This window comes from Rhodamnia argentea, chromosome 8 (genome assembly GCF_020921035.1).
Source record: "Rhodamnia argentea isolate NSW1041297 chromosome 8, ASM2092103v1, whole genome shotgun sequence".
Taxonomy (NCBI): domain Eukaryota; kingdom Viridiplantae; phylum Streptophyta; class Magnoliopsida; order Myrtales; family Myrtaceae; genus Rhodamnia; species Rhodamnia argentea.
This window is the reverse complement of record NC_063157.1, coordinates 7,844,317-7,907,500: the sequence shown is the minus strand read 5'-3', so window position 1 is coordinate 7,907,500 and position 63,184 is coordinate 7,844,317. Positions and strand designations below refer to the sequence as shown.

Sequence of the window (63,184 nt, the reverse complement as noted above, 5' to 3'; positions counted from 1 at the left end):
GGCCTCTTTGGGGAGCTTCTTGCCGGCCTTGGGCTTCTTCTCCGCCGGGGCCTTCTCGGCGACGGCGGCGGATTTCTTCTCCTCTGCTGGCTTCTTCTCGGCGGGCTTCTTCTCTGCTTTGGGCGCCATCGGGATCTCTAGGATTGAGTCGAGTGAGAACGAAAGCTTTGAAATTTGTCGGGTAGAAGAAGAGGGAGGTTTTGTGAGAAAAGTGTAGATCGAGTTTTGGTTTTTATAGGTGGAAGTGATGGGTTTTGATTGGTTAGAGGAGGAGAGACGCGGATCGATGACGTGGCGAAGGGCTCGTGCGTATGGGGCCTTGGAGGGAATTTTTGAAAGACGGGCGGTTTCCTTTCTGGGAGAAAAGCCGCGCGTTTCAGATTTTCAATTAGTAAATTCCCCGCGCAGACTAAACTTTGATTCGCGGGACAAATCTGTGTTCTTAAGTTGTCGAATTCCCTTTTTTGGCCGAAAATTTATGAAATTCAACACGAGCAAATAACTACAAAATGAAAACTCATTTATTTCGAGTGCCAACGAAACAAAATTCCGAAGACATCGTAACAACCTCAACGTAACGAAACGAAATAAGACAGTAAATATAAAAAATTCATTTCAAAACATCGAATATAAATATATTAGATTGTACCGAATAAAATAAAAGCAACTAAATCTAACCATTCAGTATAGCTTCACTGAAATGCCACGTTAGCCCATAAAGTGCGAAAAAAGAAAGAATGGAAAGAACTTAATAATGTAGTGAAAATGAATTCGTCGATCGTCTCGAAGAGTCGTCATTTTTCCATTTTGTTTCTCGCAGTTTGTTTGGATTTTTTTTCTTTCCAGGGATAAAAGTGTAGCGAAAATGAATAGGCTCTCCCTGCCTTGCCGATCTGCTCGACATACTCGACAACTTGACGACGTTATGTCAAAGTGTAGAAAACATACTTCAAACTCCCGCGACCGGAGAGAATGCATTGGAGATGCGGGTGATGCGCTTGAACAAGTGTTGAAGGCATTTAAAAAGTAGGGTGTCCGATGACGATCTCTCATTCCCACACAAATTGGCTAATTAGTAAAGACAAAAGAGTAAACGTTCCTTGTTTGGCTATTGAAATATTAAACAATATATTCACCTAACATATTAAGGGTGCGTATGGTAACGTTTACGTTCCCGGAACAACTTTTGGAACAGAAACACTTTTTCTCGTTTCTGTTCCCGGTTACGATTTTTGGGAACGGAAACGCGTTTGGTAACTACAAAAAAAAATGTGTTCAAAAGCTTTGATAAAAAGTAGTCGTCGTCTTTGAGAGTGTGAAGGAGTAGTCTAGGAACAGAGGGTTGCAAAAAGTGTTCCTCTTGCGTTATAAAATGTGTTCAAAAGCTTTGATAAAAAGTGTTCCAGGAACAAAGAAACAAGTATTTTTTATTTCTCGTTTCTGCTCCAAAAGTGTTCCTGTTTCTGAAAAGTGTTCCCGGAACACTTTGAGAACACTTTTTTACCATACGCGTTTCTGTTCCCAAAGTGTTCCGGGAACACTTTATGAACAGAAACATTTTTTCTGGAGCGTTACCATACGCACCCTAAACTTCTAGAATAACTAAAAGTAGTTTACAAAATCTCACATGGTTAGTCCACGTAAACAAGGTCACATTTAACAAACTTTCAAAAAATTTCTCTTTTTCCTTACTAATAGGGTGTTTGGAGATTTTTAGCAGCTGGCCAATTCTCATCGGCGGTGACAATCTATGCTTCCAACATAGATCGTCCGATTAGCATAGACTCACAATACATGGTCATTGTCAACATATTGGATTATTAATGCACATCGTCATCTAACGATTTAAACTTTTAGAACAGTTGAAAGTGTTTTGCAAAATCTCACGTGGTATGAGAGCCGGAACTCCCTAGTTCAAAATCTCATATACCGTTGGACTTTAAATACGTATATGTGCACATTTTATTTTTATTGTTATGGCTATGATGGAAAATGATTTGGGTAATTGGAGAGTTTGGTGGCAAAGTTAATGGAACTTGTCGATTCCCAATTCGTAATTTCCATGTATCTATGCTGAGAAAGTACGAACTCGACCCGAAACATATGTTGGACTTTGAATTGATTGAGGTGGATGAAAGGAGTAAATACGTGGAGGAGCCGGTACAAATCCTTGATAGAAGGGAATAGATTTTGAGGAATAAAGTAATCCCTTTCGTCAAAGTTCTGTGACATTATCACAATATTGAAGAGGCAACGTGGGAAAGCAAATACAACATGAAGCATCGGAACTCACGTCTGTTTGGAGGAATAGGTAACACTCTAAATTTCGAGGACGAAATTTTTTTAGGAAGGGAGAGTTGCGGCATCCCAATTTTCGTGCCTAATTAATTAATGGGATAAACCTATTAGAATTAAATTGCTTGACTTAGAATTGACTAATGTCATGTAATTTTCAATAATCGACAATATGAGCTCAATTTCTCGGACGAGAAATTATGGGTAATTATTTTAGGAAGGGGACATCCTAAAATTGTTACCCTGCCATTTGAGTACGGCTGTGATATCAATTGGATTTTTATATTTTTACTAAGTTAATTATACTAATAAATCAATTAAAATAATTATGGTATATATTAACCTCTAAGAAAATTACCAAGAGCACGATATATGATATTAGAATCAATTGAGTATTCTAATAATTCGAGCATGTCACGTGACTAATTATTTGATAATAAATTTATTAATACAATGCTAATGGGATTGCCAATTAAATTATAGAGAAAACTATAGTTTAAACTAAGGTAAATGCATATAATGTGCATAATTAAGCTTATGGAGACAAAATAGACATTTCACCTACTCAAATCATGGCTTGCCAACCTAGGGGAATTGTGCCTAAATTTTTACTATTCACCTTATAATAGTATTCACAAATACTATTCATACTACCCATTTCGATCAATGAGATTTTATGACAAAAAAATGACTTGCATTCGACCATGATTCCTTTTTCTCTCTCATCTACCCCTCTTGGCCAAAAATCTACCCTCTATCACTCCTTAGAACTCAAATTCTCACTTCATTCAGACACTCTCGAGAAGTTGTAAGGATAAATGGCTATTGTTGAAGATTAAGGCAACATCTAGTGTGAATCTATCAAGTGTTAGTTGTCTTTAATTAACGAAGACCTTATATTTAAATATGAGTTTTTTTTTCGCTTGTGCTATTTAATCAAAAGAAAAAAAAATCTAAACTAAATTGCGTGGTACGGCTGTCACACAGAATATGATAGGTTGTTTATACATGCAAGTTTTTTAGATGGACGTATGATAGCACGGCCGCTACTTTTTTCAATTTGCGCCGTGGTGTAGATATGACAATGGTAGAGATGAGAGTGGTGTTAGTACTCGGGAGTAGATGTCTCTTTTCATAATCCTCCTAGTGTACATGTTTGTCTAAAATTGAAGTTGTACATAAACCGGCTAATGATACATATATATATATATATATATATGTGTGTGTGTGTGTGTGTGTATTTGTTGGGTGTGTGGTTCATGTGTACTATTATCAGGTTAGCGAAACCTATGAGGCCATACCCGTAGCCGTGTTTGCCAATTTATTTTTATGCAAGGGGTAACGATATCGTTTTATTCATAAAAATCGTACAATGACTACGATATCTTTGTCATTGGTCATGAATCTCACTCAAAACTTTCATATTTTGTGTAAATCCTAGCTCAATATGTACGCAGTGCGCGACACGAGATACTGACTTTAAATACCCTTTTCTATTTTTTTCTAAATCTTGCCATCTATTTCTACTCCCGATTCATAAACTTAAAGATTTCGATTCACCCTACCTGTATTCGTTTAAATACTACATTCGATGGCAAATTTCAAGATCGGAACAACAAGAACAAGTTTGTTTTGTACAAAAACTCCCAAAAAAGTTCAGTTTGATTTTATGTTTGAGAAATAAATACAACGTATTAAACAGATAACAATAGAGATATCATACAGTTTCCTGGGGGCCTTTCTTCCTACTGCTTGGGCCATGGCGAACCTCCTACAAGAAACCAGGAAATTGGGTTCAGTTCCAAAGCCCACGGGATTCGTTTCGCTTCGGCTTCGCCTTCGGTAAGTCGATGGCGGATCTTCTTCTCCTCCACCTGCGCAAACACGAGCAGATCCCGAGAGCTCAGTCGTGCTCGTGCATCTACCGTTGATGGCTCACGCTCTTCGTTCCATCAATGCGCCGAAATGAAGCTCGCTCGCTTCCAAAAACCCCTCTTCAGCCTTGGCTTCCGGGCTCTATCGAGACCCTTCTGCGACAAAGCCTTCCCAGGACCCGGCGACGAGGAGGAGGAGGACTCGCGGTTTGTGGCCACCCTCTCGAGCATCGTCCGGGGAAAGAAGAGCTGGAGGGACGCGTTCGACAGCCCGTTTGTGGCGAGCTCCTTGACGCCTCGTCACGTCGAGAAGGTACTGATCGGAACCTTGGACGACTGTAGGTTGGCTCTCCGATTCTTCAATTTCCTGGGTCTCCACAGGGGCTTCGTCCATTCCGCTGCGTCGTTCTGCATCTTGGTTCACGCCCTCGTCCAGAGCAACCTCTTTTGGCCCGCTTCGTCGCTGTTGCAGACGCTGTTGCTTCGCGAGCTGAGCCCGAGGGGCGTTTTCGGGGAGCTCTTGAAGTGGTACGAGGAATGCGGGTTCGCTTCGAGCCTGGGTTTTGATCTGTTGATTCAAAGCTACGTGCAGAAAGGAAGGGTCTTCGATGCCTGTACGGTTTTCGAGCTCACGGCGGAGCACAAATTGCTGCCAGAAACGAGGACTTTGAACGCCCTTTTAAGCGGGCTTGTGAAAGTGAGGCAGTTTCCGTTGGTCGTGGAATTGTTCGATTTTATTCTGAGCTTAGGCATCTCGCCGGATGTTTACATGTATACGATGATAATCAGGAGCCTATGCGAGACAAAGGATTTCGTCAGAGCCAAAGAAGTAATCTGTTTGATGGAGAACTCTGGCTGTCAGTTGAATGTAGTACCTTACAACGTGTTGATTAATGGGCTTTGCAAGAATCAGAGGATTGGGGATGCAGTCGTGATCAAGAATTCTCTCAGAAGACGTGGACTGCAAGCGGACATGGTTACATACTGTACATTAGTGCTTGGGCTTTGCAAAGCACATGAGTGTGAGGTTGCATTGGAGTATGTAAACGAAATGCTTGAGTTGGGACTTTGTCCAACTGAAGCTGCTCTTTCTGGCCTTACCGAGGGGCTGAGGAGGAAGGATAAGGTCATGGGTGCTTATTATTTGGTTGATAGAGTGGGGAAGCTTGGAGTGTTGCCTAACTTGTTTGTTTGTAATGGTTTAATAAGTTCATTGTGCAAAATCGGCCAGTTGGATCAAGCTAAGTCGCTTCTTGATAAGATGAGGAAGGATGGTCCATCTCCGAATGACGTCACATACACCATCTTTATCGATTTCTTCTGCAAGAAAGGAGAGTTGGAAACTGCTCTCCATTTTCTCGATGATATGGGAAATGCAGGAATAAGAGCTACTGTTTATACCTACAATTCTTTAATAGGTGGACACTGCAAGCTAGGAAATTTGTCTGCTGCCAAGTTTATCTTTCATGAGATGACTGAGAAGAGATTGACACCAACTGTAATAACTTACTCGTTATTAGTTTATGCATACTGCAAAGAAGGACAAATCCACGAGGCATTCCGGCTCTACCATGAAATGACAGGGAAGGGTGTAGCACCTAACATATACACCTTTACTGCACTCATTTCTGGTCTATGTCGTGTAAATATGATTGATGAAGCTTGTAAATTATTTGATGAAATGGTGGGAAAGAATGTTCTCCCAAATGAGGTAACCTACAATGTTATGATCGATGGGTACTGCAAGGTAGGCAATGTAGTTAGAGCCTTTGAATTGTTTTATGAAATGCAAAAAAGGGGTCTTGTGCCTGACACATACACATATAGGTCCTTAATTGGTGGACTTTGTGTGATTGGTAGAGTAACTGAGGCCAAAGATTTTTTGGATAACCTATGCCACCAGCATATTAAGTTAAATGAGATGTGCTATGGTACACTTTTGCAAGGATTTTGCAAGGAAGGAAGATTAGATGAAGCAATGACAACTGTTTCTGAGATGGTCGAAAGAGGTATAAATGTGGATCTTGTGTGTTATGCTGTACTTATAGACGGAATTGTCAAAAAGCATGACATAAGGAGCTTACTTTGGGTCCTTAAAGAGATGCACGATCTTGGTTTAAGGCCTGATAGCGTAATATATACCAGCATGATTGATGGTTATGGCAAAGCAGGGAAGTTGAAGGAGGCAATTGGTTTGTGGGATGTGATGATTGGTGAAGGGTGTGGCCCGAATGTGGTGACGTACACTGTCCTAATAGATTGCTTATGTAAGGCGGGATTCATAGATAAAGCTGAGCTTCTACTAAAGGAAATGCTAGTTACTAATTCCCTCCCGAACCATGTGACATATGGTTGCTTTCTTGACCACTTAACAGTAATCGGTGACATGGAAAATGCTGTCAAGCTGCATGAAGCAATGCTTAAAGGGTATTTAGCAAACTCCACCACTTACAATATGCTGATCCGTGGTTTCTGCAGATTGGCTAAAATTCGAGAGGCTTCTGAACTTCTAGTTGAGATGACTGCGAATGGCATCTTTCCAGACTGTATATCTTATTCAACCTTGATTTACAACTATTGTAGGGGCGGTCATTTACAGGAAGCAATCACATTATGGGAAAATATGCTGAATGATGGTCTGAAGCCAGATACACTAGCATATAATTTCTTAATTTATGGTTGTTGTGTGACTGGAAACCTTAAGAAAGCTTTTGAATTGCGTGATGATATGATGAGAAGGGGTGTGACACCAAATCGGGTTACATATAGTAATCTCAGCCATGGAGCTTCTTTTAAGATTTTATCCTAAGAGGAAGTAGCTTGAACTATTTAATGTCAATGAAGCCAAGATACCCTTTGTGAGCTTTCACTGTGAAGTTAACATGCGAGGCACTTTCATGCAGTTGGATCAGAACCATGTGGGTCCAGGTGAGCGCTGCTCTTTCTTGGTTTTAGTATGTCAATTGAGTCTGATGAAGTAACTAGGTTTCTACTTTCACTTCCTTCCTTTAGGATTGACTATCTGGTATTCTAACAGGCAAGAAAAAGATGAATTCTGTAATTTGAGGAGGACATTCATTCTATGGCTATGGTTATTAGAATTATTTTATATGACAGTAGACACTCCCACATAAAAAGTGTGCCAGTTTTCCTAATCTGAATTTATTAATTCATATGGCCATGTTCAATTGTTAACCACAAAACTGTCATTATGCACATAACAGAATTTTGTGATTCTCCGGGCATATGTGAGTGCTCAATCACCTGCATGTTTTTCTTATGGCTTAGTTGTGATTGTACATGGAGTTGCTTGTAATCCCAGGACTGATCAAATGGCACAACACAATGGTGTTCACTGGTACAGTGAAATCCTTCATCTCTCTGTCCAAATGTGCAGGTGAGGTTTTGCATTTCCTCTCTTTTTTTCCCTGGCTGGTTTGGGTCAGTGAAGGTCAAGACTTACAGACTGCATGCATGTTGAGTTTCTTCTGGGATTTGTTTCCTTATAAGTAGCATTCAGAGTTTCAAAACTCATGTCTATCTCTTATCAATCATTTTAGCCATTATATTCCCCACTTCTGTCTATTTGTTTGTCAGGGTAATGCGACTAAACACAAAAGAAGAGTTGGGCATAACAGCTATAAAATTTGAGGGACCGGGCATCTAGAAAAGCAAGCTTTTCTAATTTCCAATTCATTTGATCATAATGATGGGAGATTGGTCGAAATGTCATTGGCATGATCATCATGGAATAGATATGTGGATTTCCAAGCATGGAACCTAGGCATGGGTTAAGAATTGAAGGTATGTCCAGATCCTATTAATTTAGGGCCTGTTTGGTAACACTCCTGTTTATCTCATTCCTGTTCTTTTGTTCCTGGGAACAGAAAAAGACAAAAATCTGTCTGGCAATGTCATTTATTTTTTCTGTTTCTGAAAACAGATCAGTGGCCAGGGAACAGATTTGGAACAAAAACAAGAAGCAAAAAATATATACTTCTCTGTTTCGGGGAACAGAATTGTTACCTGTCCCTTAGAATAATTCATCTGTTTTTGAAGTTTGTTTGACTAGTTATCATTCGTAGCTTGGTCCTTTTTTGCATTTGTTGCTTACAAGTCGAAGGTCAGCTCACATGATCTCGAAGGCCGTGAATAGCAGGGAATTCTTCTCTTCTTCCTTTCAATGCTATTGGATGTTATTGTCTGTTTTCAATTGAGAGATATCTCTTATTTTCACTTTTGTTTGTCGGCACCAACTGTTGGATAGTTCCTCTTGGAGTGATCTATCTCACAAAAAACATGCAAACACGACGCTTTCTAGATCTGAAACTTGCAGGTCGCTGGAATTCTCGAATATCAAAACATTGCTTTAAATGTCTTAGGTCTGTGAATGAATGACCTTCAGAAGCATTTTTAGTATACGCCTAGAATGACCGGTTGGACTTGTCATGATCTGGACTAAATAGTTCTTTCTGTGGGATAGGTGCACATCACACAAGCAGTGATCTCGTCATCATATCAGTGATTTTTTCCCTGGGAAGCTGCAATTTATTTTATGAAGAGGGTTCTAGCAAGATGGATCGCCATGCAGCATCTTTTACTCCATGCTTATCTTGGAACAAAAGCTTATCTGCTTCTTCTAACGAGTTTGAAGCGTACCTACGCTTCGATCATCTCTGTTGATACTCTTAAGCAGATTGTGGAGGGAAGCTGATATTGTGGTGGAATCTGCAAAAACTAGAGGGCGCAAACGCCCACTGCGCTCAACGATCGCTCTCTAGAAGGCGTGGCCTTAAATCGGAATACGTACGAATCTGTTTCACAGATTCGGCTTGCGACTATGCTGACTCATATTCTAAAGCTGCAACATCCCGAAGTTTGGTAAAGCATTTCCTTGAAAACCACTGAGATGTTGCTTGCTGTCGTGAGGGTGCTATGACCTTGTAAAAGTTAAACGTACTAATTGCGGCGAAGAATTCGTGCGAACCACCATGACCTTATCGTGGCTATGTTCTTCATGGTCAAGAGAGCACCTTCATTGCAATTCCAGAAATTTGTACGGATTGTGCTGCTTTACTCTCAACGATTGAGAATGAACTTCATTCAATGCAGGACGGTATATCGGAAAATCGCATAGATTTCCCTTTGGAATCACGGTTGGAAATTGGAAAGCAACAGGTCATGTGTCGCGATTATGTCGCGTGAGAAATTTTGGCATGCATCGGCACATATCGTCTCTTAGATCGTGTAAGGTCTCAGCATGGTACGACATGACAAACCTCGAAAGCTATATTCCTGGAATTCCTAGAGAGCTCCCCATCGACATTGATTTTCACAAAAATCTACAGGAGGAGGTTCCCATGAAACCCATCTTGGAGTATGAAAGTGGAATGGACTTGGGGGGGCAAAACCAGCCCAACAATCAATTCTTCGTGGCATATTCACATCTTCTATTCTTACATTGTAAACATCACAAAAATGAGATTTTACAATTCAATTTTTTGTCCTTTTTTTTGTTTTTACTTGCGGAAAGAAATTGATTTCAAAAAACTCATTAGAGAGGAGTAGGCAAAGATTTAACGAACTGTTCAAGAATTGACATAATCTTCGAAAAGATTATAGTTTGATTGTTTATTTATTAGGGCTCTATTTATTTCACGAAAGACAAATAGAGATTAGAAAATGAGTTTACTACTAAAAAGATTGTTTTAGGGAATTGGTTTGATTTTTCACATATTCTTTACTGGCGGAAAATGAGCAAAACAAGCGACAATGGTAATTTCTTCAACGGGGAAAAGGACAAACTTTTCCCGGCAGAACTGCAAAATCGCAAGGAGTCGCTTTGGTAGGCTCTGAGGGGACGATGCAGGGTTTGGCTGCTCGCATTGCTCGTCGCTCACGCGCCTCGCCTCTCGCTGGAGGGATATTGTCTCGCGGTTCTTGCACCAAACTGTTCGTCGGAGGTTTCACCCTCTTGTCTTTTCTTGATCCCTGTCCGGGTTTTCTTTAAATGTTCTCTCCCACATCTGTTTCGAATCGATTCCCCGTCCTGATCTTTAAATACCCTTTGTTCCTCCTTCTTAATTGTGATTGGAAGTTGGTATTCCATCTGAGAGCTATGCTGTGCCGAATTCGACCGTGTTTATGCTTGAGCTTACTGCAGATGATAGAGATAATGCTACCTTCGAAGTTCAAACCGATTGTGGGTTACTGGGTTTGTTGTGGAATGCGCTCTGTCGATACGTGAACATCTAAGCAAATTAATAGGCATGAGGTAGGCTGAACTTCTGCTTGAATGTTTGGGTATCTTCCAATGTTCATGAATGCCACCCCGAAGTTGACATATTTCCGAATGTGTAAGTTAAACAAGTGCTGGACTCGCATAAAGCTGCAGAACCCCGACATCTGAAGATATGTCACGTGCCTCTTCTTTAAACTGTATGGCTTTTCGAAACGATTGCTTTGGAACACATTCCTTCTTTTGTTCAGGAATAGGCGAATGCTTTATTTTTCTTCCTAGTGCTGGTTATGTCTGGACGATCTGTGTGACATGTGTATGCCAAGGCTCATCCAAGTTGTTGGAATCCTTTACTAGTAGATGAATCAAGTGTGTGCATTGCAAACTATTTTACGGCAGTCTTTGAGCTTTGTTACTCTTTGTTCTCTTAAAATCAGTGTTGTTTGAGCTGCAGGACTTTCTTATGATACTAATGAACCTGTTCTCAAGGATGCTTTTAACCAGTTTGGTGATATAGTAGAAGGTATGTCAGGAGATAGGTGTGAACGCCATGTGTTCTCTTCTCATGGTGGCTTGAACTTTGTTGAGGTAACCAAATTGATGGTGTCGGCAGTTAAGGTGATATGTGATCACGTGAGTGGAAAATCCAAAGGGTATGGGTTTGTGCAGTTTGAACGTGAAGCTGCGGCCAGCACAGCTCTGAAGGAAATGGATGGTAAGGCAAGTTATTTCGACTTACTTATTTCCCTACATTTGTCAGTGTATTGAGTCCATTTTCAACTGGTACTGATTAGATTCTCTCGTGGCAGTCATTAGACGGTAGGGACATCCGTGTACAGTATGCGCAGAAGAGAAATGGCGGACTATCATGATCTTGGTATTGATATAGGTAAAGTTTCTTTTACTTCCATGGACTGCTATTTGGCTGATGATGTTTTGTTTGTACTGCACTTAACATTCCATAAGACCTGTCAAAGCAAATTGGATGGCGGTACAGGAATTGTAGGTGACCTCTTCTATTTTCTCATGTGTCAGCACAAGTTACCATTATAAAATTTTTCTTTTGATCAAAGAGTAATAACGGTCTCTCTCTCTCTTCCCCCCTTCCCTTTTTCCAAATAAACATATGAACAGTGAATCAGGGCAGGATACTTCAAATTAGTAAATGGCTGCTTCCTCACGTCTATAGCAGATCACTTACATTCTTTGAATGTCTACTTTCATTCTCATTCTAGATTAATAATATTTGTGTCAATTCAACGTATAGGGATGCTGGGATTGCATGTTGATGATTCCGTGAAAGGACTATGCACTATTGTTTGAGGAGCTGTCTCTCCTATGCTACAACACAAGGAATCATTTTCATTTGCTGTGCGCCAAAATTAATCTAGCTATCTTTATGTTAAAACTGCTAGGTTTATGCAATGTGAGAAGTATTACATTCTTTTACTCTGGAGGTCTCATGGGTAGCTGTGTAAAATACGCATTACGCGGTGAGGCCTTTAAGGCCATCATCAATTGTGGTGCTGAAGGAAAAGGCTTTGAAGATTTATTAAGTTATCTCATGCTTTTTGATGGCTGATTCGATCGAGCGATAGAGCGAAACTAGAGGCGTTGGTGTTTTCCAGTTTCATATATTCCTCACCCATAATGCTGACTAGAAAACATTGTAATAAAGTTGGAAAGATGCAGATTCTGATTCTGACTGCATCGTTCTTTCTTTGTAAGCACCTTGTGCATCCGCCAGCTGCTCCATTGCAGGGGGCTGGCTATAGAAATTTCATAAAGCTTGACCACGGAGAACTCTCACTCGTTTTATGATGCTGGCTAATGCAGTCCCCATCCTGGTTCAGTATATCATTTCGACTTCAAGGGAGTGCTTCATAGATGCAAGGACACATGAATGCGGGAGCTTCTTATGGGGGAAGAAGCGCAGCAATCTCGACTCTTGAGTATCAATTCAAGCACTACATTCAGGAAGGCTCAATGAAGTATCGTTTCTAAGTCTCTAAATTTGAAGAATGCAGCTACTGTGCGTATTCACCATCCCTGGTAGCAAACGAGAAGGAAAAATTGCACTCCGATACGAGACATTATACTTTTGGAACAATGTCTGTGAACAAGAGCAATGTCATCTTGTTATTTTGGAGGGTTGTGAGGATTTCTGTGTTTTGCATGAGAGCCACTCTTAACGTTTACCAATAACTGAACTACCTTTCTACTTATCAGTCGAGTTTCGAGGAAGAACATTGAAGATCTTCTCTTTGAAGACCTCTCTTAAATGTCCGCAAATAAGAAGATAAGCATGCGTTGTGTGGCTTTGCATCGAGCTGATAAACAAAATCAAGACGTCGTCCAAATAAGGATTCCCCAACAAAGAACTGCTTGCTTAGTAAGATGAATGGTAGAGTCGCTCTTGGCAACAATGGCAGCAGCAGTGGACGGCGTCGGGGTAGCACGAGTCACGGCTGTCTATGGACGGAGATGATGACCTCACCACGGCAGCAGCGGTGGGGACAGTGTTCGGGCGGCAGGAGTGCACGGAAGGAAGAGGAGAGTCTAGACCTGGAGGGGGGGAAACTCTGGAACTCGTTTGATTATTCTCCAAATATGCTCTGAAATTTTCTGAGCAAGATTAGCCGACCCCTAAACTCTAGAGTTAGTGATGCTTGTATAGACAAAAGATTAACAAGTCGGGGCCTTGGGTTTTCTAATTTTCACAAAATAGTCCCTAGGACAAAGATATGACTTGAATTAGGTCTCGAAGGATTAAATTGCATCAATTATTCTAATGATCATCAAGGAATTCGGCCAAGCCCAGGAGAATGAGTTGGCCAAAAAATTTCATTGTCCAATGGGGGCCTTAATCAGGCTTTTTATGGATAATCAAACATTTAATTAAAGGCCCTTTTTCTGAATTAATGAACTTGAATGGACTGAATTAAGCTCGCGATAGGCCCCAACAGCCTTGTAAATTTCGGCACAACTCCCCTTTATTGCCGAAAATTATGTCACGGGTCTAGTCAAATTGCTCGTCAATTTAAGCTCGATTTTCTGCCGTTAGTCCAATTAAATGTTAATGCAATGCATGCTGAACTGAATTAATTTTTTTCGTAGGAACTAAGATTTAATTCCCGATTTTTATGCGAAACAAATGATTAAAAGGAAAAAAAAATCAAAATTTAAGTGTCGACATCAACTTCAAAGAAGAGAGAGCAATTTCAAAGAATAAAAGATGGAGAAAGAGGGAATTTCCGGCGTCTCAAGAGAATTCAAAGTAAGCTATTGCTGCCCCTTTTTGTCTAAAAAAGCGCAGGAGTTGACCTCAAGCTCTACTAACCAAAGAAATTATTGCTATAAGAGATTAGACAAAGCGCCATGTTTTGAACCAAATCCTCGTAATCTATGCGATCCTAATTCCGCAAATAAATTAATTACTAGAAGAGACAATGATGACCACTTGTGTTTTAGAAATAAATCTCGTTGCTTTGTGGTAATTGATGTTGAAATTTCAACCGAACGGCAATGATCATGGGAACGAAGAGGGTGGGCCCCGTTGACCTGGACCCATAGTCCGACCAATCACGAGCGTGCAACTCAGATGTTCAAACCCCACTATTCTGCTCCCGTTATAGCGGAATATTTTCCCAACAAAAACCCTTCTCATTTCTCTCATGTCCGGCTCCAAAAAAGAGATGTGGTGGGCAAAGTTTAAATAGTATCGATACTAACATGCAACACGTGACACGACACGATGACATGTCATTTTTCAAATATATATATATATATATATATATATATATATATGTTAAGATTATTTCAATCAAATTAATTCGGTACAAAAGGAGAGCTTATGAAAATGACTTGTGGTTAAAACTTAAAAAGTCAAAGGGGATGAATCAATGTTAAAATGATAGCAATAAGGTCGCAAATGAGATGTCTTGAATTAACCGCGAAATGGCAAATAGACTTTCTTTTATCCTTGTTAGTCTTATTGTGGACAAAGTAAGAGTTGAGTTTCAAGATGACGCTCTTCCTCGCTCTTGTTCGATTGAAGATGGATACACACACGATCCTCAATGAAACAATTATGAGTTCTAATTGCCTTATGGCCATTCGCCGACCTTACCATCCCTAACTTATCTGTGTCCGTGCCTTTTAAAATCGATTCGAGGGGAAGCAACACATAGTCGTTTTTGTGATCCATGAGTTTGAGGTGCCTACTCTCGTATCACTTCCTTTTGCTATGATACGATTGAAGAAAGAAAACCTTTCCCATTGAAATATTCATAAAGATGGCGTGACTTTAGAATCTTATAAACCATTGCTTGTAAGTTTGACGGGAGCACTGACATACTCCTCCATACTGAAAATTCTTCTTCTGAAGTCATAATTCCGCAGTCTAACCTTGGCGAGAGCACTGACCACCGTTAGTTGTTAGTCTTTTGGCTACTGAGAAGCCTCCTTTGTCGTCATCGAGAAATGGTCGTCTCCAAGCTGCAAAGTTCGAAGAATGAGAAGAGTGCTGCGGAGGATGGATTGAGGAAATTTGAGGAGAAGGCAAAGGAGATGGAGTGGAAACTGGTTGAATTGCAGAGGAAGTTAGAACAGGAACAGAAGGTGATTACTGGATTGAAAGACAAGACAGCTGAGACTATCAATGGGAGGCGAGAGATCTACGACGAGATCGAAGACAAAGGGTCGAAACTGCAATAGCCGGTCATGGTAGTGTTGGAGTTGGCGAATACTTTTGGGACCCTCGTTTCTCACACCGGGCACGTCCATGGCACGTCCATGTGAGCTTTGGGAAACTGAAGTATGATCCGACGATATGTGACTCCTGCACACCGGATGCGAGGGTTCGGGGGCAGCGCCCCCGACACGGGTGTCCCCCTGCCCGGTTAGCGGGCGGGAGTTCCGCTCTCCGGTGAGCGGACGGCTGCCCCACTTGCTAGTGAGCAGGCGAGGGTTCGGGGGCAACGCCTCCGAAACCTCAACGAGTTTGGACTTTTGTCTAAGTTAGCCCATTTATTGAGGGATTAAAGGGGTTTCAGATATATTAGGTTTTGGGCCTGTTTATGACACACACATATATATATTTGCTCGTTTTTGCTGATTATTGTAACTAGTTGTGCGGCTGTAAACCTAGTGAAATCTCTTTGCAGGACGTAGCCCTATTCTGGGGTGAACCAAGGTAAACCGTGAGTGGTCTATTTTTCTTCTATTATCCGTGCGATCATTCTTAATCGGTTTGTGATACATCCCTTCAGGCAGCAGGGTCCGCTGGAGCTATTGTTGTGGCTGCCGCTATGGCCTATGTTTGCTACAGCGGGCGCCAAAGCCGGAATTCGGCTAAATAACGAGCAAGCACGGAGGATACAGAAGAGAGAGATACAAAGAGCCTCAGAATTTTCAAACTACTCTCCATGTTTGTTTCAATTTTGTTAGATGCTACGGTCTTTTCTTTTGCTTTGATTTTTAGCCTATACAATTGACTCTGTTCTGGTTTTCTGGGGGTGTCTCGCTGGTTTGTTTTGATGTCATATGTGGTCTGTCCAGAAGCTGAATGAATCGCTATTACAAGCTATTGAGTAAGACAAAAGTTTCCCTGACTTCCATATGCTTCAGTGATTGCTCGTGTTCCATGCTCATTGCTGTTGCCTTCGACTTGGATTGAGAATTTAGCAGACTTCTAGCCTTTTGGTTCTGATACCCTGCTTATTTCATCGCCGGCCGGCTGTTTCAATGGCATTATTGCTGCAACATCTAGATATGTTAGTTCGATGCTCTACGTACGAGAACTCCGGGTCCGAGCTCTTCAAGTAATCATTCCTCAAAAGGGGTCGAGGAATCAAGTTATATCCTGAGGGCAGGGTTTAGGAACCTCAATTTTTTGTGGTATGACAACCAAAGTCGGCTCATTTCCCAGCCAGGACCTTGCTTTGGGATCAATCTTCTGAAGTTTGGTAAGACAAAGAAGGGATTCCACTTCACCATTGTGGGCGATATCTGACAGTGCAAAGCCAGGAATGTGAACCTAACTCACGGATATTTTTGCCATAAAGAAAATGTTCATCAAGGCATGTTAGTATTCAGCAGAATGCTCAACACTAGGGGGATGCTCCAGTAAGTTTCTTTCTTCCATTATTAGAGAAGAGCACAAAACAAATCCAAGTCTTTTCTCTGTTAATATGAGGATATCTTCCACAGGCACAACTGAACTAAGCACAGTTTCGAGTTCCACCATCCCCCGAGGGCCGACGCTATGCGTCACCCTGTGAGAACGAAACTATAGAACACAACAATCGATTTCAAACCATTCATTCCATGTCTTTTCCCTTGTTATGAGCTCCGGGAAGGGCAGTTGGATCATACTTTGTGTCATGTTGGTTCATTTTTTGCAGTTAGTGACATTCTTTTCACCGAGAAAATACGGGTTACCCTGATATAAAAGTCAAAGTTAACTTCCTTATTGAAGTAAAGCGCGCCAATGTTAGCCTGTGTAAAAATGGCTTGGAAACAAGGAATTGTGTAAAGGTGGTTTTTAATGGTTTGACGAGATTGGAAATGTTTGGGAAAAGGACGCTTTTGGTGTCAAAAGTTATGTACGGAGATCACTTTTGTGCTAAAAGTTTCAATCGAATCACATAAGTGCCAAGTCGGAGACAAAAGGATTACTTTGGTACCTTTAGGACAATTTCCAGCAAAAATTAATACGTGGCTTTTTCAATTAAAATTTTAATGTAAAATGATATTTAAAAAAAAAAACAGAAGTCCATGTGGCATGATTTATTAAAATAAATTAAAATAAATCAAATTTAAATTCAAAAATCAGCTAAAGCCTAAATTTGTTTAAAACACAAACTTTATTCAAAATAAATTAAAAATAAGCTTTAAAAAGCTTAAATTTTTTTTAAAAAAAAAGGAAAAATTGAGGAGGCAGAGGACCAAGCGGCGAGGGCTGTCACAAGCTCTTGCCGCTGTCAAAGCTCACACACTATGGGCTAAAGCTACTGCCGTCGGTGGTGGGGCAAACGATCGTTTTTTCAAAAACGTGACTCTTAAGTGATCCGAATGAAACTTTTGGCATCAAAATGATCTCCGTACACAAATTTTGGCACCAAAAGTGTTCGCAGATTTTTGGTTCAACTTATTGAAACTATTCGTATTTTGTACCGAGTTAAAACTGGTGTTTTCTAGTCCTCCATCAAGACTTATGGAGGAGTGGGTGTGCGACTCTGCCCCTGGGATTAAAAAGCCCAGCACAGGTGTGTTACGTCTCTGTTTTGCAGTGGAAGGTAAGACGGAGTGCACTTGGTTCGAGACTCTTTGTGACGATGCTGCGGGGCGAGAGTGCTGAATCCGATCGAGGTAATCCATATGATGTCAGAGAAACAGTCGGAAAACTTGTTCCTCGATCCTCCATAAAAAGCTGATATAAGCTTTGGGTGAAGAATTACCGTCGCAGGCAGAGCACTAAGCCTTTGCAAGAGGCAATAAGGAGTTTCTCCGGAAACTGAAGGCTTATTAGGTCGCGCAATCCTCAGTTATCAACTCAAATGGCCAGGATAGATACTCTTTAAGTTTTAGAATTTCCAATAGCACAGACGAAACTATATTGCAAAAAAAAGGGAGAAAACATTAGTCGCGCCGAGGGAAGTACACTCAATTTACCCATGTCTTCAGATCCTGTAGGACCTATGCCCACCAAATCCAAGGACGGGGGATGTATCGGGTGCAATCTATGCATTGCACCTAAAAAACTCTCAAGAAATAGGGGTGCGAACTGCACACGTTGCCGCGTCAAGCATGGAACACACTCTGCCGATGCGCAAAGCAAATATGCTATTCAGATGATTTGGAGAACTTGGAAGTCGGAACAAAATCTGCAAGGCTCAAATTCTGAACCTTAAAGCAGAACCGAGATGGCAACCTCAGCTGGCAATATCCTGGTCACTTAGAAGAGGATATCAAGTTGGTCATCTTCTGAGCTAACAGGGATCGTGGGAAAATTCATTGATTGTTTTTGTTGGTGTGTCGACATTGCTTTGGCACATTCCTGTTTCTTGAGTAATGGGAAGTTTCATTCTATTGAAAGGAGGAAAGGAAAATTATTCTCAGAGAAATAATGCACATTGCAATCAAGTTTTGTCTCGAAAACCCTGAGAACCTGGCAGCACTGAATAAATCCCATAATGAAGGTGGATATAACCATCAGCATCAGATCCTAACCTTTTTATATATAACCATCAGCATCAGATCCTAATCTTTTTCCTCTTATTAGCACGTCAGGAAATTTTGCTGGAGATTTATGCGAAAAGGACCCGCGATTCCACTTTCCTTTTGGTGCCTTGGAAGGAATACTCTTCTGCCAATATTAGCCTGATGCATCTTCTCGAGAGTCGGAAGCTTTTTCAGGTCCTCTAGCTTGTGCAAATTCCACGAAGATCAGCCTTCCATCAACAATCTGCATAAAATATCAGCACGAGTCATTAAGCTTAACCTCTCACAAGTGCATACTCAGTCCTGCCCAACGAGGAGAAGAGAGAGTATCATTGAATTCTTTATTGCCCAACAGAAGGAGATCAATGTTTCAGCTTCTTTTCAAGAAAAAACACTTGCAATGAGCGTGCTTCTCAAAGCACGGACAATGAGTAAAGAAATCAAAGTAGAAGCAGAACTAAATGAGAGTTTAATCCTGCAAAAGACAGATGACAGCAACTTCACCCATAATATAATAGACCCACCCTAAATCACTACATCCATTCAAGAACTCTGCGTAACTTCATTATAAGTAGTCATGACTATGAAAACACTTGCTGGATATTGGAAACGAGAGTAGGACATAACGAGCAGTTATGACTTCACATTGCGTATGAGGCGCAATTCAATATGACAGAACAATGCCTCCTCAATCAAGGAGGCAAAATATTCCTATTCCTTCAAACTTGAGACAATTTGGTTACTGTACAGACTTAAAACAAGAAATAAGACTTTGACCGGAGTTCCTATTTCATTTTGCCTAGCATTGCCATATTGGGGAAGAAAAGTTTCATAGAACCGCAGCGCTTATCCATCAGAAACCCCATGGAAAAAAAGTTCTGGCTCCAAGTATTTAAACACTCATGACAACCCATCTTACTAGAGAACACATTGGAAACGCCTAACAACCTGAACTAATCCCAACTGATAACATTAGAACAAGGGCATTTCAGCTTCCCAACAAAAAATGATCACATAGATGACAATGCGACCACCCCTCATATCAATGAACCATTTGCAGACACAAAGCTATCAAGTTGACATATCAAACTGGCCATGATCAAATTCATTCCAGGCTCAAGCTCCGACTGTTCATCCATAACTGACCTAAGAAAGACTTCCTAATATGTTCCAACGCACCCGAGGTTTCCAGAGACAAGGAAACTCCATAAGTTCATTGTACCCGGAGAATTCCACCAACTTCAGTTTTTGTGAGATAAATCACTTCTAGGCAAACCATCAAGCACATGGTGGTCGTAAATTTAATCATATCCAATGGCATAGGAAAGGGGGAGAAAATGAGGAAGCAATACCCTTCCGTTCAAGGCCTTCAATGCCCTATCCGCTTCGACCTCCGACTCGTAAGCAACAAAGCCGAAACCTTTGGGCCTTCGAGTACTTGGGTCTTTAATCAACCTGACTGCAACCACCAGCCAATGGGTCGACCAAACCTCGAAGGGTAAAGGTTAAACAAAGTCGTGCTCTCTGATAAGGACCGAGCCGGACTCACCTTCCTTAATCGAACCGAATGGAGAGAACAATCTTCTGAGTCCTTCCTCCGTGGTGTAGAATGACAATCCTAATATTTTTTTGGAAGAGGGGGGAGAAACGAATCAAAGAGAGAGTCAGAACAGAACGGAAGTAAATTGTTGACTAAGTCGGGATGAATGAAGAGCTTAACTGCTGACGAATAGCTCGGAGCAGAGTCGTTTCGCCATGTGCGATGACGGTTAATAATGTTCCTCTCGAGCGGAGGGAGGGCAGCGAGAAGAGCGCGAGCTTTGGGAGTGTTGACTACAGGCCGACATAACAAGCACCTCACCATGGATATTTGAGAATTACGTGAGGATGTTCTCAAGCTGTAGTTTTGACTTAGCTTGATAAATGGAAAGAATAGGCCTCTCAGGATTTTCCAATTGCACTACACCTAAAGCTCCTTAATTAGGGGATGTGCTCCCTTGTTTTGAGACGACGAGGACACATTGTATCCATCTACTTTTGAAATTTGGCAAGAAGTCATATTTTATCTTTCTTCAAGTACATGATAAATGTTCGAGGCCCAGTCTTAGGCTGTCTCAACTTACACCCCACCCCCCCCTCAAAACCACACACATATATATATGGAATTCGCAATCGCAAATTGTCCCGTCAACAAGTATCTGAAACGGCTCTCGACTTCATTGCATACGAGAGCAAAACCACCCCATTTAGATTGGTAGGTACGTCGCCAATGTAACAGTAGTTCACGATTGCTTTTTTCCTTTTTTTTTTACTTTAGGATTTAATACCGAATTTAGATCAGTTTGAATCCATCCCAAACTCAGATTTACCCCCTCAAGAAACAATTAGAGGGTTTAAATTGATCCTTTTAAGAGAATTAGATGATCTTCCTGAACAAGCCTTTTATAAGACAGGCAACATGGAGGAAGCTACTACGAAGGCTACGAACTTAGAAACAATGGCAAGATACCCTTCCTCCATAGCTGCTGCTTCTCACATACACATCAAACATTAGTACCTTGGGAAGGTGCAGCAAATGGGCATCGCATACATCACAACAAATAACTCTTTTCCTCCAGTTCTCTAAAAAGGACTGGAGTAACTTTACAGCTTACGCTAGTTGCCGCCCTCAACTCCACAGTAACAGCAGAGGCACTACACATCACAGCCTCGATATTAAAAGACATGTCTTTCCATCAAGCACAGGCCTGGCAAATGGAAGAAATCGTCTAAAGAAACTCCCTAGAGAAGCCCCATCAGACGTATGAATAAGCAACTCCCCAAATTCTATACCTGATCTAACCACCACATCCAACTCTCCAAAGTCTTAAAATTACTCATACGCCCACCGAACATGATATTCGTCATTGCTTGATACGCAAGAACTGATTAGTTATAAACAAGCTCTCTCAAGCACTGGAGCTGTGTTTCCAAAATTGGGACAAATTGCATACCTTAGTGCTGCAGTCGAAGGATTAGGACGAGCTTCAATGGTGTCAAGAAAAAGCCTGAAAGAGCTGTTTCACAAAATACTCCAATGAAGGCACCAATCCTTCCAATCCCTCAGCCAACATCTTAAAAAGGACTGAAATTCATACAAAGTTTTCACAGCCTTCAACTAAAAGGTAAGAAATTGCAACTCTAATTTCACATAGTCGAACTTCAATGAGCTGACATGAAGCAGCAACGAAAGTCAGAGTCGAGAGCAGTCGATAAGGTGAGAGGGGTTGTAATGGATCTATCATCGATCATTCATTCGCCATCCAAAGCAGAGTCTAAAACAGGAACCGAACTTCACATAGTGCTTCAAAAACACGCAAAATACATTCGAGAAGAATCCAAACCCTAGCAACCTAAAAATTAAGCCTATCTACCAAGCACAAACCCAATCCGCAGATCCATCAACACGGGACATACTCCTCGCTCACGAGCTCGTGAACTTGGTCACCGCCTTCGTCCCCTCAGAGACGGCGTGCTTGGCGAGCTCGCCGGGTAGCACGAGTCGGACGGCCGTCTGGATCTCCCGGGAGGTGATCGTGGGCTTCTTGTTGTACCTCGCGAGCCTCGAGGCCTCCTGGGCGAGCTTCTCGAAGATGTCGTTGATGAAGCTGTTCATGATGCCCATGGCCTTGCTGGAGATCCCGATGTCGGGGTGGACCTGCTTCAGCACCTTGAATATGTAGATCTTGTACGTCTCGACGCTCTTCTTCACCCTCTTCTTCTTCTTGTCCGCCGCGCCGGCACCGCCCTCCTTGGGGAGCTTCTTCCCGGCCTTGGGCTTCTTCTCCGCCGGAGCCTTCTCGGCTACCGCCGACTTCTTCTCCTCCGCCGGCTTCTTCTCCGCGGGCTTCTTCTCTGCCTTCGGGGCCATCAGGAATTAGCAGGGAAATGAATTGGGACGAAGAGATTTGGTTTTTTCAGCGAGACGGAATCGATCAGAGTTTGTGCGATAGCCTTGAGATGAAGGTATGGTGAAGGTTGCGAAGAGATTATATAGCAGGAAGAGATGAGACCTGATTGGATTTGAGGGAAGCTCGCGGATAGGTGACTTGGCGGTGTTTGGAGCGTCAGATTGACGTGGACCAGACGTTTGTGTGGGCGGTTCAGATTTGATTAAGATGTGACTGAGGGTCGGATTGTGGATGTGTCGTTTTCGAGGCGGGAACCAAAAATTCTTAGGCCGCAAAAGTTTTTGGGGCCCCACTTTCCTTCCGAAATTTGAGAAACTCATATTAAATTTCAAAAAATTGTAAAAGTTATATATAATCGTATTAAATGATTCTGAAACAGAAATTCGTTTAATAATATGGCTTTCAAAGTAAAAGTCTATTTAGTTACGCAACTTTATTTTGATACCTTTGGAGCATTTTTTTTTATCCAAAATAATTTTAAAGCCACTTGAAGAAGTAAAAAAATCAACTTCTAGTTAATTTTTTTTTTCTAAAACAGAAGTGTAGCCATGCGCACTCTAAGGTTGCACATGGTAACCATTTTGCTCTGGAAAATTGATTCCGATTAAAATAAATTTTTCTGATTTTGTTTCCGGATGAGTTTTAGAGAATCAAAACGTGTTTGATAACTGCCCAAAATTTATGTTCCTAGAATAGAAACGTGTTTGATAACCGCACAAAATTTCTATTTTGAAAAAAAGATGAGAACCTTGTTTGGTAACGTAAATGATTATGATTTTGTTTGGTAGAAACCGTATATCAATATAAAAGACAAATATGCCTCTACGTGATGCTCATGAAATATTTCGATCTTATTACTATAAAAATAACTTTCTCATACACAAAAAAACTTGAAAATATACACATTTTATTAGATTTTCAAACCTCTTTACAAAATAAATAAATAAATAAAATGAAAATAGAAACAAATGAGACAAGAAAGTTGTCATCATTCTAAAAGTTAGCTTTTATATGACGGTAAGAGAAATCCTATCCGACCTTATCATACCCCCTCCCCTTTGATTTTTTTATCCAGGTTATATCCCCTCTATATCCAACATTATACTATCCAGGACACCTACTAAACACGAGATATGATAAAATATATCATATCCCGAGTTTTATACAAACGACCAAACGCACTCTAGGTGTTTCGCATTAGTTTAACCGGGAGAATGGCAAGTTTTGCAAAAAGGATGAAGTAAAAGGTTCCGTAAATTAAAGACTCTAAACATTTAAGAAAAATATAAATATCATCGAGAAAATATACTTAGAGGATTTAAATAATATTTTGTAAAAAAAAAGTTAAATATTCGTGGGTTTTCATATCTTGGTAAAAAGTAAATAAGTAACCAAACGGGGCTCATTAGTTTACAAAATTAGCAAACCAAGTGATGTGGTAAACTCTAATTGCACATGGAATATGACCGTTAATTTCAATCTGCAAATTATAATCTCTCGCGTTATGCTGATGTTAATATGTTCCCGTCGAGTTCTTCCCCACGCCCAATTCTTACAAAAGAACATTTGACATCTTTGACAAAAATAGATTAAATACTGTTGTTCTTTGATAGTTACCTGTAATAATGCTGCGTTTGAACTATTTTCTAAAGGATGTATTGCCAGCTGATCAATATAAAGAGACAAGAATTGTCCTATCGAAGGGTGAGCCTCGATTCCCGCCATTGAATCATTAGACGAGGATTAATGTCTACCAAGATGTGTATCCTCGGACTTTTACTGTGATCGATAGGTGGGAGTGAATTTGCACGGTTAGATAGATAGATGAGATTAGCTCGCGAAAATAGATCTCTGCCGTTAAATGAGAGATAAGATCTAACGGGGTGTAACTAAAAAACTCTCGCATGAATAAGTAATCCTCTTTCATTTATGTCATCTATCATTTAAACGATGGATATACATCCTCTCCTAGAACTTTTCGCTCGTTGTCCACCTGTCGGTCAATCGAGTTTGAAGCATAAGGATTCTTCTTTCATAAACGTGATCGAGCAAGAAGATGCGGCCATTCTCTTGATTAGCAACGCAAGTGCACGTATCGAACGAGTAATAAAGTGATGAATAAAAGTATCGTTCCCACGGAGATTGTAGACAAATCAATCAAATTACTTACTAAAGGTGAACAATTCTCAAATTTATCTAACCAATTAAAAATTCAACGAAAGAATCAAAATTCTAGAGAAAAATAAATTAACCAAGGCAGCAAACCAAAATGAAAAAATAGAATGCACAAACTAAACCTAGAAATTTCGAATATAGAGAAGCAAAGAACAACGTATTTCTATTAAGGATGGAAAAAAAAAAGTTAGAGTATCCGATTTCACTTAACCAATCAAGATTAATTAACCAATCTCGTCATGCAATCAAATTGAATTCATAGTGTGATGGTAGAACTTCTTAATTTAAATCACTATCCTTGGTCCGGTATAGCAACCATACTTGGATTTAGCAACCCACACTTGTTCCACGTGAATTTAAGTAAATCCAAACGCATTAAGATCTATGAATGTTCCCGGATTCAATAAACCACCCTTGATTTAACTACTACCGAAACCACACAAAAAAACTTAAGATATCTCTATCTATGATGAATTCATGGCTATATATCATAGAGCACTCGCATGGAATCTCCTTTCGGTGTCATACATGCAACAAAAATCATACAAGTGGTGATCAAACCCTTAAGAGCATTAAGAACATGATATATAACTCCCACATATGAATTCTAAAATTGCATAAATTAGTCTAGAAAATTAATCGATCGTAGTTAAGTTTCATCGTAGCTCTAACAAGAAGTAGTCCAGAACATAATGAAACTTAAATTAAAAACGATGAATAAACTAGACATGATGAAAAACTAGAACAAGTTCACCAAGAATAATTAAGGATTGACTTTGAATTCTCCTCCTTCTTTTTCACTTGACATTCGGCATTGAAAGGAAGAATAGCAAGAAAACCCTAAATGTCGTATGATAAAAAACTGTCTCCTCTACCTCTCTTCTTCAAAATCACGTTCCTTTCTTTTGTTCTTCATATGGAGATCTTCTTGTTTTGAAAAAAAAGAAATCTTAATCACATCATAATAGGATTGCAATCAAAGATTCTTCCCAAAGATAGACTTCTCTCAATAATAAAACTCATAATTTAGCTTGGATTTTGAATTTCTCCCCAAGATAAGCTTGATTCTCCTTGATTTCAAATTTATATGGCTGAAGATCGGATTACCTATGAAATCAATGAAAAATAAATAAAGTAGACATCAAATTCAATTAAAACTAAGCAAATGTTAAGTCTAAAATAATAAATAAACTCTATATAAAATAGAGTTATCAACGGCTACAAGCGAGACTTGGTCCCAAAGACGATCACGAATTAAAGAACTGTTCGTTCAGTAGTATAATCTAAAGCAGAGAATGCTCATTCAATGGTGAAATTAGCAATATGACTATTTCGAGTTCATGCTCCTTCGTTTACTACAGCATGCTATAAAAGCTTAAACCCCTTTGAAGTGCAAATTTAATAGCTATTTGCGGGGATATTACGGCAAGGATGGTCTATTTGGAAAGCTCCCGTTAGCAAATTTTTCTCCGTCGAGAAATTTATTTGTGCAATGTTGATTGTTTCACAATTGAGAATATTCGAAATTAAGTGGGCAATTGAATCGCAACTTGTGAAAAGAACCCCAATGCTATAGATAGTTCAATCTTTGTTCCTACTAGCATCAGTTGATTCTTTCATTAAGTGGGCAATGAAAGTACTCTTTTCTTTTTTAATGGAGAAAGAGTAAGTTTTGATGAGAATTTTGATTGCCTTTGGTTCAACATTTTGAAATCATTTGGCAGTTCAAAGTCTCTTGGGAAAAATTTGAGGTGTTTGGCAATCGTTCCTGCCCTAGACAAGGTTGAAAACTTAATGTCATATCGGCATTTTTTTTTTAATGATTTTCCTCTTTTACCCTCGAAAGCTTATTAGAAATCCAAATTTACCCCTTTTAAGAAACAAAACCGTGGGTCACCCTGCCAGTTTCCTTTGGCAACTGCTCCCTCGCGTTTGCGGCCTCACTCTGACGGCGCTTCTTCGCTCACTTTCCCCTCGCTCGACCGCGTTCCCTCGTGACGGCTCCTTTGGAGGTTCGCACTTTTAGTGTGGCGAGGGTCTGTTTCAGTCCGAGATAAGAGCAAATACGAAACAAGATTAGATAAGAGGAACAATATTAGCGAATTCAGAGAAGATTAAATTTCTTCGACTCTGTTTTGGGGTTAATTTGATTCTGCAGTTCAGAGAAGATGGGCTGGAGCTGGAAACAAATTTCGAATTTGTCATGGTTGTCCGCTAGATGTCTGTGAAAATTCCTCACAGAAACTTGACTTGAAATTTTTAAACTTTCAGCACATTTAGTTCAAGTTAGTTGCGTAAATCAGAATGTTCATAAAGCTTTCTCGGACTCTGTTCGGACGACTCTTCCTCCTGTAATTTTGTGTCCTTTCGATTTCATCTTCTGTACGTTCTCATCCCTCGTTCCAACTAGTTCGTGCTTTAGACGGCAGTAAACATGAGCCTTCATTCGCTTGTCCTTTCTCTCTTCAGTTCGCAAGCCGACCAGCAAGAAGAAAAAACGATTTCAAGAAGAAGAAGAAGAAAGGGAAATGGTGCACAAAGCATGGAGGACGGTCCTCAACAACCATGCTCAGCACCATCGTGTCCCTCAACCTCTCATCCCCCACGGCCCTAGAGGCGTCGGCAAAACCTCCCTCATTCTTGAAAGTAAATTGTTATCCTCCTCCGTGCGCGCTCTCTCTCTGTCTCTCTCTGTGGACTTTCGTCGAACGGTTGACGGGCAAAAGTTATTTATTTTAATATGGGGAGTGCAATATTTGCAATTGGTTGTTATCTCATTCTTCAGTTTATTCTGTGATTGGAATATGATCTTGAAAGCTGGGTTAATGCTTCATGGTTTCTGTCTTTTTGCCAGGACTCCTCGGTGAGTGGAATAAATGTGTTCATGTTGCTGGATATGTATCCACAGCACAATAGCTCATTCCCATGGTATTCTTGGTTGAATTGTGATCCCCCCAATTTAGCGACTCTCCCTAATCAGCTCGAACAATGTCTCGAATCCATGGCGGAAAAGGCTGTCAAGCTTGGTACCATAACTTCTCAGCAGATGTTCACGGCTATGAAAAAATGGCAGGGCCTAGACACCGCACTTCGACGTATTCTTGAGAGCAATCATGCGTTGAAGTTTGCGGTTTCAGATAAGGTTGCTGGTTCAGCACTGTGGAGTTGGGCGGTTTTCGCTCTATATAGTCAATGCAATGCTGAAGAGATTGATGGTATTTTGGGATTGAAGGAGAAGGGAAGGAGTTTGTCGGTCGAGGAGGCTTCTTATCTGTGAGAGGCCATTGTTGCATTGAAGCTAGCCAAGGAGGTGATTAAGCGTCAGCATGGGTGGAGGAGTAATGCAATCGCACAACTGAATCGGACTGGAGGGTTTTCAAGGTCTCTTTCGCATTCCTGTACTGATTGGCCGTGTTTGCTGTTGGAACTGTTGTCACAAGGTGCTGAACTAGATCATTTTCAGGTATGCACGCAGAAATGGAGTTTTTATTTTATTTTATTTATTTCTTACCTTCACATCCTCTATGGTAGTTGTTTATGTGGAGTTATGGTAAGATAACATTAACACAGTCTACTTAGTTTGACCATGCACGCTATTCAATTTTTGATTTGGTGTGGTGCTCTAACAATTTGTTTGCATCAAATTTGGCAACCCAAATTGGTGATAAACAACATAGATGTGCTAAGACATGCTATCTTGACTGATGATTCATTAGTTGCTGCATCAATGTACCATGACAGTCTGATATGGAGAATAATTGCCTTGGGTGCAAATGGGAGATGCCTGCCACTTATACTCGTCACTTCTGATAGGTAGTTGGTTCCTCAGTGACTGTTGTTCATAATTTTTGTCTGCCTATATTGATAATGATATGATATTTGACTTACATATATTTAAATTTATGTGTTTTGTGTACATTGCAAGTCAAAATGAAGTTCATAATAAGTTTCCTATCACTTGATGTTAAAACATTCAATTTGATTTTTCACCTGGTCGAGCATCCTTATTTACAAGGTTGAGTACCAATACTGTGATTGCGAGCAAAGCAATTAGAAGTTCTTCACAACAGGCAACCCTAGAAGTTACGACATGCATAGGACACATGGATACATGGCAATTAGCTACTTAATATTGCTACCCTGGCAGATTTGGCCTTGAATAGTCCTGCCAGCTAGTGCTTAGGATTTTCTAAATGTACTTCCTGATATGCAACATGGTCAATCAAAAAGAAACGGATAAGTCTTGGCAATTTGAGTCTACATTATTCAGATTCCTGTACCTGTCAGTGGATCCTACACTTGCATTTTGGCTTTTGGAAGCTCTGTGTTCTGTTCTGCTACTCTAAAGTGCATGACACGGAGCATGACTCTACATCGATTGAGACGGGTGCTGATCATCCTAGTCACAAGATCCTTTTGATTATATTCCTTTTGAGTATAATTCAAGTTTTTTTTTTTTTTTTTTGTGAAATTTTTAAGTTTAATTGACTTTGCAATTTGTGTATCTATCTTTATTTTGACTCGTAATGTGATACCTCAGCTACTACTCCTACAGAGCTTTCATGGACTTTGGGTTTCCAGACATATTCATCTCCCGTGACGTACTCGATGTTAAAAAGTACTCCGTCTCTCTGTCTCTCTCTCTCTCTGTGACTAGAACTGAATGACTTGATATGAGGTTTTATCAAGGGCTTCTTTTCGCAATCTCTGGTAATGTGACTAACACAATGATTTCGACTTCAAATGAAAGATGTGCTAGCTGAAGCATGAATTATTAGCAGTGCTCTATGAAAGTTCACTTCACAACCCACATTTGGCAAAAGTTTTCTGCATGTTTCCTTAGAAAAAAATTGAAAAGTAGTTCGTAAGATCTTTTCAACAATGGGGATATTCCACTTAGAGCTTAGGTTACTCAATCTAATTCTCTGGAAGTGTTGTAAATATTAATCGCTTATCCAGAAATCCTACTAAGAATTAGACTTACTGCTAGTTGATAACACTCCACAAAGTCGTTCAAGAGCTTGCACTTTTCCATATAGGGCAGTCGGTCCATCAAAATCTCTTAATTATGAGTGATTTAACTTTGTTTTGTTTCTATGGTTTATAGACCTTTGGCTGGACTCCCCAAGAAGCTAAAATGCATATGGTGGCAAATTTCTTCAGCAATTCAGAGGTAAGAAGATCTATTACTATATGGGTAAGTGTAGTTCATAGCTAACTTTTACGGTGATGGATAATGACTCTCTAGAGATCAAAATGAAATTGGCTGATTTGAACAGTAGTCGGGCACTAATTAATTCACGTCACTACGTTTTGTTCTAACATGCACAAGTTGGATATCATCATCATCATAATTTCTTATGACATGGTGTACCATTTTAACAGCTTTTTTGTGATAAATGTAGTGGTTGGTGATTTCTGAGGTGCTCGGGTCAAATCCTCGCCATCTCTTCGAGCTCTACACGCTCAAACAAAGCAATTTCTATAATAGGTATTTTTTATCTTAGAAAAGCACAATCATAAATATTTGATGCTCCTGCTGTTGTTTACTTTAGAATAGTATGTGAGACGATCTTTCTAATGGTTGTATCCGTTATTTTATGCTATAAGTAGATCTAGTTCAAGAATCTCTGCAATTTCTCTTAGTTGTTGGAATTTGTTCTTTGTCATGTCTGCCTCATTTTTCCTTTTGCTTATCCTCAAACTTAAGCAATGTGCCCTTTGTGCTACTTTTCTTGGTTCTCCATGTGAAGAACGCACAGTTTAAAACTCCTTGTCATTTAGGGCAGTTGTTCTTATCAGTGGTTCTGGAAGCTATCAACATTACTGCATCCAGCAGTGAATTTTATGGGCTAGACTTAGATCTACCTGCTTCTATGAAGGTTGTCATATCTGACTCTTCCATGGGCTGAAACATTGATATTTGCTTTTGTACTAACTTTTTGCTCCCGCCCCATTTATCTTCGATGAACCTTTACTTCCTGGTTCTCTGTCTTTGCTAAATAAAAAAAAATCATGAATCAGTTCACCTGTCAGGAATGCGGGGAATTGTATGATTATCAATTTCTAGGAGGGATGTCCCAGTTATTCATCCACTCCAGTTCCAATGACATTTGAAAATCTATTTCATGCTGAATATATATATTCAGAAGTAGTTGCGGCTCATTGTGCTTGGCAACCCTTGATTGTGTTCTTGATGGAAGAATGCACTGGTTGAATCTGGGAATGCATCGGGTTTTCCCTTATGATAAACGGAGACGTTAAAACCTTGGAGAACTGGGAACGTGTAAAATAATATTGAGAAAGGAGTTTTGAGACTGTACAGTTTCTTAAATTGTTGATAATCAAGTCGTCAACTTGGAATTAATTACCAGGTGCTTCTAGATGCATTTGCTGGTTATCCTGCCCAACAAGTTCTTGTACCTTCCATTAAATGACTTCTCTGTCAGTGTGCATAGATCAGAGGTCAGAAATCACCAGTCATCTTATTCTAAACTGGCCACCTCGCTGAATGATCATGATCCGGCAAAAGAGCTGTATAACTACATAAATTAGAATCATTGCATGATCTGTAAATTTACAACATCTTAGATAAAGCTATTTAGCAGCAGCTCATGTTTCTGTATAGAAGAGATATGGTGGAAGAAGCATAACATGAAATGTAGTTTGCGCTTTTGATGATTGAACATTGCCATATCCTTCTATATTGCTATCGCATGATGGTTTTTACCTATTACAATAACACAGGGTTACAAGTGTCAAGAATAGCACATTTGAAGACTTTGTGGATGCATATATAGCTTACTTGCAGGTAACTTCCGAATTAGCTGCGTTTTTGCTTCTCTTTTTATCAAATATGTGCATTTTCCCCTGGTGGAAATTTGGTAGCTACTTAGCACCATTGAATCACTGCAGAAAATCGAAGTTCTCTGATTATTCTTACTAAAGACATAGTAGCTGTGGGTCAATTGGTTGTTGAATGTCAGGCCTCTTACAGATTTTTCGAAAATTTTCTTGTCCCAGCGGAGCCTTTGTTGTCCTTTCACACACTTATATTTGCTTGCAAAAAGCAATAGTATTGCAAATGATGCAGATGGTAAAATTGGCCAGCTGACTACATAGGCTTAGTGCTTCTGTTAAGTTGCTGCATCCATATTGGTCGTGCGGGAGAAAGTATGTGTGTTGCATATATACATAAGTATTTATATGTGTGCAAACACTATTATTTGTCTTTTGCTGACCTGAGTATCAGTCTCCAATTAATTGGTTCACCATTGGCAAAAACAAACTTAATCAATCTGAAAAATCAGCTCCATGGTGGGGGTGTATATTTTGGTTATTGATAAATGATCAACTGATTCCTCTGGAAAGGCCACTTGTTGCCTACCATCCATACTATGGTTTTTGAGATAAATAGTTACATTTCAGGTTTGCAGCTAGCAATGGGATATAGGTTTGAGTTTTTGTTTTTGTTGTTGCAATATATCTTAGTTCTTCAATAGGGACTAGCTTCCTCATTCTCAACAGACTCTAGTGCTGCATTTAATGGTCTCTCAATTTTGTTCAGCACAAGTACCTTCTTTCCCTTTTGAAGAACTAATTGAGCATCTTCACCTATGTGATCTGGGGTGGGTATCAAGTGCATTCTGGGTCTATGCATTTTACCACCAGTGATGGTAAATTGTATTGAACAGTTCTGCTTTGTATTCTTTACTTTTTGAGTGTATCAGAAGTTATGTAAACTAGAGGTGTCATTAGGTATATTAGTGGTATTGCCTTTACCAGATCAAGCTGCCTATTTCCTGGTATATTGCATGTCCCGGCACTTTATCCTATATTTCTTGTTAGGTTACCACGGTGAATCCTGCTGTGGATAAGGCTGTAAAGATACTTCAAAAGTTTGCTGCTGATGCGCGATGTGGACGGATTCCAAAAGATAGACTCCGTTTTGGTGCTCCTTGGAGGCATCCTCAATCTGATGATAGCCCTAAACTGAGCTTGGAATGGGCAAAGCTTCAGCTTTTGGACTTCGTTTATCCCTTACTGATGTGGAATTTGGGGTACTCTTTCAATTATTTTCGAAAAACTGCATCACTATGAAGGTATTATATCATTGATGTATGGGCAAATTGAATCACATCTATTGCCAGCTTTTCTTGTTTGCCTGGCAATTTTTTTCATTTTTGAAAATGAAAATTGCATCACATTGGCTGTACCAGGTCAATTACTTCGCTGATTGTAACCTCGAGATCTTTGACGATCCATCTGGTGTAGCATGAATTGCGGTACTCATATTGTGCTTTCTTTATCAAAGATATCCATCTTCAATAGCACAGCCATTTTCTTAGAACGATTGACAAAATATTTTATTTTTGACTTCCCCAAATTTCATACCGCTCTGGATAGCGAGTTATTGATGCTTCTTTCGGAATATTTTCTTGTCCGTTTACTTGCTTTAGTATCAAAGATATCTTTGAATACTTTCTTTGGTTTTGTATCTTCTTTTTAACCTCCTGTCAAGTATTATGGAAGGTAAAATGCCTTTTCTTTTTCACTATTTTTTTTTTCAGGTCTGTGTAGGTTGGCTTGCTCTATACACAAAGGGATCCTTCTTTCATCCGCCCTGTGTCACGAGGTATCCAGAGGTGTCTTGTGAGATGGTATGCGTTGTATTTTCTTACATAAGACTACTAAAGAAGATGAAACTGTTGTGAGATCTGCGTGCTCATTTTATGTCACAGGCTTGTGCAGGAGCGATTGCAGTAGAGCTTCCAGAACTCACTCAAGTACCTGTGGCAGCGATTTTTCCGTGGTCGCAGTTATCACCACTTGATGCTATAAGAAGGCTATAAGTGACTCCAGTGTATGTCTAAGTGTCCATCCATTCCATGTCATGTTTATAGAGTTAATTTATGCCCAAATATCTTGAAATTTGGTGGACTGTTTTCCTCTTGGACTGCATATAGAAATTGAGAGGACTCTAACTTCATTTCATGCAAACTGAGGGAGTACTAGTGAAATACAGTCAATGGGCATACTATTGTAGTGCTTTCACGGTTGTGGACCTGTTGTACATGCTTGCAATGTCAACGTGGGTAAATTACGATTGTCCAGGTAAAGTCTAGGGGGATTCTGCGTAAGCTGGGCTAAATTAAGAGCATATGCTTGACATTTTACCTTGCTTTTGTGAGATTGTAGTTTAAACCAGTTATGAGGCGACCCTTTATTGGGCAGAAGCAATTTATATCATGGTTGATTTTGCCTAATGAAGTCATTGGCTTGCTTCTTTGTGAAACTTCTCAGGAATATATTGCAGGTTCATCCTTCTTTGCCTCAGCCTTCTCTTTGACAGTTGCAAAGAAATAAGGTACTTCCTACTAATCTACGATTATACAACGGATTATAACTTAGATAACTCTATTTTGAAATCAAATGATAACCTACTTTCACAAGAGTTGCTGGGTTGCAGTCTAAAATTTTGGCTTGGTTGCTGAAGTACCATCTGTCTGCTACATTATGTGCAGGGAAACAGAACAGCATGCTGAGAATGATCTTTTTGCTACTGACACATTTGTAAGCGTTGTCTCCTCATCCAGAATAACTGTCAGTATTTCAGTTGTGAATGCACTCATGCTTATCAAAGTATTCTTTTCATCAGAACTTAAGATATATGCACAAGCAGAACTGAGTTTATCTGATAAGAACCGATTCCTCCATTTCTGTGCAAGTCCATTTATGTTATTAGCTTCATGTAGTATGAAGACAGCAGTGATATCCGTTTCTCTTCATGTTGATTGTGTCAAAGCGAGCCCTTGATTTCAGGTGCCTGCAAACAGAGGACCCTCCATTAACCTGTATACACATGATTCCTGTAAGTCCATTTGTATACACACGAAGGATCCCCCGGCATATTTAGTAACTTGAGAGACGGTGCACACTGACCGTGACTAAGAGTGAGTGGACAACTTGTAGCTGCACCAGTATTTTCGATACAGCATGGATATTTGCATGATCAGCATATGTCCATCCAGAATTGAAAAGTAGGTACTCATTTGCAAAGAGCCCAATGTCTTTTGCCATCATGGGTAGGTATCCAATCTACCTATCCAAGTTTTTGCAAATTGACATACTTGATGTTTGCATATGATACTATTCTTATCAAATATATTTATGAGAGTTTGACGGTAAACAGTGCACGTTTCTCCGTATCTCTACCAGATGGATTCTATACCATCGATCATGCTTACCTTTGCTACATGGCTATCCATGTCTCGGCCTCCTTAATTTCCCTGTTTCCTCCGCTTTAAGGGCTACTGGATCAGGTGTGTCGGTAACATTCCATCACAATTCTGTAATCAGTCGGTCTATAGAAGCTGAAGTGCGTATGGGCTTTCCTTTTTTGGCCAGAAGTGCTAATCTGCTAATGTGTTGCCCTCTTCATTGGCGTAGTTTAAATTATTCAAACATAAACTCTTTCCGACCCAAAAAAAAAAAAAAAACTAAAACTACATGAACTCTGAACTACCACTATTTTAATATGATATGATATACCTTTCTTGGAAAAAAAGGAAAAAGCGTGCTCAGCTCTACATCAACCATCTCCCCATCCCTCAAATGAGCAAAAATGGCCTGAACGAAAATCCAGATACAACATTTTTGTGTGTGTATGTCTGTTCCCGTCGCCTCATTTTGTCAACAAGTTCAACACTTGGTGGTCTCAGCTAATTGCGGGCAATTTAGAGGGTTTGCTTGCTTGAATCGTATTTTGACTTTTGTTCCAGTTGATCCCACCCACGCAGGATGCATCGTTCAATCAACAACTGTAGTTCCTAGCGTGGCAGTGGCTTTGGGTGAAGGTAAGTTTGGTCTCAAATCGGTCCGACGCATGCGTTTTAGGTCTATCCAAAGCGTTTAAACTAGATGGGCCTCGTATGAAACCCAAATAGTAGATTATACCGGCGTACACGGCGCAATTTCTCCCTCGAAATAAGAAGAAAAGTTGAGATGATCTCTTGCCCTAATGGCGAATTGACGAGTCAGAGTAACAAGAAAAGTGCACGGGTCCCAAATCAAAACGATTAAACACCCGTCGTTCTTGTTCTTTGTGGCTGGTGCATTGGTTAACTCTCTTCTCGCTCCCTCGGCAACTTTAGCTTCCATAATCTTTCGGCAGACTTCCCCTTGCGAAACACGCACTCCAAATGCTTTACATTTCACCTCCCAAGTGCTCGATCCCATGCAAACTCAAGGCACTGTGCTCAGGGTCTAGAAAAGAGTACGTGTGCATTTAATTCAGCATTTTAAAAGCTCTTCGGATAAAATTTGGGGAGCTTGGCAAATGGCCTTCGAGGTGAAAGCTGGCCTTGAAAAGGCCGAAAACTCAGTAGCATTGAATTTTCAACATTCTCGAAAGGCCGAAAGCTCAAGGCTGTTACAACATTTGCGAAATGCTGAAACCTTTTATTAACGAAATTTTATCAGTTTTCCTTTTTGCCCTCAGAAGCTTATTAGAAATCTAAATTTACCCCTTCTAAAAAACAAGACTCTGGGCTCCCTGCCAGTTTCCTTCGGCAACTGCTCCCTCTCTCCCTCGCGACTGCTCCTTTGCAAGTTCCTACTTGTAGTGTGGCGAGGGTCTGTTTCAATCTGAGATAAGAGCAAATATGAAAGATTAGATAAGAGGAACAAGATTGGTAAAATTCAGAGAAGATTAAATTACTTCAAAACCCGTTTTGGGTTAATTTGATTCTGCAGTTCAGAGACGACGGGTGGAGCTGGAATAATGAAATAAATTTTGAATTGGTCATGGTTGCCCGCTAGATGTTTGTGAAAATTCCTCATAGAAATTTGACTTGAAATTTGTGAACTTTCAAACCTAACCGCCAAAACAAATTACTGCGCCATGCATAACTATCATCATCATACTCTGAAAAATGAATCAATGCTTTTGCTTTTGGCGCCTTGGGAAGAATACTCTTCAAGCGAAATTAGCGCCAATGAGTCTGCAGTCTTTTTAGGTATTCAAGCTTGTGCCGGTTCCGCTAGGATAAGCCTTCCATCAACAATCTGCATACAAGCTTAAAGTTCTCACAACTGCCTACCGGAAAAGAAGAGAAGCTATTGTCGGATTCTTGATTGCCAAACAGGAAAGAGCATGTGAATGTTTCATCTTCTTTTCAAGAATAAACTCTCAAGGAACATGTCTCTAAAGCTCATAGGAGGAGAGAGATCGGAGTAGAAGTAGAAAAGCAGAGAACTGAGCAACATAAGTATATTGATATTTGTGCGAATGGTAGAGCAAAGCAACCTCACATAAATTACAACAGAACCACCTCAAATCACAACCTAAATAAATTGAGCACTATCACCATAAGAAGTAATGACTACAAGGACAATTGTTGAATCATGGAAAGGAGATTAGGGCATCATAAGCAACTCCGACAGCCTCCCCACTGCTTTCATTGCATATTCAATATAACAGAAAAATGCATCTTCAACGAAATAGGCAATTTCTCCTCAGTCTGTCAAACTTGACAGTAATTACACGACCAAGCAAGACATAACCAGAGTTTCAATTTCTTTCTTTCTTTACCTAACGTAATGCAGCTTATGGATCATAATTTCGATCTATTTATTTCTTTACTTGATGTAATGCAGCTTACGGATAATAAACTCCACCTCGCTATAACACAAATTCGAAAACATAGCCGCTAAATTAATCTAAAGGGACGATACAGAAAAACGGATAATGAGGCCACTACCGCTTCCCAACAAACCAAGCATCAAGAAAATAGTGCAATCACCCCTCTATTGAGAAACCATTTGCAGATACAAGCTGTTGGTCAAGACTCAAAATCATATTATATCACATCCAGATACATCCCATTCTAGTGCTCCAACAGGTCATCCATAGCCGCCTAAGAAAGGCTTCCTAAGATGGTTTCAACGTGAATCGATTATTCTAGAGACCCGGAAACTCCACATATTAATTATACCCAGAAAAATTTCCGCAGATTTCATTTTTGTGTCGGATAAATCACTCCCACACAGACTACCAAAATATTGGTGACCCCAAATTCAATTGATAAGAAGCAAGATTTTCATGAAAAAACAATCGCATCCAATGGCACCTAAAAGTAAGAAGAGAAGAAGAATACCCTTCTGCTTGAGGCCTTCAGTGCTCTGTCCTCATAAGCAGCGAAACCGAAACCTTTCAGCCTCCCGGTACTTGATCATTCTGACTACAAAGTCCAGATACCAAGGTCGATAAACCTTGTGCTCTCTGATAAGGATCAAGCCAGATGCACCAAGCGGAATGGTGAAAAATTCTCGGTCATTCCTCCAAGGTGTAGCACGACGATCCTAAATAATTTAAGAGGAAAAATACTGGAAAGAATGAAGTAAAGCAGAGTTAGATATGCACGAGACTAAAGGGTGATAAATGACTTTGGAGACGAAGAGAGAGGGAGGGAGTTTTACTACTCAGAAATAGCTCACAGCAGAGCCGTTCGGCCATGTGTGATGATGATGATCTTCAGAAGCAAGCGGGTTCATATCACTTAAAAGAACAGGGATCCAATAAATCCAACTGTTATTATGAACTCAACATCTAAACTGGGGGACGATGCTCACTTGTTCTCAAATGACAAGATCTGGCCAAAAAAAATGGAGCTTGACCAAGTCCACACTTCGAGTCATAACTTTACTTTTGAGGTTTCTTATGTCTTCAGAAGAGAAGAATTCATACTTACTTTCTTCAAGTATTTCACAAATTTAGGTTCTAAGCCCAAAATTTAGATCATACTCCGCACACGTTTTTTACAGAGGCAGACAGGTTATTCTATAATCCATCCCAAAATCGGACTTCCCTTAGCAAGTAAGCAATAGCAAAACAAATCACCTTCCTTGCAACCCCTTTGGCATGGCAAGGGTTTCAGCAAAATGTCCTTTCTTCATAGCTGCTTGTCCCTGCAAGCATGCCATAAAATTCCCCCATCATAAAAGCACCTCCCATAGTCATTAGTCTCTTCAAATGGTGCAACACAAGCCATCAAGGACCAAATAAGAGACACCCCTCCCATTCAAAGGGAAAAATATATTCTGCTCTCAACTTCGCAGCAACAGCACGTCCACTACATCACAGTCTCCACCTTAAACTACGTGTCTTTCACCGAACTTAGGCCTAGCAAATGGAAGAAACATCCAATCGAATTCCCAAGAGAAAACCATTACTTGAATAATGATTCAGCAAAACACCTTAAAGGACTTTGAAATCCATACCAATTCTCATGAACACCTTCAGTAAAAATTTCAACTTTCATCAATCATTTCACACTTCGAAGCGTTAAAAGAACTTGAGGATGCAAGGAAAGTCGAGTCATAGAGTAATAAGTAAAGTAGGGTATTGTAACAGATCTATCATCGACCAATAGTTCATGAGTCATTCCCAACAGGATCCATTCATATGACACTTTATAAAAACGAAAAATGCAAAAAAATAAAAAAGAAAAAGAAAACAGACTAAATTCGGAACCCTAATCAGCTAAAAATTAAGCCTATCTACCAAACGCCGCCACAATCCACCGGACGATCCATCGCACGGAACTTACTCTCCTCGCTCAAGAGCTTGTGAACTTGGTCACGGCCTTGGTTCCCTCGGAGACGGCGTGCTTGGCGAGCTCACCGGGGAGCACGAGCCGGACGGCGGTCTGAATCTCCCGGGACGTTATCGTCGGCTTCTTGTTGTACCTCGCGAGCCTGGAGGCCTCCTGAGCGAGCTTCTCGAATATATCGTTGATGAAGCTGTTCATGATGCCCATGGCCTTGCTGGAGATGCCGATGTCCGGGTGGACCTGCTTCAGCACCTTAAAAATGTAGATCTTGTACGTCTCCACGCTCTTCTTCACCCTCTTCTTCCTGTCCGCGCCGCCTTCCTTGGGGAGCTTCTTCCCGGCCTTGGGCTTCTTCTCCGCCGGTCCCTTCTCGGCCGCCGCCGACTTCTTCTCCTCCGCCGGCTTCTTCTCAGCGGGCTTCTTCTCCGCCTTCGGGGCCATCGGGCACTAGCAGGTATCGAATTCTGGAAGAGAAACTTGAGGAGATGGTAGCGAAGTCGATCGAAGCGTGTGGGTGCGGGTAACCTTGAGATGAGAAAAGAATGGGTTTTGTCGAGAGATTATATAGGAGCGAGAGATTGGATCTGATTGGATGAAAGGGGAGCTCGCGGATCTCTGACTTGGCGGCTTTAAGAACGTCGGATTGAGCCTGAGGGACTTTTGTATTGAGGGCTAGGATTGAATTTACATATACAAGTGGGACGAGGATGGTTGACTTGTCATAGGATGAGGCGGACCAAACTTCAGCGTCAAAGCACGATATTTGGAAGCTTCTTAATTTTCCCTAAAAAATTTTAAAAAAATATTGAATTTTAATAAATCTTGTAAAATTTCACATGTCCGGTGAAGGGAGAAGAGGGAGCCCAACCCCTACCTTTGGCTCTTGTTTCAGTTATCATTTATATTGCTTGAAATAATTATTTTTAAAAAAAATATTTTTATCAGCGATAAAATTTATGCCTAAAATGTTTTATGAATAATAAAAATAATTCTCATTCACTAAATTTTTTAAGTGATAAAAACAATTTATTTTCGAAAATATTTTTCGGATCATTCATTTTTCGCGAAATAAAAGAAACCTTAATTAGACGAAAGCACCGACTTTTAAAAAATACTTAATAAAAGAAAATGTTTTTCTCTATCATCAACTAGAGGAATTTTTTTTTAATGGACGGGATACAAAGATGAATCTCACGCACATTTATATTTGGTTAAATTTGCTGGTGAGTATTGTTCATAACTTGTAACTCATCTGCATCGTTGGTGCTATAAAAAGAAATTAAGAAAATAGTTTGAATAATATCAGTAATTTTTGCCCACTAGGGTCGTGCTTTTGGCTCTTACAATCGGGTATCCATTGATGATTGGAACTGTAATCGGCTCTTAAGCTCCGTTTATTTCGAGAATAAAAATATTTTTTATCAACCAATTATTTTGTAGAAGTGAGTGGTTTCAAGTTCCATATAAGTTCTATTTGAAATATGAAATTTACCCATCGAAATGCATTCCTTGTTCATGAAATATGGAACGTATCCTACCAATGTTGGTTTCAGATTCCACTTGTCATTCTTAATTGAATGATTGCAATGAATCACAACGTTTAATGACCACAATTTGCTCTCACGTTCCACTGACCACGACTCATTAACATACAACATTAACAAAGTAAAAATTTTAATCATAAATATAGCCAAAAATGGAAGCTCAAACTAGTGACTTCGGATTACACGTTCATCATCGGATGACATGGAAAAGCGTGGGATAGCGTGAAGATACGTAACAAGAAAAATACAAAAAAAAAAAAAAAAACTAGTTACAAGGTCCTGGGTGCACCTACCTCGAAACTTATGCGTCGAAACAGGTTCTCTAATTTTTGGAACCCGGAACCAATGAAACCGAGTCTATTTCCAACAATTCGGGTTCCGAGTTCTACCTGGAATCGTGTTTACCTCTGTTAATATCTTGAGTGAGACAGACCATCATTTTTAAGATAATTTTTTTCAAATTATTCATTATTCAAAAACAAACGGATTATGAATATAGATCGCGTTGTTTAATATTCTTCAACTGATCCATCGGGCTTTTTTTTTTTTTTTTTGCCTTTTGCCTTTTCCCAGCACCGCATGCGTTTTGGACACGGACCACTTTTAGATTGGCTTGGATAAAATATTTTCTTGACATTTCCTTCTAATGTCAACCCACCATAGATTTGCGCGTAGGAAATTACCAAAAAAAAAAAATTATAATTATGTCAATTTAGTTTTAAATATTTTTTTACCAATTCAATTTTAAACCTTTTGCATTCGTGCTAATTCAATTCATTTGATCGGCCGACACCGCCCTGTACTTTTTTTTAAAATAATAATTTTATAATTTTTTTAGTTTTTTTTATGATTTTTTTTCTATAGGCCTTTTTCCCCGATGCTCGGGGCCTTGCCTAAAGAAAAGGAAAAAAAAAGAGAGAAAGAAAATGATAAATCTTTAAATAACATCTTAAAATGCTATCAAAAAAATCCACATCAACACCGACGGTGCCACATTAGCACAGATCGGCTAAGTGGATTGAATTGGTATAAATGTAAAAAAGTTCAAAATCAAATTAGCACAATTATAATAGATTTAATTTATGACTAATTTGGTAATTATCCCCATTTACACAAAGTCCTATAGAATTGCTCTTTCGCTGTCGAATCCCGCCGTTACGATAAACGTTAGACTAGTTTTAAGTCCCATTTGCTCGGAACAGCGCACAAAATCCTTTACCACGTCAGAAGTGCCGAAGGATGTCCGCACAAATCGCACTAATTTGGTCCCCCCTACCCCACGTGCACATCATTCATCATGCTTTATACTTCTCCCAAACACCTAGCAAAGTTCCAAAAAAAAAAAAAACTCATCAAAGAGGCTCATATCTTCAGAATCATGAGCAAATTTGAACACGATTCAAGAGGCAGCTAATGATGTTTACATTGGACCTGTGATAACATTACATCCGGGTCCGAGGAAGAACGAATTCGAACGTGACCGATCTTTATACGCCTCGCCCTCCTCTGCGGCGGGCGGATTAACAACTGCTTCTATCGCTCGAAACCGACAAGAAAAACCGAAAAAACCCACCCTGAAATTGGAGTCGAGATGGAACACTGGCCGAACCAAACCTGATAATAATCGCTGCTGGATACGCTAACAAAATGCCAAAGGGTCCTTAGTTGCCCAAAAAATCACGAACGCCTACTGCATAGCTAGTATCCTTTCAACGATAACATCCACCGCCGATCTCGGCACCCATCGCCGGGGAGGCAGGGGTGAGAGGAGGACTTCGGATGGGAACGGGAGCCGCCGGGAAAGGGAATTCCCAGGGCTCAGAGAGAGAGAGTGTGTGACGACAATGGAAGTTGCCGAGCTTTAAAAGGGAAAAGAGAGAGGGATCTTCTGAAGCATATGCTTGAAGCATTACCAATCTGATTGCCTACCCTTCTTTTCTCTTCCAATTACCTTTTTTTGTGAACTTAAGTGATTAGGATTGATTGGAAAAAGGCGGGCTCTCTCTCTCTCTCTCTCTCTCTCTCTCTCTCTCTCTCCGCTCCGTAAAAGTGGTTGCAACCTCTTTGGCACTGCACGCACTGCGGGTTCATTTACCTAATTTCGGATCTATTTGAACCAATTATCATGTTCGTGTTCTCTCTCTCTGTTTTTTTTTTCTAGTGTTGTTTCGTCACCGTCGGATGCATTGTTTTCGTTTTTCCTTAATCCGACACCGAAAGAGATAGCGCGCATCGAAAGACCTTCCGGCAACCGGACTCGAGTCGCAAGGCCACCGATAATTCTCCGGGAAAGAGATTCGACCAGAAATTCTAGAGATAAGTCTTCTTATACTATTGATGAACCGGAAAATAATGAGGCCAATTAGTATGCTTTATGCAAATAAAATATTCCATTCCTGGTTCTGACCAGAACGATCACTCTCACTTGAACAGACTATACTAAAGCACGCTGCGTAATCCAATAACTTCGCATGGAGCACGAATTTTTCTATTCGCCCTTTAGGTTGTATTACTTCTCCTAACTAAAGAAATGGCAAAGCTACTCGCCTAAGCCCAAAGGTGTCGTCCTGTGTTTCACCCTTCTGTTGGGTTTGGCCAACGTGCTTCTTCCCGGGAGTCATCGGTTCCCCATCCGGTCTGAGCCACCCTCAAATCGAGAACCGGATCTGTCACATTTATTTTGTGATTTGTCGTTAAATTCTTCTCGTTAACGACATTTTCACCAGGCAATCTCTCATTCATTGCATCGTACCATCACTAAACTCGGAAGTCATACTTAAAATCCTAAGCATCTTGGGTTTAGATTTAGATTTACATTTAGGAATTTTTTTCTTAGAAAGAAATATTATTCGGACAAGTCTTGGCAATCCAGGTCCCTCCGGAACCGGATCGGCCATAATCGGTTTCAATTTTATGGAACCGGGCCGGAGCCTCCGGTTCCCAGATCTTCCGATCCGTTATTCTAAGCCCTCCGTCTTACCTGCTCGAGGGAGTCAACTACTGCATTGATTAAGGACAAGCAAAATGAGAAGAGAACCGATTGATAGAAACCGGACGCAATGTCCGAGCATACAAGAAGTTTTAATAAGATGAAGACTGATCAAAAGATGAATGAAATTCCATTGCATGAAAAGTTGATATGATAGGATTCATTATTAATAGATTGATAGGTTAAGCGCATAATTTGAATGCGGCCTGTTCTAATTTTGAATTGTAGCATCTCCTACTCAACTAACATCGGTGAAGCCATGCCCACACCGTTGTCGATAAAGTTTTACCCAATACGCATATGGTCGGTGCGATTTGCATGCGTTCGTAAGAATTAATAATGCAAAAGCTCGAACACTCCGCGCTATAAAAAGGAAAACAAATGAACGGCGGATGTTGAACACTATTTGCTCGGGATAATTGTCCAACAAGTCCTAAACTTATTGTACGGCAAATTATTCGGTTCTATTAACTCTAAACATTTCAATAATTTGTCAATTTAGTCATTTCGACCAAATTTGACTTATAAATTGCTAATATGAATATCAGCTGTTTTATTTGGTATGATCGATGCCGGCGTGAATAGTCTTTTTTTTGTTTGTCTTTTCTTTTTTTTTCACTATAAAGGGCTGGTGACCCTCGACCACCAGGCGAGGGTCGTGACCCAAGTCAAATCTGGACAAGAGCTATGATCTTGATGCCCTTGCCTGTGGTTGGCGAAGCTAACCCAGTCAATATTGAGACAGGTGCTTGTATTGCGATCCACGACCATTCCCATTTGCATTTGTACTAGAAAAGCTGACTCGAAAGAAGAAGAAAAGAATAATTACATAAATGACATTTTTTTTTTTGGGGTCGAAATATATAAATGAGATTGAATGAGATGAAGAATGTCACCGCACTAACGGCGCCGTTATGTCCCCAGCTGATGACCGCTATCAACGAGGAGTAGACAACGTAGGGGTCTGAGAAGCACGCGGGGGTCTGGTCTGGTCAAAGTTGACTAAGGCTCTCTGGTTGACCAAAGGGGGAAAAAAATAAAATAAAAGCCCAGGCTCACATTGCAACGCTGCGGGACTCGCCCGCCACCTTCGCCACGTGGCTGTTGCAAATTTAGATGCCTGGTCTTCGCTCAATCTAAGGAAGTGGGATGATCGATTTTTAGCCCGGACCGATTCCCTAACGGTTCAATGAAATCAGTAAATTATTTATAGAAATGAGTAACACAAACTTTAATTTTACTATAGTGATTAAAATTAGATAAATAACATGTGGATTATTAGGTTTTTTTTTTCGGTCGAATGGATTATTAGGTTTACATGCAAGAAATAAAAAATAAATGAAAAAAAAACTAATTAGTCTGATTTTCCCTAGAACTTGAAACCGGACCGGGAATTATCCGTTCCAATTTTATGGAATCGAGCACTAGATCGAAATGGTCGGTCCGATTAGGGCGGTTACCGATTCGGTCGATCCGTTTCGCTTGTACCTTATGCAAATCGGTTTGAATCAGGCAAGCAGGCCGCCAAATACGTGCTTGCTGTCCATAAATTACAATTGGTTTCCATCCTTCTCGGGTTGCTCCAGTTGCCGCGCCGAAAAAACTCGAATTTGCATGTCGGAAAGGGTCACCTGACAGGGCCTGCGGATTACAAAAGAGCGATATTAAATCGAGATTTTTAAAAAAGTTCAGGGATGAATTTGCGCGGCGATGGTCGAATCAATCGTCCCACTATTTTAATTCGTGTACTCTTAATGAACATCTGTTTTGGTGGCACGTGGCGTCAATTTGGTTGATAATTGGGTGGAGGGAAGTCTCAGAAGAACCGGATTGGTCGGTCGGCCCGAATTGCTAGAGTGCGCAAGGGGGCGACTTGCGCACACCGCGAGTTGTGTAGGGAGAAGAAAAGAAAGAGAGGGGGAAAAAGGGGATCGCCCTTCTTTTTTGTTTTTTTTTTCCCCTCTTTTATTGTTAAAAAAGGGAAAATCGATTATAAATTAGGAGGAGGCAAAAAATAAAATAAAAGAAATAACGAAAAGAATAATGATACAAACGCGCAAAACGCACGGAGTGCGCATTTTAGCCAACCCACCATTGTCGGAGCAGCTTCGCTTGCGCCTTGAGGGAGGTGAGCCGATCAAGGTTGTTTCCCCTATTTTGGTCCTGTCTCTCTCTTCTCTTCTCTTCTCTCTCACTCTCTCTAAATCTGCATGGACCTCCATTTCTGACACTTGGAGACCTTCGCTCTCCCTCCCTCTCTCTCTCTAGAATCTCTTCGTCTCTGATCCGGTCTCTCTCTCTCTCTTCTGCGATTCGATTTTGTCTGTGCTGGTTCTTCCATCGATCGATTTGCCGAGGCTTTGTCTTAAGGTGCGTGGCCGGATTTTTGGGCGCAGGTACCTGGAATTGGAATGGCAGCTCCACCAGCGAGGGCACGAGCAGATTACGATTACCTCATTAAGCTTCTGTTGATTGGCGATAGCGGTAATTCTCTCTCTCTCTCTCTCTCTCTAGGGCAAAAGAAATGGAGCGTATGAGTCTTAGATCTCCGTTTGCGCCACTTGATTTTGATCTTAGATGTGGAAATGTTTGCACGGCTTGATCGCGTGAAGACAGGTCTTAGCTCGGTCCGTCGGTTTTTTTTTTTCTTTTTTGGTGAGATGATTTAGAAATAGGTCGTGAAACTCTGCGCTTTGGTATGGATCTGTTGCTATTGGGGATTCAACATAAGGAAATCCCGACATTAATGAAATTGCTGATGAAGTCTTGTTTTCTGAACGACAGTAGATAAATTTGACCCTAGTTTACACGCGGATAATCGGCATTAATTCGCATTGTTTGGTGGGATGCATCTTGCTTCTAGCTGTACAGTAGGGGAGTCCAGGCATTTGTCTTCTACCATTGTGCTTGTATTACTGGTTGTGTTGTTGGATTCCATACATTGCCACTCCCAGAAAATTATGGTTGTGACTCAGTGGGAAGGCGACATTATTCGCTATATGCCATTTAAGAGGGACTTCCATCACCTTATGCAGTGGGAGCTGGTCTTCATGGTGTTCGGGAGATGGGAATGGGGTTTAGGGGTTGGGAGAGAATTTCGGCAGTTGGGCTGAACTTGCTATGAAATTTGCAGCTGGTATGTTGAATATGGCGTGTTGTCATTGCAATAGTGAGTTGTCAATTGGAATGAGTCTTGATTCTATCAAGATTGACCTCCATTTTGATAGATGAATCTTCAATGCTGTTTGACTATGAAGTTGGAGCTTGCTGTTGCTAGCTTTATCCTTAGTGCTTCTATGGCTCTGTGGTTACAATTGTGCGAGTACAACCTCATCTTTGAGATCTGTAATCATCTTGCTAACATGGGGTCCTGATTATAATTTTTTTGCTCGAAATGCATGACATCCTCACATGGTACTATGTACCTTGGACAGGTGTGGGAAAGAGTTGTCTCCTTTTGCGATTCTCAGATGGTTCATTCACAACGAGTTTTATCACCACAATTGGGTGTGTATTCTTTGAACTGAGTTTCTTTTTCCCATAAGTTTTTTCACTGATCTTCTCATGCCATTTGTAACTAATGCAGCATAGATTTTAAGATAAGAACTATAGAGCTTGATGGAAAAAGAATCAAGCTTCAAATATGGGATACTGCTGGTCAGGAGCGGTTTCGTACAATCACCACTGGTAAGGTTTTGCAAATATTGGAAAGTTGACTCCACTACAGAAGATTAAGATAGCTCTAAAAGCTGGCCCAAAGCCAAAACACTATTTGTGTGGATTACTGGAATCTGGCCATTATACAGTTTGTGATGCTGACTGTCAAGTTAATTCTCCTGAAAAATAGTAGACAAAAAATTGCTTGGCTTTAACTTCCAGATGTATTATGCGAAGAAAAAAGAGACATTTCAATGCAAAGTTGGCCTTATTGTACTGTGGATTTTATTAGAAAGAATGTCCCATTGAATTGTGGATATTTTATACCTAATTTCGTGGAAAGTTAGTACATCTCTGGGAGATATCCTGTTACTGTTAAAACACAGAAGGCAAAATTCCAGCTTAAGTGCAGTTAAAATATAATCAAAGAGAAATAGACCTTGTTGACTGCCAGCTTGTCTGTAATGTGATTGAGCAGTGGATTGCTCTCAGGTTGATATATTGCTTTGTTTGAGCTTTTGTGGCTCTCTTTGAGTATAGGGGCCAGGGTTTTCTGGCTGAGCTCTTGCTGTTCAATACAACGACCAAGACACGGCTCATGGATGTAGTGGTTAAGATTTTCAGTTTCACCGATAGTTGCCTTTTTACTGGCCTTTGAGATGTAATTAGAGTTTACTTGCTTAGTGGTAAATGTGCCCTAGTCTCCATATTGGATGTTGGGTATTAGGGCATTGGGTACATGGCACTACAGTCCTGTGGTTGCTCCTTGCAGAATGTGTCCTAATCAGGTAGCGATGAGGTTGAATTTTTTATAATTTGATTTGATATAAGCTGCATCACTGGCATTAAGTTGTGGGCATGGTGGTGCTAGAACCTTGTGTGTACTAATTTTGCAGTCATTTGATTTATTACTCATATTGAGCCTCGCTTTGGATTGCTGCTTCACTATTTAAGTTTCTTGTTTCTATCATACTAGACAAATCATATTCAAAATTTGCACTCATATATGCTACATTTGTTGCCACTACCTTCCAGCTTACTATCGAGGAGCCATGGGTATTTTGCTGGTTTACGATGTGACTGACGAATCATCTTTCAACAGTAACTTTCTTTCCCTCCCTTGTTGTAACAAACTTTGCATGTAGGTGTTAAGTCTGTTTGCATCTTTCTTTCTGTGTTTACTGCTTTGATCCGATGTGCATTAAGCTGGTGCATGTTGCTTTTAAACATTCTGTGGTGTTCGAATTTTTCGGGATTTGCATCTCATAATAAACATGGCGTTATATCATTTTTCAGACATAAGGAACTGGATTCGCAATATTGAACAGCATGCATCTGACAATGTTAATAAGATACTGGTTGGGAACAAAGCTGACATGGACGAAAGCAAAAGGGTATGTTGCGTCTTACACTTATTATCTCTCACAATCTCTTTGGTTATATTATGCATCCTACCCCAGAGATAACAGTGTTTTTGCCTCAAGGTCACTAGAAAACACAATTGCCTTCACTCTGGCGATGCTTTTCTGATGAATCTATTATCCATGCTTGGCTAATAATAAGCTTTCTGATATTTCTTCAGACAAAAGGGAAAAAATAGGGAAAGAAGGATATAAATCTTCTAAATCCGCCCACTTGCCTTACTCATTGTGCTTGTGATATTTCTGTTCATGTTCAGGCTGTGCCTACTGCCAAGGGCCAAGCACTTGCTGATGAGTATGGAATTAAGTTCTTCGAAACTGTAAGTAGAAGCTTGCTGATGGCTTTATCTAATTGGAAGTCCTAGTTGTACACTGAAACGTATTTTCCTGCAGAGTGCTAAAACAAATCTTAATGTCGAACAAGTGTTCTTTTCGATAGCAAGGGATATAAAGCAGAGGCTCTCAGACACGGATTCTAAGGCTGAGGTATCTTCATTCTCTCCTCTACTCAGGGAACTTATTCTGAACTAAATCTGTCGTCGTTTTCTAATTCCCTTCCTTTGGTTCTGTAATTACAGCATCCTTCAACAATTAAGATTAACCAACCGGACCAAGCATCTGGAGCTGGTCAGGCCGCACCGAGATCCACTTGCTGTGGCTCGTAAGATGCAAGAAGTGGGAGATTGTGATGGCTTTGACGCTGGCTTGAAAAGGTAGAAAAGGGCAAGGGAAAAGACTAATTGTGATGACAAGATCACGGTGTTTGTAATTTCCTAATTGTGATTCTTTCCAGATGGACTTATAGTGTGTGGAAAGTAGGCTCTCGAATTCTAAACATTTATACTTTGTGGCGACAGACGAATGTGTTTATTCTATATAGCCGACGGTTCTCTCTTCGCTTGCTCCCTCTGCTTGGGTCCTGTCGTGGAATTTAAAAAGGGCTTTTTGTGCGTGACGAGAATGAAATGTGAGAGCGATGCTGATACAAAATACGAGAGTTTCTCAGGGTTTTGTCATAACCCTCCCGTGTTGAACAAACACTGATGTATAATAGACAGATGAAATCTGGTTGTAGTCAATTTCTTACGCAAATAGGGGTTCAAGCAAAGAACAAGGTACAAATAAAATTGCAGTTTGTAAATCGTAGATCTAATGAGAACCTCTCTAGCTGCTTTAAACTTGACCCTGTATCGTACTAAGTACCAACCCTAGCAGTTCCTAGATTCTGCGCTGATCAATCAACCATTATCTTGTGCCATCCCGAAAGATGCCTTATGGACCTTCAAATGTTGGACACTCAAAATTATACAATAGACCGCTGCTAGTGCCATAAGCCCCAGCTGACGACTGTCACTCAAATAGGGCAGACCCATCAAGAAGTGCACGTAACACAACTTGCCAGTTGCCACACGAGCTGAGATGTCATCATTAATTAGCAGAAATGAAAGGTTACACAACAAAGACTTGTCCAAAGGATTTCATTGTTAGAGCAATTTACATACCTTCACTTGCAAGTAGCTTGATATCGTTTCACAACCAAAAAGAAGTCCACCAGGAGGTTGTCATGTGATTCAGCTAAAACAGGGACGCACCGCCTCTTTTTCTATTGTAGCTACTTGTCCACAGAAGAAGCTAATGTTTGCAGAATCTACAAATTGAAAAGAAAAGGGGAAACTAATGGAGGCAAATAATCAAAAGGCACAGAACACTGAAGATTGACATGCTTTATGCACAAGGGCCGCATCCAGATTGCACCATATTACAAGTTGACTTCCTCGAGACTCACATAGAAAAGTCCTTTCACAGTTTCAACTCCTCCTTCCCATAAATTCGTTGAAGCTCACGAGTTGCTGCTTGGTAAGATTCTGGAAAACAGGAAAGTGAACTTATCATACTAGCAAAGAAGGTACAATTCGTGGAAACAACAAAAATTTCTTAAACATGACATAAAAACTTGTGGTGTCTTAATGAGAAGTTTCCATGGTAACTGTATTTCCAAAAAAGTTAAGAAAAAGCAAACTTGTAGTTATTGAACAGAGTGCCTCCATCCTTAGATTGTCAGGAAAGATTAGGAGAATATTATACAAGCGAGGAGGGATACGCATACTTATCCTGGTGAAAGGTTAAATGCTAATCTATAAATTCACCGGCTTATCCACAGTACCTATTCCAGAATTCCTACGACATATCTATATGACCTGAACGGAAGCATTGATTTTCTCGACTTTACACCTGACCAGTCACACACTTATTATCATTCTGCTAGGCAAAATACAAAGTGTTACCACTCATTCACATTACTATAAGACAGGAGACATAAGGAAAAGGAGTTGTCCCATAATTTCTGACATGAAAATAACATGCAAATCTTCATATATATGATCAAAGGACCTTTTGGTCATTTAAAAAGATCAATTCCCTGAACATCTGTCAGGAGGTGATCTTTGATTATTTCTTGACCTAGATGGTCTCCACATGACTAAAACTCTTGACTTCTTGAATAATTAATGATTAGAAGTATCTAGCAGGTGTACAATCACCTGTTAGTCCAAGTTCGAGATGCATGGACTTACTTGCACATCCACATTATCAATGTGTGTGAAGATGGGTGGAGAGAGAGAGAGAGAGAGAGAGAGAGAGAGAGAGAGATGATCTTTCTCCAATAAACTGCATATAATACTACTGAGAAAGATATCTATTTTACCTTTCCAAATGCGAAAAGATTTCTGATTAATTGGTGCACCAAACACAGTCTGAATTGTATCAAACAGCATGCTCTCAGGAGTGCTCCGTAGTTCTTGAACTATTTGATAGATGGTCTTCCCATTCTCAAAGTATATATGATTGTTTGGATGCTTTGTCTTGCAACCGGCATGTCGCTCAATTTCATAAGCATTAAGCACCTTACAGCAATTGACAAAGTATAAGCTCTCTATAGAGTATGACTCCCTGATGTCCTTATGCAGTAGTAAATGTCTTACCTTCGAATAATTGCATGATTGACACCCACAAAGATAGCCAGAACCCTTTATGATTCCCCGAAGCTCCTTATTGGAGTATTATGACTATAAGTCACTCAGCAGCAATGAACGGAAAGGAATGAAGGAAAACAATCTAAGGCAGGTTACCTCACGTGACACAGAAACGTATTTTACTGGAACACCGTCAAGCATGCCAGTAGATATCAGGCTTCTGACATTCGAAGGGAAGCTATTGGGGGTTTCTTTTCTAGATGGTTTTGACTCTGGCTTATTCTTGGAAACAAAATCACTTCTAGACTTGACCACCCTTGTGACATTAACATTTGAAGCATCCACCTGCTTCCTACCATCTGCTTTTGATATTTGAAGTAAAGACCGACTGTCTGACTCATCTAAGCCACCAACTGATCTTCCTAGAGGAATGATGTCCCGTTGACAGTTAAAATCATCAAAGGAGATAATGCCGCTTTCCTCCTTATATGCATCAGTTATGGATACAACAGTAGGATCTCCCTTATGGTATGTAGAGTCCCTTGATCTGATTTGAGCATATTCCTCACATGTGTGCCTCATTAAATCGACATTCTTGATGTCCTTATTGTAGGTCTGTCCCATTGGTATAATGGCCATCTCGTTTCGCCTGTCATAAGCCAGACCACTATGCATATCAATATGATTTTCCCTGTCAAAGCTATTAATCTTCAAGCCGTGGATTCCAGTTTCAGAATCCTTAACCTGATTGACCTTAACTTTTCTAATTCCGATGTAGCTGAGACACATCTCTGGGTCCTCGGTGGATTGAGATATGGACAAACCTACAGATATGTCATCGTCGAACTGCTCGTCCGAATCCTTTTCACTCAAATTTGCACCACCTATTTCTACAAGAGAAATACTCCTTTCGGCGAAGTCAACAGGCCTTATAGTTTCAGATCCAAACAACCTGTCAACAAATTGGTTGGATGTCGGCTGAAAACTGGCTAGACTCTCCCATGCAGGAATGTCAGAATGTGAAATTCTGGAAATTGACTGGGCACTTGGAGATTGTACTGCATGCTTCTTGCTAGAGAAAAACTCCGCCTCACCAGAATCCGCTAACCATCGATGAGCCCGTTTTGTTTCAATCCTGGAGGGATTATCAAATGTTGGATCTCTTTCAGCACCTTTGGCCACCCAAAAACTCTTATCCTGAAATGACCAGCCAAGCAACACAATTACCAATGATGGTTTAATCTTGAAGTTTTAATACACCTTCACATTCTCTTGCAAGTATGGGAAGTGAGAGACAAGAGAGAACGGCAACCTTCAGTTTCCATGACTGAGAGCACACATAGGCAGAGGCACACGGCATGAATCCAAAAGCCAAAGTTAGCACAATTTCTAATATGTTATACCAACCGACTCCTATAGCCTCTAACAGGAAATAAAATCACGAGCTAGCTCTCTCTTTTAATTAACTGACACTGAAGTGAAAGTATAGAAACACAGAAGAGCCCCATCCTCCCTCCGGAGGGAGCTAAGCAACACTCTCCCGCCCTAAAACACACAGACACACACACAAAAAAAAAAAAAAAGATAAATAAAACAGAGCTTTCCGCAGAAACTCTTGTGCATTGTTCATCACTCATCATGTCCACATTCCGCGAACCATGGCTTGTAAAAACTCGAAAGCTTGCTCATGCTTTGCTTCTTTTTAATATCCATATCCCAATCCTTACCAGTATTGCTAAGTGTAAGAAGCTCCCATGTTTCTAGCTAAATGGTCATAGTTCAATTTGTACACCATCCTCGAGAGCTTCCTTGATTACAAAGACAAATTAGCACCTAACTACTTTACCCGTTAATATCCAAAGCTAAACAGCATACAACCCATCCCCCAATGCTTATATGAACCTAAATCCACAAGTAGACAACAGCCCCAGAAAAAAAAAGAGAACCCAGCAGATATTACCATTTTGGTTCTCCAAGTCTAATGAGGAAACAGCATCATGCGAGCTTTCGTACCCGCTGCTGCAAAACCTTCCTTCCTTCCTTCTATCCACGAGTATGCGTGTCAACCAGCGACGCTGGGAATACACATCAAAACCTCTGCAACAAACCAAAAAAGAAGCTCGTTCAGCGCACAATAACCACAAACAACAACCTACACGCATTGACCTACAAACAAGTAATAAACCCACTTCTGAACAAGCGCGACTCGTGAGACCGATCCTAAACTCCGCCAAAACAACGAAAAAATCCGACGCAATCACCTCATTCGCGGCCAATAACACTTCAAGATGACGCAATCCATTCTCAAAGTCATTCCACAAGGGTTCTGGAAAATCGAAAGCCAAGCCAACAATGCCCTAAGCCCACAGACACGTGGAACCACAGAAAACGAAAATCGACGAGAGTCGCAGCTTACCGGCGATCGCCGACGAAATGAAACGACCGAACACGCGATCGCCGGTGACGGTATAGCCAGCGCCTGTTCAGAGGAGAAAATGGCGCCGCGTCGGAGAGGAGAGAGACAGAAAGAGGCAGTTGATGTTGGAGTGGGTGAGTCGCACAAGATTATAGCTCAGGCGGAGGAACATCGTAAGTAGGGTGCGCCCGCATGGCCACGGTGGCAGGCGAAGCGCATCCCACTGTACACGCGTCGTGTCATGCTGTGGAAATGAAATCACGCCGTCCGCTTCAAATACCATATTATCTATATATAGTTTCCATTTTTGGTTTTACTTTGTGCTTTTTCTTTACACCTGCCCCAACCTCCAACACCTTCAAAATTTCCATAAAAATATTTGAATATTATTTTACTTTTGCCAAATTACTGTAATAATTTCCACGGCTTGAGAACGTTAACATCGATGGTGATGTATTTTGGAAGCGAAGAGAGTCAACACCGAATAAAAATTAGATTTTTTATCATACTATATCATCATAATATCTGGAAATATTGTCCAAAAAATCTTAAACATATTGCACTTTTGCCAATTCAATTCTTAGTAGCAAGTAACTTCGAGATCAAGTCCATTTGATGTAGTTTTCGCGACATGAGTTGCATCCCCTAACATCATAATCTAAGTCAGGTACTACACTGTGCTGATACCGAATTTGCAAGGTCTTACAATGATGATGCAACGGGGCCTTGTGCTTCCTTCGGCCTTCCCGGGGATCGGCATATAGTGTCGCCGGGTTTCGCAATGCCTCGAGTTCTGCCTATTGTTGAGATCAATTCTTCGGCTAAGTGTTCGAGACAGGCATCAAACGGGTAGTTGCTGTTGAGTTGGTGTGCAAGCAGTCATTCGACGACTCAAAAAGAGAGTTTTGGCATTGGATAGTAATGTGACAACCAGTGATGAGGTTATTCAGACGCGATGTAGTTGTTTCTGACGCTTCTTTAGGTGATCCTAGCGAATGAGGTACTCGTCAAATTTCTTCACCGACGAACTGAGGCCCGAGTCTTTGGACAGCTTGGTCAGTCCGGTGGCCGGTCGGGACTGGCGACATTAGTAACAGAAACAACAGGCCAGATGCTTATGCTCGAAAGAGGTCAAGAGAAAAGAAAGCAAAGAACTGAAACGTTGTCCATTTGATAGTGCGAGCAAATGCAGAAACTTGTATGCGGTTGAACCCTTGTAATAAGGTTGGTTGGTCTGAGAATGAAGATGCAAGACAATGTCTTTGGAAGTTATGTTGCAAGTGGTTGGAAGTTCTTTCCCTGCATTGCAGATCATCTCGATATGGTTAAAACTTAGGTCCTACTATGGAAATTCACTGAGGCAAATTCCAAATTCCATCTTTTTCTTCACATTCACATGTACTGTCAAAGTATGTGTAGCCATTTTACTTTGCGAGCAGTGACTAATCACGGTCTTAATCGAGAAAGCGAACAGCATCGAAGGAAGAATCGACAAGCAAGAGCTATCTCTCAGGATGACATTTGTTGCCGGAGTACCAACCGGCACTCTCAAAGCACATTAACTCACTAACCTTGGAGCGCTCTAATGAACATGCAGCAACATTCTTCCCTCTGTTTTCCTTTGAAGGACTCCTTTTGACACTGGATGCTCCCTTCGTGCTCAGTGAGCTCGTCGCCTCTCTTGTGCAATGTACGGTAGTTCGACTGGGTTACTTCAGTACGAGTTATTGGACCGACAAAAACACAATCATTCCGAGAAATGAAAACAGCGAACAATCAAGCACAAATCTGATTTTATCTCTATAATCTCAGTTTAAAAGCGATCCCGCCTCTATGCCCGAACTTACAATATCATAACCGGGAACGAACAATTTGGAACTAGGGGGACTCGGCCTCGTGGATTGAGTGAAGAGATTTATGGTGGAGGGCCTCCAGACAGGTGAAGACACAGTCTATCTCTCAGAGATGCACCTTTCATGTCGCCTACTCCACATGTTTGCTGGGGACATCCCGACTCATGAGGGCAAGATACTGTTGTCTTGTCCTGGACTTCATCTTCCATGTCAATGACGATATTGTGAAGAAGGCAACAAACCAGAATAATCCTCGGCAACCTCTGTCTGTCGGGTCTCCACATGACTCCACGTATGATCCGCCAAGAGTCCTTCAACCTTGTGAGTGCCCTCTCTGCCACCCCTGCAGCTGCCATGAGCCGTCTGTTGAACTCGGATCTCGGTCCGGAAAATTCTTTCCCTTCATATGGCGTGATGAGATAAGGAAGCAACTGATAGCCTGAATCCCCGACAACATATTCCCTAACCTTTGATCCGTCCAAAAGCTCTAATGCGTTCCCATTCAATCTCTCTCCCTGGTTGCACAGTTGATAGAAGCCTGAATTCTGAAAGACCGACCATCTGTTCATTTTGCCCCCTGGCCATCCAGTGACTATGTCTTGAAATCTCATATCCGGGTCCACTATCGCTTGCAAGACCATACTGTAACGCTTCTCGTGATCGAGCCACAAGATACTATTGGGGTCCGATGTGGACAAGTTCATCCAGATGCGGGTAAAAGCAATGGCACCGCAGCAATTAGGCAAGCCACACATCTTCTCAAACTTGGATTTTGTGTTTGCCATTTCCATTGTAGTGGAGGGCCAAAGTAGATGATGACTTGCCCTCTCTTCCATGGCTTCAATAAAACGCCAAGTAGCTTGGGACACGGTTGAGTGGCTCAGGCCTAATGAATCTCCTACAGCTATGAGCGAATCTCCAGAGCTCAGCCTTCTCAAAGCTACAGCTACTTGGTCATGTAAAGATAAAGGGCTGCCATTTCTGAACACTAAGTTAGCTGGCTTGGCCATAATATCTTCCTTTACAAGCGAACACACGTAATCGAAGGTTCTCTTGGAAATTCCGAAGATGGATTGGAACTCTTCCAGTCCATTCTTTGAAGGAAAATGACCTGCAAAGAATTGGGTGAAAAAGGATGAAGTTCAAACTGTCAAAAGCACATCAGGTTTTTATTCTGCTAATAGCAGTTTCACTGCAGCAGCAGCAAACATCATCAAAATACAAGGCTAAATGGATTAAAGATCAAGACATGACAGGAAAGTTTCTTCACATATACAATGTGGAAAAGATTATCCGAAAAAAAGGAATAGGATGTCCTTATTTCCTGCCAGGAAGATGAGACCAAATCCAGACATACGTGCACCAAATTCAGAGATCAAGCAGTATACTTCTGTTTGCTACAAGATATGCTGACAGAAACTACGAAATACTTTCATTGACTATCAATCTCATCGAATTCAAGAGGGTGGTTTTGACACGTATGTATCATCCCGAAAGATCTAATCGATTTGATCTGACAAAAAACAGTATGAACATTTCTGATGGAACCTGATTTATAAATTACCACCTCAAGCTGATGATGCCACTCTGTATACGTTACACATATCTCATTCAAAACAATGACAACCCTTGTTTTGTCATCCCCGAATGTTTTTGTTATGGATAGAGTAGGCGTTATTCCATGATATGGAGATTTTGACAAATTTTTAATTGTCAGGACTTCGATTTTCTGTCCATGCTAGTATTTAGACTTCCAGAGCTACATGTTAACGTGCTTGACTGAATTAATCATCATGTCTTTTTGAATGCTTTATCCAAATATAAGACATGAGCTGCTGCCAACTTCTTGTAAGAACAATTGGCATCATTTTGTTTTTCATCATTGGAGTTCATATATAACCTTAGGTTATTCTTAACCTTTCCCCAATCAATTTTCAAAGAATACAAAATGTTCAGGAACCTTCAAGCTTCTATTTTCTTCTTTTTTCTGCCAAGAAACCTTTAGGCATATTATACAACAGAAAATAGGACAACTCTAAGCCTAACTGTTGTAGGAATAAGGTGATTCAAACAAGTAAAGAACAACATCCTGCGGAGTTACTTCCTAATCACTAACGATTTTAAAAGTGAACGGGGAGCAATCTCAGGAAATATCAAGTGCATAGACCAACACTCTAGCTAAGAGAACATATTGAATTGACGAGCTAATAATTGACTACTGAACCAAGCCCAATGGAAGGATGCAGAATCGTAATTTAAGAAAAGTTATAGTAGTATCTTGGTCAGCCAAAAGTTCCAAAAATATCTATATCATATGCAAGGATGAAGGCAACACCGTTCTTAATATATAGAAATCAGAAAGTGGCGCCGAAGCTAAGCATCCAAAACCAAATCCATGATTCATTCTGACAGCTTCAAGCATGTATATCTCCAGGATGTCTCGACGCATACTTGAAGCAAACTTGAAGAGTTTGGCCAGCTCTTTTTCTAGATCAATGCCAAAAATAGCTTCCACGAGTCTCGGTTATCAAAGACAAACAGGTGGATGACATTTCTGCTTGAACTGGCCAGTGGCCAGTTATATTCAATTTTGAAAACTCACATGGGAAGTAAAAAAGACAGTTTTTAGAGCAATAATCATGATGATGAAGGGCCCTGCATTCTAATTTAATTGATAATTTGTGCATGAAGCATGGGGGTTTAAAAGCAGATATCTAACAAAGAGTAAGAAGCAGCATGTCCAAGAGAGTGCAACAGTCATTAATTGGCGAGAACCATAGGACAGTGTGCACTGTTTCTTTTTCTGTTTTTTGTCATAAAATCATAGGCCTTTTTTATTCGACAGCGAACAAGTGTTCAAAAAATTGTTGACCAAAACAGAAAATTTCCTACTGGATTATTCTCTATCGGACATATCATTAAAGACCCTTGTGGAGCAATTGATCAACTCTGTGAAGTGCACAGAGTTACTTTGTTTGTAATGGGAAAAGAAAAAGGAGTTCTAAGCAAGAGATATGAAGTAACAGTTGAGATTTTCTTCTTGGGTGACTATTTGACTTGCAGTTGACACAAGAACACAACAAATCCAATGATTTTACAAATGAAATGCAGAATTTCTCTCTGCTTCATACTCTTATTCACTTTAACTCACACTTCCCCAGAGTTCACCTGAAAGGGATACTAAGATAGTAATAGGACTTCATTGTGCTTAACTGAGCCGCCACTGGATTTATGAATTTGGAACTCTCACATTTCTACAGACACCCCCTATGTTCCCTCTCATTTGCAGTGTGTCATCTGTATGTATGTATATGACTTATATCAACATCTTTTCAGATTTCTCCTTCGTTTGAAGAAGGTAATTCAGTCTTAATCAATGGCATTGCGGAAAAGGACGCCTCAGATTGCAATCCAATTCAATGCAGAGCCTGATCAGTGGTCTTTCCTCGCATTTGAAAGATCAAGCATCTAACTTTCAGTCGCACTCAAAGAGACCCAGGGACAGAATACTTAGGTAGACATGTCTGCTGAAGAAAAAGGGTTTTTTTTTTTTCTTTCCTTTTTTCCTTCAAGATCAAGAAATGTAGCATTGACCGAGTCGAATACAAGGGCAGTCAATTCGTTAATTTGATTTCCTCATAAAAGGAGCATGTCAATCCCCATTGCAAAATCCCAGTGAGAGCAGAATGAAGATATCATCATCTACAGCTTAACGTAACAAAGAAAACTTAAACGGCAAAAGGTATCATCCTAGCAACAACAATGAATGAAATCAGAACAAAATGAAACACCCAAAAGATAGATGTGATAGAGCAATAACAGTAGATAGAGAATACCATTGCCTCTCTTGCAGAACTCATCAAACCAATCTCCAGACTGAGAAGACCCAGAAGCTGCTTCACTCTTCTTCTTCTTCATATTCTCTCTCTTTCTCTTCTTCCTCAGGTTTCTCCCAGGACCCATCGTCTGACAAGCACCCAATTCAAAACCCAGAACTCAGAATCTAACAACTTCTCGACAAAATCATAATCATTGACTAAACAAGACCGACTGTGTCGAAGCACAGCAAATACCCATCATTCACGAAAACAAGCGGGACTCAGATTCTATTACCTTCAATGCACAGGCTTCATGAGACGACGAGGGCACTAACAGCGAGGCACATCATGCAAGGAAGAACCTTTTTATGGTAATCAATGAGGTGCGAGTGCTTCGTGCTTTGTGTTTGAAGCATGCAAGAATAGAGGGAGGGAGGTAACAAGAAAACAAAAAAGACAGAAAGGGAAAAATAAAAATGAGACAGAGAGAGAGGGAGAGCTTTCTTATATATCGGGGAAACTGTGAGCAATCTAAGCAAAAACACACACGGGTTGGTTCGCATTTGCTTAAGACAATGTGGCAAGAGTTCTAACTTTAAAAAAAAAAAAAAATCTTTAACAGGGACTTTAAAAAAAGAACCGCTTTTCGTTACTATAAACTTTTCTCTACTGTCCGATAAAAAAAAAAAGGTAAAAAAAGTGAAATAGGACAAAATTCAGAGTAGCGAATTCCAAACTTCCTTGAGTTAATTAATTGAAAAAATTACCAAAAAGCATACTTCCTTACGTATCTCTATTTTTTTTTTCAAATGATCGTGTTAGCGAGTGTTTTAGGGCACAAGTCAAGCATAGTTAATGGAAAATTATTAAGTTTTAAAAAATTAATTGTGCATATCACGAGAGCAATCGATGCATTGGAAATTATAATTTTTTTCTTATTTGGTTTGTTTATAAGGCGCTTCTATGCACTTTGTAAGTAAAATCATTTTTGCAAATACCATTCACATACCCCTTGAAAGAACTCCCGACTGAAAAGACCGAATTACCCTTCTTTACCCCTCTTTAGGGTTTGAGAGGTTAGGTGTTAAGTTGATTTTGAGTGTTCTGGATTGGTTTCAGAGTTTAAGATCCGAGAATCGACAATTCTGATAAGAAGATGATGTTTTCCTGAATAGAGACACAAAAAAAAAAAAAAAAAATTGATGTGAAGATTTTCAAGTGCTCTTTGAATGAAAGGTGGAGTATGTTTTTTGATCAAATGGTCAAGGCGGGCGATTTTCCTAAAGAAAATGTGATGAAATAAGTGGGATTTACCTCGAGTAGATGAGGAGATTCTGAGGCCCTTTGATCTTGGAAGAGCAAAAGAAGCTATACCCAGAAAGAAATACAATGGTAAGAGAACACCTCGAGTCCCGATTCTTAATATCCGATGACTGATTGGAAAATAGGCTATTTATAATCGAGATTGCGTGTGTAGCTTGAAAACGTTTTTCCACCCATTAATTATATTAGCGGATTATTGTTTTGTCATAAACAGATGTGCCAACTCCAATATCCCTTTTTAGGTTGGATTATGGAGCATATTTGGTTAGATCTTTTTAATTTTTTTGGGTTCTTGATTATATCTTACCATAAAATTCATCATCCTTTCTTATTTTCATAACTCGGAAACCAAATCGCATGAGGCCTGAAGCAAAAAGACATCTTCTTAATGTAGTTCCCTCGGTTCGATTGTTCTTTCTCGGCGAATTTTCGGACAATCTCGTCAATCTTCTGCAATACTTCGCATGGAAGTTGCTTACGACAATGCATGTTCTTAATATTCATGAATCTGGTCGTGACAGTTGTCTAATTATGTTCAAGCCTTAAAGTGGTCAACAAAAGTTTTTGACCTTTACTTTCTTTCTGTGGAACCGAACACTTGGGAAAACGACTAGAACAGGCCCGTACACTCTCAAGCCCTTCTCTTTCACGAAAACTCCAGCTTTAGGTCCACTTGGGAACGGGTTCGGGCTTGGGCCGAGTCCTATCCGTCAAGGCCATTATTAGGCCCGATATGCCATCGATCGATGGACTCGGTTCACGTGGATCGGGTCGGGTCGATCAAGGATTTTACCTGATGCTTGGTAGACGGAGTTAACGTACTGGAAGGTTGAATTGAAGTTTTGTTGCTCACCGGCCGCTTTGATGATGGGCTCGTGTTATCGTTAGGTTAGATGAAAAGAAGTTACTCTCTCTTCTCTCTCTCTCTCTCGAGCTGCAGGGTTAGGTGCCGTGCTCACCAACTTGTGCAAATCTCGACCCATTTGCTTCCTCCGAATGAGTCTGCTAATAGATAATCCGCGCTTGCAGGATAAGGGATTACCACAGGGACGAATCCCTTGTCACATGGCCTGACTTGAGATGGCTAATCGGGCAAATTCCCGGCAATTCCTATCTAAACCAACATTCGACAAGGCATCGGGATGCACTGCTGGGAAGTCTAGCACTTGATTCGTGCAAGACTTGGTTGTATGCGCTAAGTCTGGCTTGACCAGATGGATTGTTATAGCTACGTCAACTACGTCGATTCTGTCTATGCTTCTCTACAAGTAGTCAATGAATCTCCTTTCAAAGAGTAAAGACAACCTGGCCAAAATCTCAACAATTTTCTAGAAAAATAATAATATCTTACCCATTTTAATACGGCTATAGTTATAAATAGAGGCGGTTATTATTAAGATGCACATATGAGTGAGTTGTGTTAAAGAAATCCTATATTAAAAAATCGATTTGGTGTAGAGTAGTTAATATCCTAATTAGCCTATAACTCATTAGCGTGAGTTTTTAAGTAAATGTGGGTCCAAGTAGAAATGTTGATGGTGCGCTCTTCCAACGGTTATCGGACCAACTCAAGCCAGATCTCTAGACGAGCCTAACTTTACTATCCAAACCTTGAGTGGACTGAGTGTCGATGTAAGAATCTACGCTCTTCCAACAGTTATTGGACCAACTCAAGCTAGATCCCTAGTTGAGCCTAACTTTATTATCCAAACCTTGAGTGGACTGAGCTTTGATGTAAGATCTTGAACCCGCCATTGTTGTTTTGCCCTCGGACCGAGCGAGTTTAGGTGAGCTCTATTTACTAAATTTATTTCGAAAAATCCC

The 63,184-nt window shown here is 40.4% G+C and overlaps 9 protein-coding genes, 2 long non-coding RNA genes and 1 pseudogene across 23 annotated transcripts in view; 5 read left to right on the top strand and 7 right to left on the bottom strand.

Moving 5' to 3' along the window:
• Positions 1 to 213, bottom strand: part of LOC115736745 (probable histone H2B.1) — a 729-nt gene extending 516 nt beyond the window's left edge. The window contains exon 1 of the mRNA XM_030668573.2: positions 1 to 213. This exon is cut by the window's left edge and continues 516 nt beyond it. Within this exon, the coding sequence (XP_030524433.1) occupies positions 1 to 129 (129 nt within the window). The 5' untranslated portion in view covers positions 130 to 213.
• Positions 214 to 4,178: 3,965 nt separating this feature from the next.
• Positions 4,179 to 9,252, top strand: LOC115736742 (putative pentatricopeptide repeat-containing protein At5g59900). 4 transcript variants are annotated; one of them, XM_048284396.1, is made up of 4 exons: positions 4,179 to 7,097; positions 7,492 to 7,566; positions 7,767 to 7,973; positions 8,731 to 9,252. In XM_048284396.1, the coding sequence occupies exon 1, from the start codon at positions 4,261 to 4,263 to the stop codon at positions 6,976 to 6,978; it is 2,718 nt and encodes a 905-aa protein (XP_048140353.1). In that variant the 5' UTR covers positions 4,179 to 4,260; the 3' UTR covers positions 6,979 to 7,097; positions 7,492 to 7,566; positions 7,767 to 7,973; positions 8,731 to 9,252. The 4 variants fall into 4 exon arrangements, with proteins under 4 accessions (XP_048140353.1, XP_030524430.1, XP_048140354.1 ...); XM_030668570.2 differs by having other exon boundaries at positions 8,653 to 9,252; XM_048284397.1 differs by having other exon boundaries at positions 7,207 to 7,566; positions 8,653 to 9,252.
• Positions 7,825 to 8,347, bottom strand: LOC125316339. Its single transcript, XR_007199577.1, has 2 exons — positions 8,196 to 8,347; positions 7,825 to 7,986 (listed from the first exon to the last, which is right to left on the bottom strand). It is a non-coding gene; the product is annotated as an uncharacterized LOC125316339 (long non-coding RNA).
• Positions 9,253 to 9,866: 614 nt separating the features above from the next.
• On the top strand, positions 9,867 to 12,676 carry LOC115736747 (glycine-rich RNA-binding protein 2, mitochondrial-like). Of its 6 annotated transcripts, none has more exons than XM_048284402.1 (5): positions 9,888 to 10,132; positions 10,856 to 10,930; positions 11,021 to 11,127; positions 11,217 to 11,296; positions 12,244 to 12,676. In XM_048284402.1, exons 1-4 carry the CDS (start codon positions 10,033 to 10,035, stop codon positions 11,277 to 11,279), a joined length of 345 nt encoding a protein of 114 aa, XP_048140359.1. In that variant the 5' UTR covers positions 9,888 to 10,032; the 3' UTR covers positions 11,280 to 11,296; positions 12,244 to 12,676. The 6 variants fall into 6 exon arrangements, with proteins under 6 accessions (XP_048140355.1, XP_048140358.1, XP_048140356.1 ...); XM_030668575.2 differs by having other exon boundaries at positions 9,893 to 10,132; positions 10,862 to 10,930; XM_048284399.1 differs by lacking the exon at positions 11,217 to 11,296 and having other exon boundaries at positions 9,879 to 10,132; positions 11,021 to 11,122.
• Positions 12,677 to 18,469: 5,793 nt separating this feature from the next.
• Positions 18,470 to 20,596, bottom strand: LOC115736749 (organelle RRM domain-containing protein 6, chloroplastic-like). Its single transcript, XM_030668578.2, has 4 exons — positions 20,351 to 20,596; positions 20,180 to 20,248; positions 19,983 to 20,089; positions 18,470 to 18,874 (listed from the first exon to the last, which is right to left on the bottom strand). The coding sequence occupies exons 1-4, from the start codon at positions 20,385 to 20,387 to the stop codon at positions 18,785 to 18,787; spliced, it is 303 nt and encodes a 100-aa protein (XP_030524438.1). The 5' UTR covers positions 20,388 to 20,596; the 3' UTR covers positions 18,470 to 18,784.
• A 1,284-nt stretch (positions 20,597 to 21,880) lies between these two features.
• LOC115736744 (histone H2B) lies at positions 21,881 to 39,894 on the bottom strand. The gene is made up of 2 exons (XM_030668571.2): positions 39,815 to 39,894; positions 21,881 to 22,546 (listed from the first exon to the last, which is right to left on the bottom strand). Exon 2 carries the CDS (start codon positions 22,538 to 22,540, stop codon positions 22,094 to 22,096), a length of 447 nt encoding a protein of 148 aa, XP_030524431.1. The 5' UTR covers positions 22,541 to 22,546; positions 39,815 to 39,894; the 3' UTR covers positions 21,881 to 22,093.
• LOC115736693 lies at positions 27,304 to 32,751 on the top strand (annotated as a pseudogene).
• Positions 32,843 to 34,637, top strand: LOC125312534. Its single transcript, XR_007199576.1, has 5 exons — positions 32,843 to 33,040; positions 33,336 to 33,618; positions 34,059 to 34,122; positions 34,280 to 34,328; positions 34,414 to 34,637. It is a non-coding gene; the product is annotated as an uncharacterized LOC125312534 (long non-coding RNA).
• Positions 39,172 to 39,911, bottom strand: LOC115736746 (histone H2B-like). The gene has a single exon (XM_030668574.2). It carries the CDS (start codon positions 39,806 to 39,808, stop codon positions 39,374 to 39,376), a length of 435 nt encoding a protein of 144 aa, XP_030524434.1. The 5' UTR covers positions 39,809 to 39,911; the 3' UTR covers positions 39,172 to 39,373.
• A 6,012-nt stretch (positions 39,912 to 45,923) lies between these two features.
• Positions 45,924 to 49,874, top strand: LOC115736527 (ras-related protein RABE1c). 2 transcript variants are annotated; one of them, XM_030668266.2, is made up of 9 exons: positions 45,924 to 46,042; positions 46,297 to 46,384; positions 47,335 to 47,407; positions 47,487 to 47,587; positions 48,593 to 48,658; positions 48,854 to 48,951; positions 49,236 to 49,298; positions 49,372 to 49,464; positions 49,557 to 49,874. In XM_030668266.2, exons 1-9 carry the CDS (start codon positions 45,944 to 45,946, stop codon positions 49,641 to 49,643), a joined length of 768 nt encoding a protein of 255 aa, XP_030524126.2. In that variant the 5' UTR covers positions 45,924 to 45,943; the 3' UTR covers positions 49,644 to 49,874. The 2 variants fall into 2 exon arrangements, with proteins under 2 accessions (XP_030524126.2, XP_030524124.1); XM_030668264.2 differs by having other exon boundaries at positions 46,036 to 46,189.
• A 506-nt stretch (positions 49,875 to 50,380) lies between these two features.
• On the bottom strand, positions 50,381 to 54,425 carry LOC115736524. Of its 4 annotated transcripts, XM_030668258.2 has the most exons (7): positions 54,367 to 54,419; positions 54,140 to 54,276; positions 53,911 to 54,047; positions 52,107 to 53,147; positions 51,960 to 52,025; positions 51,683 to 51,881; positions 50,381 to 50,843 (listed from the first exon to the last, which is right to left on the bottom strand). In XM_030668258.2, exons 3-7 carry the CDS (start codon positions 53,911 to 53,913, stop codon positions 50,779 to 50,781), a joined length of 1,374 nt encoding a protein of 457 aa, XP_030524118.1. In that variant the 5' UTR covers positions 53,914 to 54,047; positions 54,140 to 54,276; positions 54,367 to 54,419; the 3' UTR covers positions 50,381 to 50,778. The 4 variants fall into 4 exon arrangements, with proteins under 4 accessions (XP_030524118.1, XP_048139242.1, XP_048139244.1 ...); XM_048283285.1 differs by having other exon boundaries at positions 51,683 to 52,025; positions 54,367 to 54,425; XM_048283287.1 differs by lacking the exon at positions 54,140 to 54,276 and having other exon boundaries at positions 51,683 to 52,025.
• A 1,711-nt stretch (positions 54,426 to 56,136) lies between these two features.
• LOC115736525 (protein ALP1-like) lies at positions 56,137 to 60,545 on the bottom strand. The gene is made up of 3 exons (XM_048283288.1): positions 60,333 to 60,545; positions 60,056 to 60,185; positions 56,137 to 57,330 (listed from the first exon to the last, which is right to left on the bottom strand). Exons 2-3 carry the CDS (start codon positions 60,180 to 60,182, stop codon positions 56,282 to 56,284), a joined length of 1,176 nt encoding a protein of 391 aa, XP_048139245.1. The 5' UTR covers positions 60,183 to 60,185; positions 60,333 to 60,545; the 3' UTR covers positions 56,137 to 56,281.
• Positions 60,546 to 63,184: the final 2,639 nt, after the last annotated feature.

Coding starts and splice junctions, on each gene's coding strand:
- LOC115736742 (XM_048284396.1), top strand. CDS start 4,261: ATGAAGCTCGCTCGCTTCCAAAAACCCCTCTTCAGCCTTGGCTTCCGG.
- LOC115736749 (XM_030668578.2), bottom strand. CDS start 20,387: ATGGCGAAACGACTCTGCTCCGAGCTATTCGTCAGCA. Junction 20,249..20,350: donor CTCCGAGCTATTCGTCAGCA/GTTAAGCTCTTC, acceptor AAAAAATATTAG/GATTGTCATTCTACACCACG. Junction 18,875..19,982: donor TGAAGGCCTTGAACGGAAGG/GTATTGCTTCCT, acceptor TATTTTATGCAG/ATTGTTGATGGAAGGCTGAT.
- LOC115736527 (XM_030668266.2), top strand. CDS start 45,944: ATGATACAAACGCGCAAAACGCACGGAGTGCGCATTTTAGCCAACCCA. Junction 46,043..46,296: donor AGGGAGGTGAGCCGATCAAG/GTTGTTTCCCCT, acceptor TTTTGGGCGCAG/GTACCTGGAATTGGAATGGC. Junction 48,952..49,235: donor ACATGGACGAAAGCAAAAGG/GTATGTTGCGTC, acceptor GTTCATGTTCAG/GCTGTGCCTACTGCCAAGGG.
- LOC115736744 (XM_030668571.2), bottom strand. CDS start 22,540: ATGGCCCCGAAGGCAGAGAAGAAGCCCGCGGAGAAGAAGCCGGCGGAG.
- LOC115736747 (XM_048284398.1), top strand. CDS start 10,033: ATGCAGGGTTTGGCTGCTCGCATTGCTCGTCGCTCACGCGCCTCGCCT. Junction 10,133..10,930: donor CACCAAACTGTTCGTCGGAG/GTTTCACCCTCT, acceptor ATATAGTAGAAG/GTATGTCAGGAGATAGGTGT. Junction 11,123..12,243: donor AGCTCTGAAGGAAATGGATG/GTAAGGCAAGTT, acceptor TGGCTAATGCAG/TCCCCATCCTGGTTCAGTAT.
- LOC115736746 (XM_030668574.2), bottom strand. CDS start 39,808: ATGGCCCCGAAGGCGGAGAAGAAGCCCGCTGAGAAGAAGCCGGCGGAG.
- LOC115736524 (XM_048283285.1), bottom strand. Junction 52,026..52,106: donor ACGTTTCTGTGTCACGTGAG/GTAACCTGCCTT, acceptor TACTCCAATAAG/GAGCTTCGGGGAATCATAAA. Junction 50,844..51,682: donor ATCTTTTCGCATTTGGAAAG/GTAAAATAGATA, acceptor CCTGTTTTCCAG/AATCTTACCAAGCAGCAACT.
- LOC115736525 (XM_048283288.1), bottom strand. CDS start 60,182: ATGGGTCCTGGGAGAAACCTGAGGAAGAAGAGAAAGAGAGAGAATATG. Junction 57,331..60,055: donor GTTCTGCAAGAGAGGCAATG/GTATTCTCTATC, acceptor AATTCTTTGCAG/GTCATTTTCCTTCAAAGAAT.